The sequence below is a fragment of the Phaethon aethereus genome, assembly GCF_964289735.1.
Source record: "Phaethon aethereus genome assembly, chromosome: 11".
Classification (NCBI taxonomy): Eukaryota; Metazoa; Chordata; class Aves; order Phaethontiformes; family Phaethontidae; genus Phaethon; species Phaethon aethereus.
The window spans coordinates 6,575,877-6,647,965 of NC_138587.1; the positions used below are offsets into that span (position 1 = coordinate 6,575,877).

Below are 72,089 nucleotides of genomic sequence, written 5' to 3' on the forward strand. Positions count from 1 at the left end.
CCTCTGTAATTCCAGCAATTACTCTATTTTCTCATGGCGTTCTGAACAGAAGTGAGCTGAGTGTATTGAGCCAGGGGCTTTCCTGTCCTAAGCTTCTGAAAGGTGTCTGCCTATGTGCTTTTATGACCCCAGAGATGCTTTGCCCTCCAATGTGATAGTGTAATTTCGTGTTTCTTAAAAGCAACTTTCTAATTGATCAAAGGAAGAGTGAAATTAAAAGAGTGGTGGAAGAAGATGAGAAAAGGTTATTGTGCTCACTCTGTAGGTGAAGACCACATTATTATTGCTCTCACAAATTGCACTGCGTCGTGTTTTCAATAGCAGAAGGTCAAGTTGAGCCCAGGGATAGAAGTGAGAGAACAAATATAAACAATAAAAGCAAAGAGACTCAAATGTCTATGAAATTGAGTGTTTGAGCTCATTATTCTGTGGAATGTGTGTCAGTACTGCTGCAGAAATGTCTCCACATAGTGATTTCACAGTGTAGCTTCTGGGTATAGGTGGGTTGGGTGTGAGGTGTGATGCTGGAAGCAAGTGGAGACAAAAGCATCAGAGGGTGCTGTAATGCATTGATCACACAGACACGATCCTATGGATGTGACCCTACAGACCCTCCCCTCCTGAGGCATCCTGACTCCAAGGGCTTTGGCCAAATCTTTTTGAAGACAACAGAAGATTTTTCCACCTGTCTTTTCCACCATGTTCACAATGTTGAAGGTTTCAAGAAATCATGTGGAATCTGTTTGCACTATGGTGGTGTTTTAGACCTTACAGCTTTCTTAGCTGTTGGGTGGTGAGAGCACTCATGGTTATAAGGACACAGGGAGCTGTGCACATTATATTTGTAATCCCTAGTATAGCGAACTCTGCCTTTAGTTAATGTAGTGACATTTCAGAGCTGCCTTATCGCAATTTCTCTGTGTTCTTGGAAACAAGTGAAAAGAGCAATATGACTGCTGCCTTTTGGCTTGGATTGCACTATAGATGGCACTGTAAAACAATGTTTTTTGTAACGAAGATCTATTTCACAGCACCATTCCAGACATTAATTGCAGTGTAATATGGCTTTCTTTTTAGGTCCCCAAAGCGAAGGAAAAACTCTGAAATGCAGAAAGGCTTATTTGCTGCCACAAATGGGAATCTGGAATAACTATGAAAAACACACTGAAATAATTGTGTTTGACTGGAACAAAATTCTTGCAAAGTCCCCAAGGTAAGAACACTTTTTATCTTTCAAATGACACTGAAGATTTGCTGTTCTGGTTAGCAACAATATCCACTTGAATTCAACAGAGAATGAAGGCTTGACATTTCTGAAAGCGGCAGCCCACTGATGCTGAAGGGCTCAGCAGCCCTTGCTGCACCTGTCTGCCAAATTTCATTTTTTCCCTGCCTTTTTAAAGATCCTCTTGTATTTCTTTATATTAGTGGGCTGATGACTTGTGTCCTGTCTACCTGCAAGGCAGACTAAAGCCTGCAAATGTTGTATCATTTTAATGGTACTGGATGCTTTTAGCAGCCTTTCAGTTTGGATATAACTAAGTTGATGCCTTGAAGTGATACACTTATTCCTGGACTTGAATATACTTACAAAGGGGTAAGGTTACCCTGTTAACTTGATGAAACCTGGTTTCACATTCCCTGTCTAACATCAGGGCCATGGCTTCAAAAGAGTCAAACTCATAATCTGGGAAAGCTTTTGTAATTAGGTCGGCTCACAACCATTTCCACTGAGACCAGTGTTGCTCCTGCACTGGGAATGGTGGGAACACCTGGGTTCATTTACCTGCTGAAATAGCAGCTGTTGAGCATGTGGTGCATGATTTGGGGCTAAATACCTGTCCCCTCCATCAACTCATACTAGAAAGGTCATGCTCAAAATGTCTGATCTGTGGTATTGAATTCCAAGGGTTAAATCCTGCTTTCAGTCACACCTCAGAAAACCTGAAGGAAGGTCCTTGTCCTCATTATGATACTACAGAGTGACACCAGAGTTGGGATCTCCACTGATACTTGGATCAGATTCCTGTGTTTGCATTTAGGGCAACAGAAGGATGGTATTGCAAGATGAGCAGATGATGACAACTTCCTATTTAGTGGTAACTGGTGCATGAGGGGTAAGCTGTGTGTTTCTCATGGAGAGCGCAAGAAATCTATGGTTAAATTCAGCTCTCTCCTCAAGAAAATGAGGTTCAGTTACCTGGGGAAATTTGGGTGACTAAAACCTGAAATGGTAGGTTGATTTCAGAGTTTACTGGCCAGTTTTCTTAGGCTAATATTGGATCAACAGCATTAATAACATTTGTGCTGGTTTCACGGTGACTCAATCCCAGTAACTGCAGTAGCATTATGTGGTTCAGCTGGGTGCAAGAGGTGAATTAGGTCCATGCTTATTACCTGAAGTGGAGCTGCTCTGAATTAGCCTGGGAATGCTCCATGAGAGGATACTTGTAGGGTAGGAAGGACCAGTGACGTCTTTATATTCTGGGCTTGATCCATGCTTGCAGAAGACTCCTATACACTTCTGCAAAAGAGCCTTAGTGTGTTTCTTCTGGTACTGGTTCATTTGCATTCTGGGTGGCAACATATTGGGCTCGAAACAGAGCACCTTCCTAAAGCCGGGAAAGGTACCTTTTTGCCAAATTTGTCCTTAAAATGCGGCTTCTTTTCATGTAATTTTTTTTTTTCTTAGACATGGTGAGTTATTTTTTAGCATATTTGTGTAGCTTTTTAAAGAAGTTTGTAAGCTGGAGTAAAGTCTACAAGGACAGATGAAGGTGCTGGGGTTTTACCAATGTATTTTTTTTTTCCTCAAGTGTAAAATAGTGTTTGTTGCTAAAATATATTTACATACAACAGGCTTTTAGTCTCTTAACTTTTCATATTAATAAGTGCATTTGTGACTTGTTTGGGCTTTATCAACATTCCCATTCAGACACAATGAGAGAACAAAATTATTTTGTGACCTGGGAAAGGGAAAATTATGCAAGCACTTTTAAATGAGAAAACACAGCATCTAGTTTGGTTTCATGTGTAGATGGTTATCAAATTTAAAACAGGATCCAAGTGGATCTGGCTGGCTTTGACAGTAGAGCTGTCTAAGGCATAGATTGGGTTTGTTTTTTTTAAACTGTCAGTCTATTCAGTGTTTGAATATTGGATTAGCTGGATAGCCTCAGGTATTTTAAAGATACACAGATAAACACATTATTTAGAAAATACTTGGAAGAATCAGAAGTGGAATCTGCAGGTGAAAGAAGTTCCCAAAGGACTTTTTGGTGCAAATAAACATGCTTATCATAGGCTTGCCCAAATCCCAGCCTGCTGATTAACTGCAGACTAAAGTCAGTGCTATAAAATCGGTATTTAGTTCAATTTATGCAAATCTATAAATTGCCTTTAATTAATTTGATGTATTCCTGCTTACAGCATTTGCTGAAAGCGTGGAACATTGTATCTAAGGGTTCAACTGCATAATGCCCATTTATGTATCACACAAGTAATAAATCATCATAACGGAGTTTAAGAAAATGGTTAGATTACCTTTCTATATGATGGATAGCATAACATAAGCTATTGAGGGATTTAATTGTAGATATTTGCAGCAAAATTACTGAGGATTTGTGGTCTTAGTTCTAACGCTAACGTGAATAAGACTAACAACATCCGCCTTCTTTAGAACAACTGTTTTCTAAAATGCAGTTTCTAACACCCTGGCAGAGCAGTGAGTCCTAGCATATCTGACTGAGGTGCTGGTTTCATGAGTGTTTAACCCTCAGCAAACTCATTGATGTCCAGGAAAGCTAGCAGATGTTTTGTGCTTTCAGGGTGGCAACTGGGAGATCCAGCCAGTTCATGTGCATGGCTACATGGGAGCTGATAGCTTTAGCAAATATGTCCTGAGAAGTATTAAGTAAAAAGGACGTTTTTCTGTGAGGTTTCCATGATTTTGAGGCAGGTGTGGTTTAAAAATAGTAGCACAGCTTATAAATATTTATATTTAAATTCGAGTGTGTATGGATCTTAATAAAAAACCCAAAACAAACCCAACCCCTTATCTCGGGTTCATAGAAATGTATTGTACTTAATAACGTGTTGTTATAAATATCTGCTTGTGGGTAATACGATGTGCAATAGCCATTACATTGCTTCTAATTACAGAAGCTGCTTAACAAAGAATTGATCCCAACTAAACCATGCATACGATTTTGTCGGTGTTGCCTTGTAATAAACCATATTAGTTATTCTTTAGCATCTTTTCAGCTTTTCCTTCCCCATGTAATTTTTTTGTTATTCCCTACTCACATTGTTCTTTCACTCAACTGCTTCCTTTTCTGTCTCTAGGATGAGATTCTGTGCCAAATCAATGCTTCTATCTGACTGGCTCTTTCTGATCTATGTGTTAATGGTCTGCTGTAAATTGTTGTCCGCCTCTAGCCACCATCCCCGGGGGCACACAGGTAGGAGCTTTTAAACTCATTATGTGCTACTGAGACCAATTAATACCACTTGCAGAATGTTAGAGGCCACTTCTTAGCAATGGATAATTGATGAGGCTGTTGACAACATGTGTAATCGGTGCAATGGGTTAAAAATACAACAACAAGAAGAAATGAGTTATTGTAAATATTCATGTTTTTTTCTCTTATACACTGAAGATCACCAGACAGGTTTTGGAGTGACTTCATGACTGCTAGGACTTTGGGATTTGTTTGTGTCCTTTTGCTTTATCCTTATCCAAAGATACTCTGAAATGTATCTTTATCTTCTCCCTCTTAATCCAGTTGTTATCAGGAGACTTTACAACGGTATCATTGGCTTTGGTGGGCAATAGATCAAAGTCCTCAGGCTTATGTTAGCCAGTTCTTTCACTAAGTAACACAAATACAGAACTGTGGTTTAGTTCAGCTTGTGGTATGCTCCTTTTCCTAACCTGCACAGTGAGACAAACAGAAGGATGTTGCGTTTAAGAGGATTCACTGTAGTAGGGTATACCTCCCAGGCACAGTGTAGTATCTTATTATGAATGACAGAAATAGATCAGAAGAAGCTGGGTTAGCTTCAAGAAGACATACCAGACTGGATCTTTGAAGCAATATCTTTGTGCTAGGACCATGCATACACATCAGTTTGAACGCAGAAAGGAATATAGATAATTATAGTAATGCTAGTGCAAAGATATGAGTGCAAGTCCTAAAACTGGATAGCTGAGTTAGTCCTGTGTCACCTTCGATCTCAGAAGAAACAGGTAAGTTAAAATACCACCTGTAAGCTCTGCTTTTTAGGAGAGGTCAAAAGCCTGGCTGCAACATCATGATGAGATGGCTGCATTCTCAGTACCTCTTCATGCTGGCTTGGGGATTTCTGCAAGTTTTGCTATTTGTGATGTAGTCTCATTCTAAAATTAGGTGTAATGCCTTAAATCCATGTGTAATATTCTTAGCTCTGAGCCAGACTCTTGTGGGTCCAGGTCTAATGTTAGCATTCACTTCAGCTCAGTGCTAGGAAGTGGATATGCATTTCTTAGAAGTTCCATCCTCCAGATGAGACAGCTTATTGATTTCTTTCCTAGCTGCTTCTGGTGATTGTCTAGGTAGGATCTGAAGGCTCCTCTTGTGCTTACCAAATCTCTTCAGTCCTGGCAAGCAGGACTGACTATGACCTGCATATAGCTGCTGTGTCTATCTACGTGCTCAGAGCACATCAGCAGTGTGTGTACTGAAGACCTACACAAACCACGTCCTTGCCTTACCCCATCACCAGCTCTGCATTCCCTGGTGCTGTCTAGCACTCATGTGTTTGCCATAAAACGCAGTCACAGGTTGCGGAAAATAACTGACATGTCACAGTAAAAGCCCATAATGTGATTCCAGTGAATGTAGTGTTAGAGGATGATCCGTATTACCATTTTGCAGGTAGCCGTTATGGAAACTAGTTGAATCACTTCACTGAGGAAGGGGGTTTATGCACAACAACAGGTTAATTAGGCCCTCTTGACCTTTCCTGTAAACAACTGCTGCTTAGCAGAGCATTTAGGAGCTGACTACACAGCAAAACCTGGAGAACAGCCTTCTGCAGCTTTTGTCATTCAGGGAAGTCTTGTCAAAAGAAATGTTATTTTTGTCTTGTAAAGATGCACTTTGCATGTGTAGCTAAGGGAAATACCTGTAATAAGGCAGTAGTGATCCTGTGTTGTGTGCTCATATGATGAACACTTGTTATGTGCTATGTAAATTATGGCAATCTTTTTAACATAACATTTCAGAATGCTTGACTGCATACTTTTAATTGACACCAAGAATTCTTTCCCCCCATAACAAAGAGGTACTGTAAAACAAAATCAAGCTGCTCAACTGTTAAGCAGATTTGCGTACAGTGCTTTCTCTGGTAGGCTAAAGAAAGCTTCTGTTCTTCATGAATAGTTTGGTCAGATTATGGAGCTCTTCTTCAAACAAACACCCTTGAAGCTGGAGCCTTCATGTACCTTTTTAGACTATGGTGTTATGTTCTTCTCCAGACATGAGCTTCTCTTTTATGTACACTGTAGTGACCCCCATCCCACTTTATGATTCCGTGTAGCAGATGAAACAGTCACCCCATTTTTGATTCTCCAGCTCCCCTTGTCTGGCATATGGCACCGTAGAGCATTTAGAGGGCTTGGGGGGGGCTCTCCTCAAGGGGTCTACATTTCCCAGCCTCATCTTATCTTTGCTGTTTGATACAACACCTAGATTGACCTTCTAATGTATGATCAGATCTGTGATGGAATCTGATGTATGAACAAGACAACGCCTTGTTTTTCAGAAAAGCTAATAATTTAGAGCTTTTAGCGTAGCCTGTTTTGTGGAAAGCAAATAATTAGCCTCATTTGTTTAATACAAATTAGTGTGTTCTTCGATGGCAATTGAGATAAAATTTTTGCAATCAATAAACAATGTTAACATTTTTCAAAGTAAAATGTCCCAAAGCACATTAGAGGGATGAATTCAAGTTTTGGGTTTGGCAAAGGCTTTGTCCTGTATCAAGCAGCTGTAACCTGACAGGTATGTACTGAGGTGAGAAATACATGCTGTTTATGAGGCATGAGGTGCCTAGCCTGGGATGCTTTAGGAGGAGCTGTTTTTTAAGAACATGCTGTGTCTGCTCCTGAAAATTGCTGTGTTTCAAGCTATGTACTTGACATCACTAGTCACTTTTGGAAAAAATGCTTACTCATTAAAGCTAAGAAAGTTTATTAACCAAGAACAGACAATAGAATTTAAGATGAAAAGTGGGGATTGACTTTTTTTCTTTTCAAAATACTGCTGTTTTTAGGGAGCCTAATCTGGGAAAAGACAATTATTGACTTTGGTCATGTTAGATGGTGCCTGAAAGAATGCCATTTGACAGCTGTCCTTGCAATATTCAGACAGGAACAGAGACTAGATCTTCAAGGACCTTTAAGGACCCAATAACCATCCTGTTTCTGAAAAGTGGGAGAGAATGCCATTGAGCAATCCCTTTGACAAAAAGGGCCTCTTCACTGTAATAAAGTGTGAGACAGACCTGGTGCTTTCTTTTGTTCTGCAAAATATTCACCACCATCAAATAACTGTTAGTGGAGAAAGAGACTGTTCAATCTAGCAACCAGTCCTGCCATTGCTTTGAAGCAGTTTGGATCTTGAGCCCAGCTTGGAGGCCAAAGCCTATTTTTCATTCGAATACTGTAATTGCTTTGACTGGCAGAGTTAACTAGGCAAAAGGTAGAGAAGGAATGTTCCTTCTCATTACCATTAGATCACTGTAGATGCTGCTTATGCAAATTATTTCAGCAGGCTTGCTGTAATTCTATGTAGAGAAGGCTCTTCAGAATATTCATCTGACTCTGTTGCTCTGAATTACTTTTCTGAAGAGTTTGTCTTTTGCACTAACAATAGCTGAGGGAAGCACAAGTACTGACCTTACTATAGCTATTTGAAATTGGACAGTATTTCAGGCTCCCAGAGTACCTAACTGATACTGATATAACTATCAATTCCATGCTGTACTGAATAAAGCAACATACATTTAGTACCAGAAAAGATTTGTTTTCACCTTGCTGCTATAAGTCAGGATCCACAAATGAGGAAGCATTGAAAAGACACTTCCTCAGGTCACCTCACATAGGGACTGGACTTGCAGACCATGAATTGATATAGGCAGCTGAGCAGTTTCTGTCATGAATTACCAGTGCAGCTTGGCTTTTTTGAGGCTGCTGTGTTTTATTTTTGTGTGATGATGCTCACCTGAAATGCTTCCAGCCTCCTTCTGCTTGCTGAAGGGTCTAGATTTTTGGAAAGCCTATTATTATTAACATATATTTAATAAACATCTGGAGCTTAGAGCAGGGCCGAATTTGTCTCTGAATTGTCTTACTCAGTTCATGTTTTCTCTTTTCTTTGTGATTTCACGTGAAGACTTCACTGTTAACCCTAATGGTTTGCTTGCTTACCGTACCTGCAGGATGATGCAGATCATAGGGGTAAATCAGTGTGTTGGAGTGCACTGGGGAGGTTGGTCTTTTAGCCAACTGGAGGCATAAATAGCAACTTCTTTTCATGGAGTTTATTCCTTGTTGCACTGCAGACAGTTTAATTTACAGGGTTATCAGAGGTTAAATGGGAGAAGTCTTGTTAAAACATGGCAATGGCAAGTCGAATATGCATGACCGTAGAGATTGGGAAGTGGGTTCATGAGAGAATTATCACCAGCCTCAGGTCTTGTAAATCCTACATCTTGGGGTAAAAAGCTTAGTGAAATCCAGCTGAAAATCTGCGATTGGCTACCTGGCATCTTAGATGTGATCTCCAGCAACCAGGATGTGGTCCTAGCTGGTTTTCAAAAGACCAGTGATTTCCATCACATGTGAAAGACAAGCTTCTTTTGTAGTCTTTGCTGAGCAGGGCCTGAACTGGGACCTGAGATAATTTTCTGGGACTCCACGAGTGTTCTCCTTAGTTTTCTTCTGGTTGATTCTTGAACAGGGAGAGACAGATGTATGGAGAGGCTCAGCTTGTGTAGGAGCAATGGCGCAGTGTGCTTGACCCAGAAGACAAAGGGCCTTCTTGCTGCTGCTCCCTTTCTGCCCTTGCTATTGGTCAGGGATTAAGCAGTCTTTTCAGAATGCGTCTGTCTCTTCTTTTTTGTACTTTTTTTGGTTGCTCTCTGAAGAGGTGCTGGACTAACCTACCAGTGGGATGGTTAAAGTCACTTGTTTGTCACAGAAAGAGACCTCCTGTCATTTGGTAGTGGCAAGTATTATATGTACATGGCCTGAAACAAAGATGTACCCTTGATGGACAGCAAACCAGATCAGCTGAAGGCAGTACAGAGGGTATGCAATGAACTAGGTGTTTAATAATTATTTTCTGTGTCCCAAACAGCAAAGAGAAGCCAGTACCCTGGAGGAGTGGAAGGATCCTTCCCCCGCCCCAACCTAGTGACCACTAACACATTGGGAAACTACATGCTTCATTGCTCTCCATTAGGTAGGGACAGAGGAATAGCAGCCTATGATAGGTAAAACCTTGATGAGTTGTCAGTGTGGGGTGCGTTATCAGTAAAGCAGGCAGTAGGTGAAGAAGAAATGAATGACACAGTTCATCTGAAGGACGAATAAGGGGTTCAGTGATGCTGTTGGACTGGACTCAGGGCTGAATGGCAGGTGGGCATAAATGACACTGGGGACATCCAAGCAGAACGTTGCTCCTTTATGCACAAAATAGCAATTTATGTACTGAGGCATGTATCAGATGACGTTTTGGTCTTCAAGACCCTCTGAGTCTGCTTTTTTTTTTTTTTTAACTCTGAATGTGAAATGTCACTGTCAGGTGGAATTCAGACCTGTTAATACCTCTTGATCATGCTTTTGGTTTCAGGTGGTCTGGTAGCCGACTGGATTGTTCCACATCAGTTGCAGGTTTTCACAACTTTAAGGACTTTGTGGGCAGAATCGTGTCCTCCTGGGAGTCAGAGGAAGAAATCCTCCCTTTACACAGGCTCCAGGACTTCATCTACTTAAGTGAATGGTGTTTCTGCAAAATGCAGCTTTGTATTAGAAATATTGCTGCTTTCAAGGAAAAAGGGAAAAAACAGAATTCTGGTTCTCCTCTTCTTTTTGGGTTGGAGCATCATTCTTCCTAGCAGTGCTGGTGTGTTGCCTCGGGCACGGATCCCAGTTCCACCAGAGGGCCCTGCAAGGCTGCCAGAGGGGCTCCAGCGCACAGCCGCAGACAGGCACTGCACTTGCTTTCTCCTGATTTAGATCATAAGTGTGCATTTTACTAATTAGAATTATGAGTCCTTTTGTATTTCAACAGGTCAGACATGGTTAATGTGCAATAAGCTTTAGCCCTTTGTTCTATTTAACTCGTTTTATGTCTTAATGTTTTATTCAGTGTGTTATTTATGTGTTTTACTATCCAGCTTCTAAATATAGGGTAGCTACAATATACAGCCCTGGCTGTAGTCTCTTCAAATAATAAGGTAGGGAAAACAATTCAGTTGAGCAATAGGTTCCCTTTAAGACAAAAAGGAGCAGAGTTTGCTGCAGAAAGTTTGCCAGTATATTTAATTTTGAAAAGAAAAAAGAGGAAGAAATACTTCTTCTTTTCCTTTCTTTTTCCTTAAATAACAATGGGAACTTTTAATTTATATTACAGATTTTGACAATGACTTCAATTTGGATGCATAGCTATGTTACCAGTAAGGAGCAATTCAGTGTCAATTTAGTCTTTTATAGGGTAAAACATGACTTCTGGTATAGTTTTCCATGAATGTGCACTTTAACTGCGTGGAATGTGTTTGTATATGAAAAGATTTGTGTATTCCAGGGAGTTGGGTGAAAAAAATTTACAGACAAACTGGTGAATGTGCAGATTTTGCATATCATATTTCACTGTGTTTCAAAATGGGGGAAAGTTCTGTAACAAAAAGAAGACAGAGTCTCATTTAACACAGACATGGCCAAGATTCAGTGTATGAATCTGTATAGCAGTAGGCTGAAACCAAGCTCTTTCCTGCAATATCTGAGTGACTTTATTTTAAAGCCATTGGTGAAAGCTTATGAAAATACTGTCTTTATCTTATTAATTTTACATTGACAGCATCATTTGTTTATATAGCTGTGATCTGCAATAACTTATAATTTTTATATTCCATTAACCAAAATTTTAACCAAGAAATCTTTCTTTGCTCTTTGTCTTTTTTTTAAATTTACTTCTTCCCAACTTAGAAGTTATACTACAAAAATCATTATATTGCAAATGGGTAGGCTTGTGCTAATGTGGGGAGAAATAAATGTTTGGATAAGTGAAAATCCACAAATAGGAGGGAAAGCATCTTGTCTGCAGTGTTTGTTTGGGTGAAGTAATGCAACAAAAAGTGGAACATGTTCTACTCAGGAGCTCTGCTCAGGGTTTACATGGGAGTCAACATGCTGAGTCCTTGGGAGGATGGATGCTTGAGTGATGAAGGCAATAGACTGAAATGTAAAGGACTTGCATGGAATTCCTTGGTCTGAAATGATTAAAAGACCTGCCTAAGATGGAGTCCTGACCCGACTGAAGGGGGAGTTTGCGATTCTTCTGTGATTTAGTTTCCAGCCTGCTCCGGATGTCATATGGTTTTTGGTCCCAGCAGAAAAGTTAAGACTTCATAGTTATGATTTTATTAACGCTTAAGCCAGTCATTCTTACAGAATTCATCATTCAGTGTTTTGCAAATCACTGCCATTTTGAGGGATGGAAATTGCTTTAGGGCCTGTTCTGCTATTGATCGACACGTCTGTGCTTACTGCATGGCCTGCACTGCCACAGCCTTACAATTACATTAATTGTAATAGCAGCACAGAGCCTGTCCCAAACTTAAAGTCCAATTTTAATGCAATTGTAAGGCCTTGTGATGCTGGAGAGTTTCATCCCAAATGTGTGACTGCACAGGCTTGAATAAAAGTCCATGGAAATGGATAGCAGTTTCTGTTGATTTGGTGATTTAGACTTAGTGTCTGTTTTTGTCTGTGCTACTAGGTGAATGGTGGCTCAGAAGCAGGCTAGGACATGCTGACCCTCCATGCTGGCTTCCATTTGCCCATGCTTTTGGCTGTAGGTGGGTACAAAATATTCACCCTATATCTAAGAGCAGGAAATCATACTTGGCTGTAGCATCAAATGTGCCCCACTTGAGCCTCGTCCACTCAGACTGCACAAAGAAGTGCTCAGCTCTCCTCTCGTGCCAAGCATGGTATTTTCTGCTGCCAGAGAGCTGCCCCTTGACGTTAGTTTGAAAGTTTATGGTGTTGATGTGTCTGGTTTCAAGGACATGTTTGAGCAAGCATTTCTTCTTGGAAACCAGAAAATGTTTAATTAATAATGGAAGAACCTGGAGAGGGATTTTTTTTTTTTTTTACTAACATTTAAGTGTTTTGTTGGCAGACCACCTCCAGATTGCCTCTGATAGCCTTTTGCTGCAGCTGTCTGTTTTTCAGTGTTTAGCAGCATTCTTGCATTCCTTCAGGAGAGTGACAACTGGTAGAGGACAATGGATTCTAAATCAGGAGATTAAAGATGTCTTGTAGGGTTCAGCAGGGTAATCTCTCCTCATCAGACTGGAGATGCTATCCATCAGCACAGGAGTGGAGGCTACACCTGACATTCATTGTCTTCCAGGGTGGCAATCTTTAATGATACCCTGCCAATGACAGACGTTATGAGTGGAAAATTCTAGGATCAACAGTTCTATTGCTTTATAGATATATTTTTTTTTCCTTTCTTTATTTCCACTTTTGTTTCCCTGATGCCTTGCAGTTCAGTGATGGTCACTATTCTTTTCATTTATGTTGTTTTAAGAAATAATGACTGGATAAGTGTGAGGCAGGATTTCTCTTAGCATTATTTACTGCTCGCATCTTCCTGATATCAGTTCTTCCATTAGTTTTACACCTGTGTTTCCTTAAATTAGAATCCTAAGATGCAGTGAATGTTTTTGAATAAACAGATTTCTTTTACTGTCTTTTTTGCACAGAGACAAATTGTTGCAAATTAGATTGGTGTGTTATACATCTGGGGTGGAACGGCATGATCTGTGTATAACAGATCATGATTACATTAACAGGTGTTTGTAGGGTGTTGCATGTAGCTGATTTTAGTTTCATGTTGGCTGTTGATGCCTGATAGCAAAAATGAAATTGTAAGCAATTGTAAAGCAAAAATTTAAATGTATCAAGGTAGTCTTTCCTATCCATCTTATTTTCAAGTTGGATGAAAAAGCTTGTAGTATCTCTTGTGCTCTGTACATCCTTTCTTCCATAGCTTCCTTTTTCCTTGGGAGATTTCCTTCTACATGGCAGAAAATAAAAGTTGATAGAGAGCATGCCGACCTTCCTCCTTCATGCTGCCCCAGGATTGTCACAGGATGGGACATGAAGACAAGGAGGTTCAAGGGCTCTAGGGTGGCATTAGCCTGCTGGGTTAGAGCACAAGTCCCCTTCAGCAACAAACGGTGCAAAAGAGGAGAGAAGAACAGCATGCAAGTCCCTCATTCATAGCTATGACCTTTGTAAGGTGCCAGATTGGATCCAGTGCTCTTCCTAATCCAGTGCACAGCAAAATGAAAGACAAAATCTCTTGAAAAAGAGTGTGGAAATATCTGTTTTCCCTATAAATATGTATTTACAGCTCTTTTATATGACCTATGCTCCATGCTACTTGAAAGTATCAAGGCTTTCTGATGCATTCCCCGCCCTGTCCCAATGATGTCATTTACACAGTCTGGTGATCTAATAAAAAGTATATTGAGGCACTGGAAGTTATGGAACCAGATTATTGCATTGCAGGAATAAGCAATAATTGTGCAAACACTCTGTGCCCTTCCCTCCCATTTTTTTTTTTTTAAATGAGGCACATCAAATAACTGGTCACCCAAAGGAATGGTGCCTGTCCTCTTATGACTTACCATTTTGAAGAGATGCCCTCTTCAGAGGAGGTCAAACAGGAAAATTTTAGACTGTGTATCATCACTGATGTTTATTGCTACTCCTCTAGGTATTCTTAGATTGTCTTTAGAAAACACAATTTACTGAAAGCATGAAAATCAAGTCAGAGTATAATTTGGAAAAATACCTATTATGTCAGTTGGCATAAATCACCATAGCAATATGAGTGTCTGGCTCAAATTGTGGATATGCTAATGATTTGTCTATTGAGTCCTTTCAGCAGATGCTGGTATTCCTCCAACTGAAAAAAAAAAACCAAACCCAAACCAAAACAAAAAAAACCCAAAACTAAATCAACTGGAATTCCTCATCTAAAACAGTTTTAATGTAGAAAGAGGTCCCCACTGTTCTTTAGGTGTACCCTGCTGGAATTAGCACTTTTGGGTCACTGAGGAATTACAATGTAACTGATATTTTTATTTTCATTGTTTCTAAATGTATCTTGCTTAAAAAAAAAAGCAGCCTCATTGCACTGGAAGTTGCCTTTTAGGACTGACACTTGCTTGGCTGTGTGTCCAAATGAGTTGTCTGGTTTTTTGGAGTCCCCACTCATAATAGAGTTTAATAATTTACTTGCATTGAGTTAATTTTTCAGATTTTGTTCTACTTCCAAGGTTTCAGAAATGGGGAGGGAACAACATAGTGCATTTTACTATCAGACTTATGCTCTTTTTTTTTTTTAATTACATAGGAAAAAGGACTAGTTTGACATTTCAGTTGGAAATACAGTGGCAGGTGTGCTATTTTTTTCCCCCCTGCCACACGCTATTTTTACTGGAAATACAAAAAACCCACAACTTTGTGTCAACGTTCTTTAGAAATGGAATAAAATTGCTGCCATCAGCAAAATGCAATTTACTGCAAGGGATGCCACAAGTCCCCAAACAAGGAGCCAAGATAATTAGTCTACAACTGACAAATGAGTCTGCTATGATAATGTAAAGAAACATCCTTTTATCAGACTGTATCACATGGTAGTTTCTGCCAACCTAGAGAGGAAAGAGAGTTTACTCTGAAAACATGCCCCCTTCTAGAGGGACAAATCTAATCCAACAGTGACTATGGAAAGCACTTTCTTGATCCTTCCCCAGTATCAAGGGATTTGGATTAGCTGAGTTCTGGATCAGAACCAAAGCCTGAGTAGGTTTTTTTTTTAAAAAAAAATTATTTCCATTTTTCTTTCAGCTGTAGCAAGAACTGCATCAAAACAGCATTAAAAAGAACTATGGCTGTAGCATGACCAGTTTACCAGAGGGATAAAGGTGATCCAGCATTCTCTATGTATTGCCTCTCAACAGAAGAGAAGGGTCTTTGACCCAAATGCTTCAGTCTAAATAACCAGCAGTATGCTGGAGTAACTCTACTCTGGCAGGCAGGCTCACTGAAATCAAAGCAATGCAAGGTGTTAGTAGAACATGAAGTGCTTTACAAATGAAGTGTAATTATTCTCATTTAACAGATGGGGGGCTGAAACACACATGTGTGCATGGTGAATGCCTCCAGGTCTTGGGAACAAATTGAAGTCTGTTGCAGAACTGTGCCAGAGGTTATATTTATATTGCCCTGCCTGGGACTTGGTGGCTGGGCTACTGTTTCTGCAAACAACACAGACCAGTACTTAAATACTATCATTGCACTGTGCTGGCCAGCTACAGCGAGAGTATACGCCTATCAAAACTGACAAGTGACAGGTACGCTTCTTCCCAAACTTGTTTCCAATATTTCCTAGTCCAGAGCCCATTAGCAGAGTTCGTCAAAAGGCCATTCAAAGAAACAGCATTTAAAAAAAATATTATTAACATTTTGCATTGAATGCTAAATACTTTAGTCTTACAGTTATTAAGTTTTGGTCACTATATTTTTTTTAATGGAGTATGACATGGGCTTTCAGTCTGAGATCTGTTAAATAATAAACAGTATTAGCAAGGTTATTCCTTGAACAAGGAAAAACTGCATGTTGTGAAATGATAAATTCAGTCAGGACAAAAGCAATAAAAAGATGTCTGTTTTGTGGCAGCCTCAGCAGATGGTTGTCGTGAGACAATGGATATTGCTAATTGCCACTGCTCTTACATTAACATGTTCACTAAGAACTGGTTCACCACTTGCCTGTGGGGATGGTGAAGTGGGGTCTTTCTGTCTCAGGTGAGTGAAGTGATAATATAGTCATTGCATACCAATGGGCTGATACTCATTTCATGCAGAAGTCAGTGTGAAGCCCAGGTAACACTAAGGTCACTAGAGTTGAGAGGCACTATATACTGACCTCCAGCAGAGAAGGATATGACCATCCATTCAGTAATGTCATGGTGGCTTCTTGCTAAATCACAAACAATGCTAGCAGAGTGAGGAAGAGGAGTGAGGGGAGGAAACGTTGTTGTGCCCTGCTCAGATCTCCTGTGAGAGATGCAGTGACTGTGACTTAGGTGATAAGATGATCTCTCCATTAACTAAGTAGAAAGCCAGAATGCCAGGGCCCCTCTTAGACTTTGATGCTCCAGCAGTTGTGATGGCTCAGGTAACACCGATTTTAAGGTGATGCCAACAGCACTCTGGCACTGCCCCATTGAAATGCTGGTTGATAGCATCACTCTTCAGGGCATGCAGACCTCCGAGCTTCTCCAGGGACAAAGGCAGCACCATGCCCCACCACCATTTGGCCAACTTCAGTGGTAGAAACCTTAAAAATACAATAAAGCCCTAAGACACAACCAAGCTGTGTAGCATTCTGGTTCCAGCAAAACAATAAGCCATTTTTAGTGAGACACCATTCTTTCCCTCCAAAGTTGGAGTGACCAGTTAGTTGAAGAATGAAATTACAGGCTTAAATGAAAGAAAAGGTACTTTTGAGCTATACAGGGGATACCTGTATAGCAGGGCGAGAAGCATGAAAGGAAGATGCTGATCACCAGAGTTATGTGGGTGCTATGGTGTGTTTGGAAGCCTGTGTTTTAACAGATGAGTTACACTAGCGTATGAGTATGTATGTCAGATCTCAATTCCATTTTGTGATAATGGATTTCTTAAATACCTCTGTCTTCCTATTTTCTCTTTACCTTTTTCCCGTATCTATTTGAAAATCAATAAGTATTTTTTTTTAAAAAAAGGTCACTGATGTTATAACATACTGTAAACAAAGCATTAAGCAAAGAATTGATGAAAATACAAAGATGACAGTATGAAAAGCACAAGGATAAACACTGTGCTTCAATAAGAGTGTGTATAAAGAACAACATCCAATTGCAAAGTGCTCTCTGGGGCAATGAGAGCTAGTTGGGTTTTTTTGTGCATAAATCTGATGACTTAAGCTATCTGCTCTGTGAAAGGAAGATAATGTCAGGCTGATTGATGGAGTGAACAGGACATGACGGTCTTCAAGGAAGAAAAAAGGCAGAAATCACTTTCAGTGGAGACAGGATCTCATGATGTCTTTGAGCACTTGATAAGCCAATTGAAATTCAAAAATCACATTTAAATTACTGGGTGATGAAATGAGAGGGAGATAAATAGGTCTGCACTAATGATTACATACCCTCTTGACTAGAATCAGATATTAAATAATATATTGTACATTTTCAGTTAATTCTGCTGTCTTGTATCCAAACAAATGTTCAAGTTTAAAACACGGTTAAGCAGTAACCTGGTAGAAATGTGCAAAGGCTGAGATTATTCTTCATGTTACGTGCTATGCAAGTCTTGTCAATGCAATGTTTGTAATGGGTGTACGAATTACCAGGGCTTTAATGTTACAGTTAATTTTTTTAAAAAGGTAAATGAGTTTTTTTGTGTTTTGGTATAGAGGCAAATCAAAGACATCTGTTTACTGATACTGACAAATTAATCCTTCTGAAGTTAAGCACTGAGAGCGTCCTGGGCTTGGTGTCTTGTTCAGGCAGAGCTGAACTGAACATATGGCAGAAAATAAGGGCAGATATACTTGCAGATTCTCTGTAGAAAGCTGACTCGGTGCCTGGTGCAATGATTATAGTAAAGGATCACAGGGCAGCTCTAAGTTTTGCCTGTGACTCCAGTAGAATATTATTTATAGCACACAGGACTTGCTGGAGAGTAGAGGGGTTCTGTTTGTATCCCTGCTTTTCAGGGAGTTTAACTGTACAAGGAGGACAACATACGTCAGTCTTTCTAAATGCTATACAAATCCCAAGTTAATCAAAGTTAGGCTGATGTGGATAGTAGTGCTCAGTAGTCAAAACAGATGAAATGTGAATTATGATTCTTCTGTTCTACTGATGGTGCAGCTGAATGTCAGTACTGGTAAATGGTTTATTGGACCACAGTTCACCTACTTCCTCCCTTACACCACAAAGAGCATCATCCCTTTCTTTGTTGACTGCTACACCACTACTTCTGTTTGGGAGAGCTCTGTATAGTGGGATTTGATGCTGTGGATTAAATGATAATTTTATGTTGCTTGTAGTAATTTTACAGGAAGTATTATGAAGGTATGAAAAATATGGACATAGAGGAGCAAGAGTCAGTCTCAGAAGCACCTCACAGTCTCACAAAGCAGAGTGCTGATTGCATAACAAGACTGCTGAGGAAAGCCTTGTCTTTTCCTCTCCCCTAGTCACAAGTTAGTCCACTTGCCCCTGCTTCCCTCCCATTGTCCTTGATTTGCTGGAAGAATTCTTGCCTATTGATGTCTTGCTGTAGAGCCCTATTAACATCAGGAATTTATCTTCTTCATAAATTGTCCTGTGGACTGTACGTGACAATTTGAGTTGTCTTGAAATTGTTGTCACTGCTTCTGCTTCATCATCCACAAGTAATGATATTGATAATGAAAGTGTTATGCTATCATTTACCAATTCTGAGGCCCTCTGTTATCTATGAGGGCATGCTAAACAGATAACATAGTAATCAGAGTCTCCTTTTGCTTTGCATATCTATATTCTGAGCTCCCAAGTACTGAAACAAGGCAGATCTGGGCTTTTGCAGTCAGATTTCACAAGATATTTAGATATCTATCACTGCAGATTAGCAGCCAGTAGGCTGTTTCAAATGTGTATATGCAAAGTAGTTGCTGAACTTCCATTTTAACTGCAATGAAATTTGTAGATTTGAAGACTTGAAATTTGTGATGTATAAGCTGAGATCCCGTATATTACAAAGGTCTGTGTAACCACCCCTCTGTCAGCTCCAGCATCTTAAAGCAGCTAAAGAGCTGCAGGATCGAAGTAGATCAAGTCCACAGGGTGATTTCACAGGCAGCACCAAGAATGAGCTGGAGCAGCAGAGTGTCTCTTTTGTCCTTGTGCAGAAGGAGCAGACTGTTACAAGGGTTTCTTATTCAGCACCTGTTTTGTTTTACCTTCTCTGAAAACTTTTGTCTTGGATGGCATTAACAGCAAGGTGCAGAATAAGCATCAATCTGACAGCGACTCTGACTCAGCCCTTGTTAGCCATTGATCTTTACTCAAGTGCTTTCTACTCAACCTCCCCACTGGATGGCAGCAGCAGAACACATCCGCATATTCTTTTTTTTTCGTCTGAGTAAGTAGTGAAACTGTCCAACTTAGAACATATTCTCACAGCTTTCTCTCTACTTAATCTTCTGTTATTTGCCTCTGTGTATCCAGGAGAGGCACAGCTTGGTCTTCAACTTCCTCTTCTCACTGTGTCCAAGAATGCATACTGCTGTACTGGTTCTTCAAAGAGCTGGGGGCCTGGGGTCAGCCAGTGAGTAGGTGATGTGCCCCGGTACCTGGGGTGGGTCAGACTGCAGCAATGACCAGCCTCGCTTGCTGAACGTCAGGCAGAACTTACCTGGCAAGGGATCTGATACTGAGCATGAGCGTTTTCCTTCCAATTTTTATTAGGCTATATCAACAGCAATTAAAACAGACAGGTATTTACTGCCAGAGAGCATGGGCAAATAATTTAATTTCCCACTGCTTAAAAAATGATCCTCATCTTAGCAGGCTTTGCAATTAGATCTGACCTTGAGCAGTCCCACATTCCTCATGTTACTTGAAGTAGTATCTGAATTTTTGAGTCTATTTATAATGTAAATTATGCTACTTAAAATTTGTAACAACATCTTGTGTAGCATTGTGCCTTTATAACATAACACGTTTCTTAATGAAATGTCATGATTTTATGCTGAGTGCTTGGACCTACAATACTTTATATGTGTGCCAGCATTTAAAGGGGATCCAGCTTGCCTCTGAGGCTAACGATCCATTAGGATGAAAGTGTGGGCAGTTCACCTCAGTGTCAGTGCTGTATTTTTCAGCTATTTGTGTGCTGAGTCTGTACAGTAAGAGAAAAGATCTTTGTACAGTTAAGGCTCTCCCTGCAATATGAGAAAGTCCCACAAAAATTAAAATTCTAATGATAGTGACAGTTTTGGGTATCTAGGTAGAGACTGAACTTCAATCAACAGAACAAGAGCTTTTTTATTTTTTTTACTTCTGGTCTCTTGCAACTAAATATTGAGAGTTGATTTTTTTTTTTTTTTAATTGTCCATGACTAATTAGTAAATACTGTAGCTGAAATGACAGTAAGATGTATCTCAGAAAATATCACACCTGCTTTCTTTGGAGGTGGTTCTAAGTTTAAGAGGAAATACTTGTATTTACTAGGGGGTGAATATGGGTAAGTGGGGGGAATAAAGATAGTGCTGTTTGTTGCAAGCAGGAGATAAGAGATTAAAACACAGACCATTTCCCCAGAGCAGCAGGGCCTATAAACGCTATAGCAGTGACACCCAGTGACTGGACTGTTAACAGTAGTTCCTTTTGGATATGTAGAAGAGACTTATTCCCAGCCACAGGTCCTAGTGATGGTGCTAGGCAACAATGTGGGCATAATAAAGTAAGGAAAATTATTATATGGGGAAAAATGTAAGCTTGGAGCTGGTACAGGCTTGACCTCTGCTATGGCCCTTAATCCTGGAATGAAACAAGATTTTTGGCAGCCTGTTCACCTCCTCCTGAACTTGCTTGCAGATACAGTGCCACAAACTTGAAACTTATCAACACAAGCCATGTTCACTGTCTGACTGCATTATCTGATGCTGCGCTATGGAAATTGGGGCTCTATAACTTATGGGACTGTCCCAGCTGTTGAATTTGTCTGGTCGAATTAAAAGCCTAAAGGAAAAAAATCGTTTTGAGGGAGGATTTTTTAGAAATAGAGAGATGTCTTAATTAGGGTTGTGTCATTCAGATAAGGTAACTGGTTAGCTTTATTAATGTAGCTCTGTGATTGACCATTTGGGAGTGGTGTTACGTATGGCCTAGGTGACAGGTAGTAGAAGATGCACAGAGAGGACAGAACATCTCTAGCTTGCAGATACATTAAATAATCCATATGAAATTGGGGAGTTTAAGGGGAATTTGAGAGCTTTAAGGGCACAGCATAGATGTGTACTGGGATTCTCTCCTGTACATTCATTAAGAAATAATACAGTATAATCAAGAGATGACTTATGTAGTTGTAATATTTGTGTAAAAGGGCTGCTGTTAAGTAGATCTCTATGTTGGTGTCTTGTTCCAAGTATTGGGACTAGCTACAGCTGGCAAGAACAAAAAAAAAAAAAACAAAAACCCAAAACGCCTTTGTTTTTTGTTCTGAGAAAGTTGTTTCTTCCTTCTTTTTAGTCTGTTCCATTTCAGTTTGCTCCTGTGTATTGTGATACTTGTCAATCCAACAGCCCAGCATGTTCTGAATTAATTATGAGATGCTTCAAAGTAAATGGAACTGGGAGTGTTGCAGAGAACAAGAGATGGCTGAGGCTTACTGTGTTTAGTCAGACCATTTAATTCACAGTGCTTTCCAAAATAAGAACCATGTGTACATCTTGCATTTCAAACATATCTTAACCCTGAAGGACTAAAAGTTCCTAAAGGAGCAAGACATACACAGTTTTACAGTCCCTCTGTCACTGACTCCCTGATAATTTTTTAAAACTGCTGGGCTAAATCCAGCCAAATGAAGTTCTTAAACATGGTAGGGTTTCTAGGAATTTGAAGAAAACCAGCAGTGAGGTACGTTATTGACCTCACTAAAAAAAGTTACTGTGTAATTGTGAGGGTTACCTGTCCTGTGTGTCCTGGCAGCTTTCTGATTAATACACCTCTATGCTGGAACCAGCGCTTGCTGTTGTAGTTAAGGGGCACAGAAGATGCCTGAGCACTGTGAAGTGGATGAGAATGGAAGCCATGGCAGGGATGTGGAATGGGGACAGAAAACAGACATTGTCATGGATGCAACTTAGTGGAACAGAACAATCAATGAGGGATTATTTCTTGTTGTCACCTCAAGAAGAGATGCTTACCTCTTAAATGGGATTTGGCTTGTTTAATGTCAGAAAAAATGGTTTCTTCTGATTTGAGAAGATGGTGATGATCTGAATGCTGCTTTTCATGGGATTGCCACTGTGAAATGGGCTTGATGTAAGATTGTCTATGGGGCAATTCCATCTGGCCTGCGGTGATAGAGGAGCAGGAGCAGGTGTTGCATTAGCTTGAAAAATCCAGTAAATGCATACATGGGCAGCTGCTTATGGCTGCAAGCTGTAGCTGTTGTGTTAGTGCGGACCATGGTGCCAACACTGGGGTCCGTCCCTCCCAGCACAACCATTGCCATTCTCACATGTGAGATTTCTCACACTTGATTTCTGTTCCATTAGATTTTGATTTTTAGATATCACCCGTTTGAGTAGTAGCAACAAATGCTGAATGGGAAAGATCATTGTTTTCAGTGCTCCTGGGTCACCTTTTAGACACTTCTGAAAGTCCTATCTGCAAAGTCTGATGCTTATTAGCCACTTTCATTATATGAGCAATGTCACTCCTCATCGTGAAATGACAGGGAAACACCAATGCAGCTTGCCTTTAATCTTGTTTTATGTTCAATGCCAAAGTTATAAAATGTACTTAGTGGGATCCCATAAATAATTGCAAGCTGAGAATGGAATAACGATGGAAAGTAACTATTTAGTTAGCCAGATTGTATAACTGCAATGCTATGTGTTGCCAGGAAGGACTTAACGCCAGGTTGCTTGCAGAGTCACTGTTTTGAACCTCCTTGAAATCTGGAGGAAGTCTAATTTGAGAAATTTTATGGATTTCTTCATGTAATAGTTCTAAGAAGCCTTGCCCCCAGTGACCTAATTATGTCACCTGCACGCTGCATAACTTTGTACTCAGCAAGACTGCCACAAGGCATGTGAGCTTTGTAGTGAAATCTTTTTGTAAATTGGATTTCATCTTTTCTTTCCCCCTCTTCCCAGTACAAACTGCTGACTTCAACATTTTACCTGAGGTTGGAAGCTCCACTGATTTTTGTTTTGGGTTTTTTTTCTTTTCTTTCCAAACGGCCAAGGATGCAATAATAACACTCATTTGTCTTTTTAATCTTTACCTTGTAATTAAAGCTAAGAGAGGCTGTAATTAAAGCTAAGAGGAAAGAGATGCCAGGCAAGTAAGCTCTTTTCCCTTAAAAGAGGTCTGGGCATATCACTGAGTTTTGGGAGAGCTTTAAAGGAAAGCAGTAATGAAAATCCTGCAGAAAAGGAAAAACTAAGTCAACAAAATTAAGACTTAAGTGTGCTGTTTTTATTCAGGACAGGGGGTAAAAAAGACTCAGGTACCTCCTGGGTTCATTCTCAGACAAAACCTTTGTATCACGAGTTGTTTTTAAACGTTCTTTTTGTAAGGATGAGCTTCCCTCTTTGTTTCTGTCCCACTGATATCCCCAGTACTGAGATTTTAGGAGATTGAAGATGATGTTGATCTTATTTGGAGGTTTTGGAATAATTTTACCTCAGTTTTGTTTGAAAATCAGGTTGTTTTTTACTGTGAGATCAGTAATTTTCATGAAGTTTTGTTTTTCTAGAAAGCAAAACCCCAAAACATAAATCCCAACTTATTTAAATACTAGAAATCAAATAGCACCTGGATCTCAGAAAGTGTTTAAAAGGCCACACCGTTCACTCAGACAGAGCACTGAGTTAGAAACAAAGCAAGGCCATGGCCATCCATGTTTATAACTGCAAAGAAGGCAATGGTGGTCGTGACAGAGACTGAATGGCAAAGGTTTGAGACCCCAGTGCTGGTCTCTTGAGAAGTTGAAATAACAGTATTTAGTATGCTTTTGGGCAGGATTCTGCAGTTTTAAGCCAGTGGGTTTTCAATGGTAGAGCAATGCAAAGCTGCATTCATGCATGGATCTGCTGATAGGATTACTCCAGCACAACAGATTCTTTGTTTCTAGGAGACATGTATGCAAAATTTCCATTATTTGTTCCCTTTTGAATGCATTTAATGCAGTGAACTCCAAAGCCTTTCTTTTGCCAACTGATCCTCTAAGAGTCCTATGACTTCTGCTCTCAGTGGCTTTTTTCTTAGCCTTTAACAACCTTTGTTGTACAAATACCAGTTTGTAGAATCAAAATGATGACTGAACATTGCTCTGAAATAGTCAGAGACGTTGCAGAACTAAACCACATTTTTTCTTGGCACATCGTGCTGCACATGAGACTTACGGTTTTGCATTCCATGTATGAGAAGGAACATAAGCCTCATCTTGTGCTTGCATTCCTGAGAACCAATGAAAGCAAATGTTTCTGAACAAGATTTCTTTTGCTAAACCAGATACCCAGTTAAATATGAAACTTAAGCCATTTTTTACTTATGCAAGGCTAGCTTTTAGTCTTTTTAAGGAAGAGATGTCCAGGTGAATACACAGGGCCTTAGACAATGTTGATTAGAACCAGATTATTTCTTCCCCCGTGCCCTCCTGCCTCTGGTGGGGCCATGAATGATCACCTTTCCTGCATTTCTTTCTTTTTTGATTGGATGTGGAAGATTGCAAAAGTAGTTCTCCGCCCTCCCAATTTGTTTAATAATGATCCTTTGGGTTTTGTGAAGTGAAGGGGTTTGGGTTTTTTCTTTATTTTCAGTGGCTTAGTGAAGGCTGCATTCTCCACCATATTAGCTGGAGGACAAGGCTGAAGATCAAACTGACATGTCATCCATGGTCTGAAGAGAGAGAAGGACAAACAGCAGTTATGATTTGTAAGATGAATGGTAAATGATAGGGATTTTTATATTTCTGAAAATAAATTTTGGAAATTAGCAAAACCCCCATCATCAAGGGCTTCTCAACTACGCACCTAACTTATATGTGTTAGTTTTTCCAGTGATGTCAACAAAGTCAATGGGCCCAACTTTTTTATTACTGATGCCTTCATGCAGTCACTACCCTGGTATAAATACTATCATTTGGACGTTAGCAAGCAGCTGTAAACCTCTATTCCTTATTGCTCCCTTGTAACTCTGTGCTATGATGCAGCTCAGCATGCAGATTTTTGAGTTAGGAGAGGCAATAGTTTTCAACATAAACAAGTCCGCTGGGTCACATTAACCTCCTTCAGTCTCTGTGTTAAATAATTAAAATAAACTAGGTAGTGTTTAACTATATGTATTTAGGGGCTTACTGGAGGAGCCTGTTAGTTCAATATCCTAACACAGTGTCTTAAACCTTTCTGAGCTCCAGGATCCCTTATTAAATATTTAGTGCATATTGCTGAAAAAGTCAAGATTTGCTTTATTTTTGAGAATAGCAATTGCCTCTAAAAATTCTTTTAGCCCTTAAAAGATTTGCCATCTATAAATAGTACTGTTCTCAAGTTGTCATTTCTTGCCACCAAGGAGTATTTTTCATTTGTACCGATCTTAATAGTACTCCAGGAATTAATACTTGCAGAAGGGTCTGCAATGCATCCTTGCTATATTCTACAGAACCACCTCAAATACCTTTTTAAACAATTCATTTGACAGCAGCTCCTTCAGATAGAAAGAAAATGCATGTCAACTGCTGACTGTGGTTTGGAGACATCAATATTTCTTCTCTTCTGTTCCCAAAACTGTCAAAATGAAATTTGTTAATTGGTGAGTATTTTTGTGTAGTTACTGTGGGATAGTAATTATTGGTGACAAGGGCTGCTGGATGTGCACTAATACAGTACAGCAAAACCTAAAATTTGAAAATTTAAGGCATTATCCTACACTGCTATTATGACTAGTCATTTTGCCATAGTCTGACATGCTATAGATTCAGACCTTCAAGTTCAAGGTCTTCTTGCCAGAAGAGAGAAGTTTTTGCTTTGTACACAGCAGAGTTTTATAAGACTTGCCATATAGCGGAGCAAAGGCAGCTTAGTGGATTAAAATAGCATCAGTGATATTTCTTGTCTCTAGGGTAGTGAGTTATGAGCAAAGCGAAGACCTCCAGGAAGAGATTTTGTTTCTGTGCAGTCTCTATTAGATGATACTGTGTAGTAAACAAATAACAAATTGTTTCACTGAGTCCATTCTCATTTTGCCTAATTGCCTGTCTTGGTTCAGTACTGGTGAAGATAAGACGTAAGCTGTGTTGTATGTACTTTTACACCCAGGCGTTGATTGCTTACTAAAGGAAGCTAGACTCTGTTTTCTCTCTGCCTGTAGCTGGAAACTGATCACTCCTTGCTACAGGATCTTTTTTAAAGATTTTAATTCAGCACTTTCCATGTTGTTCCATGGTCTGAAGTGGCAGCTGAGAGAAAGAGTCCCTGTTCAGCTTCAGTAAAAGCATCAACTTTGTAGCATGAAAGTATCTGGGCAAGTCATTTACGGAATCTGGCAAACAAAGATGTTTTCCATTTCTAACAGTGAGCCTCCATATATTTTCTGTGTGCTTTGAAACATAAATTATCTAATAATCCACCTCTATCCAAATGCTTAAAATTACTTAAAAGCTGACAAAGAATAATGCGTTGGACAGGCAGCATGTTGAATCTCTAATATAGGATCTATTCATCCCAGTAATCGCCATCCACCTCTCATCTGAAACTACCTGTTCTTTAAGTGTTGAATCATGATCAGTCATAACACTATTCTCACTAATATTAGGAAGGATGTGTGAGAAATTCTTTTAAAGAAGGTAGGCCCAATTCTGACAAGCTACTTCATGCAGAAATATGTCTCTTTTTTCACTGTAGTATTTTCATGCTTTATGGAGTCTAGATTAACAGACTTTTCCTTTTCTCTACTGGAATTTTTACTAAAATTTCATGGACGTGTAAAAAATTCATTTAAAAAAAACCCCAACCCTCTGGTTTGAACTGACAGGAACATTAAAAGAAATAGAAATCTATTCTCTCTTACCCAATTTCAGTGTTTTTTTAATAACAATATATTACCAAATTTCCTGATAAAATGTCAATGCTTTTAAATAAATAAAAAAAAGGAAAAACGAGTTATGATTTCTAAGGGATTGCACCTTTTAATTTCAGAGTTCAAAATACATTCCTGTGGAAGATAAATGATGCTGTTTTTTCTAGTCCATTGAAACTAGCTGTCAAGTTTGTTGCCAAATAACATGTCTGATTTCATGTCTAATAGCAAAATTTAATGAGTATAAACTGAAAAATGGAATAGTTAGTAGTAGGAGGGTAGCTGAGTTCTTTTGACATGCCCCGTATTTATTTTATTGTAAAAGATATGTACAAGTGGCCATTCAGTGCTCTTAATGCCTCACCTGTGTTAAAGAATCAATGTGAAACTAGGGCACCTTGGAAACAAATCCACCCCAGCTCACAGTCTGAATAGATTTCAAGAGGAGGGAAAAAGGGCAGCCATTATAGGTAACAAGAGGACGTTGGTGCTCTGAGATTTTTACTTTGGTATTTAAGGTACTTGATATTTAAGGTACTTGTACCTAAAGCTCATGAAGGGAGTGAAATTTATACCAAATACAGTGATTCAGTCCTTCAGGTGCCTAACTGCTGCAGTCAGTTTGGAAGCCATACTTGAAAACTTCTCTGAGCTTTTCTTCTGGGAATTGTCTGCCAGCTGGAATCATCAAAACACAGGGTGCTAAGGCCTGAGTGGGCTCTCTGGAGAAGCAGCAGAGAAGTCCTTGTGAGAACTATCATACTTTTGTTTGAGTGTCCCATCCCTGACCATTGCAGAATGTGTGGCTCAGGGACTCTCATGGACGTTCTCTTTCTTGGAATTGTCATGGTACTTGGGGGAATCGCATTGGCCTACATCATTGTGATGGCTCAGTCGTTCAGCTCTTGTTGTTAGGATGTGTTAGAGTTAAAATAGTCCCTGAAGAAAAAATGATGCTGAAATGTGTCACTTAGCCACCCCATGTGGAACTGTAAGCGCTAGGAATGTATGCATGTTCTGGTGCTTCCCTGCTTTTTTAGTGAACCTGCATGGCAAATTTCCTCAGCAAAAGTAAAATATTTTAAGTGAAGTCTCAGATGTTTTTAAAGGCCATATCTGAAGGTCGAAGTCACTCTGGTACTGAGCCTTATAAAACAACACTTTGTGTAACCTGGAGTTAGGGATACTCTATATATCACCAGATTAAATTCTGAATGGGGTGACTGTCAGCTCATCGGTCAAGTTTGCTATGCAGTTTTGAGTTGTGATTAAAGATAGGTCATTATTTTTCAGCTTCTCAGAGCACAGGATGCTTGGAACTTGATAGTGGAAAACCTGCTTTCCTGTTTATAAGTGAACTCCTTTGGGTTTACGTTGTTGAAGACAGATACCTTCTCAGCTAAGACCACTTAGCTGTGTACATGTTTATGATAACTTCAGGCCACCTGCCACTAATTTCAGAATGAATAAAAATATTCATTCTAGATGCATCCTTCCTTATCACAGCCAGTGATTCATGGCAGAAAGTATATTTCACTGCATTTTATTGTTTTAAACCCAATAACTATTTTATACTCATTCTAGAATCTTTTAAATTTTCCTTCTCTTTTGCCTCTCCCTTAACTGTTCTCCCCCCCAAAAAAGGAAATTTTGCCTTAACTTCTGCCATTTTTACATTCTCAGAAGTACCTCCTTGGAGGCCTCAGTTAAAATTTCCTCTTATTTCATATGTAATACATGAGCAAAAAGTAAATGACTTGGTTAGAAGTATTTAAACAGGAAGCTTGCAGACAATAAATCATACATAAAATGACAAAAAGACTTTTGAAAAACAATTTCTTTGTCAGCATTTTCATGCTGAATAATGCCATGCCTGTTGCCTAACAATAAAATTTTGTAATACTTTTAAAGCAAAACTCTGGATTTTATTAATGCAGAAATGCAGGTACTTTTACATTACAAAATTCAGACTATTTCATTAAAGAAGTCACAGCATGGCAGTCCAGGTGTGTGAATTATTTGCTTCAAATGTTCTGTTTGCCAAGGTAGAATTAAACTGGACTAGCCAGGACTGTCAGTGTGTTGACAATTGAGTTCTCGTCATGGAAGTGGTAGTGCGGAAACAAATACGTTAATTACATTGCTTAATCTCAAATGGTCGGGTTTGCATGCTCCAAAGGTGTATAGTCACTATAAAGAAAGTCTTGTAATTTCTAGTGCTCGAAAGAGGCACTTGTAAATAATTACAAGATGCAATCACATGAGAACAGGAAGCCTCAATGGATTAGTAATGAGATACAGAGCCTTTCACCTCAAGGTTGTTGTTTCTAATCCAGACCTACTTGGTAGTGCTTGGAAGTGCCATCAGGCAGGTGGTTAGTGTGAAATTAGTTGGAGATCTAGGGGTTGTTAGTAAGTACATATCCACCTAAGAAAAATTGCTGTGGCTGTGGTTTTCTTTCTGGGTGTCTCCTTCCCTCTTATCTAGGTAGGAGATAGAATTTCTGCTGTTTTCTTGTATTGAGCTGACTGGGTAAGATCAATGTGATTTTGGCCAGTTTCACTGTTGCTAAGAACTACCTGCTGAGCAGCGATGATGCTCTCAGACTTGAGTCCTCTGGTGTGGGCACTGGAGAGATGTCAGCAGAGGGAGGTAGTAAAGTAGTTAATGTTTAAAGGGGAGGCTAGTTGAAGAATAGTGTGAGGGAGGCACTCCAACCATACACAGTGTCCTAAGAAGCTCTGAAAATAACAGGACTTGAACAGACATGAGCAGAGGAGAAGTCTTTTTCCATGGCCTATCCAGTCAGTGTGCAAGTGTGTTGTTTAGACTATGAAGGACTTCACAGCTCGTTAATGACAGTGGCAGTAATGCAGTTGTCACTGACTCCTGCTGTTGTGTTTCACCACAGATTAAACTGACCTTTCTTGGGTTCTCAGGACCTTCAAGCAAAGGGTCTTGCACAGGAATCTGCCTTTATGAGGCTTCTACTGCTCTGTAGAACAGCTATCATGAGCAACGCCTGTTGGTCCTTCTCACCCTGTACCTAGTGGGACACTGAGTTAAAGAAGATACCAGAATACACTATATATAATCTGACAATGTCCATGGATTTTCAAAGTTAGTTACCATTTGGACAATTTATCTTGTAAACAAGGCAATGCATGTTTTGAGATCAAGAAAAGCCACCCACACTAGCAGAAACTGTTTTCTAATGAGTTAAAGTCAACACAGATTTTAAAGATGATAAAACTGAGCAGTATAACTGTTAATTTGACTTTTTTTTTGGAGAATATGATCAGAAGAAACATTTGAAAAGTTTCCCCTATGTAATGTGCACAATGCAAGTGGAAAAGCCTAGCCATTTTAATTAGAGTACAATCTTTGTGGAAAGATAGTGGAACTAACGACAACTGTACCAGGTCACCTTTAATCTTATTCAGACAGGGGAGATGGTGGAGCATTGCTGTTAAAGTGCCCTAACTGGCATTGTGTAAGTTAATGGCGTGCCCTCTCCTGCCGCCTATGGCTGCTCCATTATCCTTGAAAGCAGCCGTCAAATTTGCACAGCTTTAACAGGAACATCTGCTTCTCTCCCCTGGTTGTTTCCTTCACATCTGCAGTGGTTGTGACAGGGCACATGCTCTTCTTCATTCACCCTCGTTTCTTTGACCTTTCCTGTGGCTCATTTTTTATGCTCTGCCTCCTTAATGACTACTCTAATTCATCTCTGCGTTTGTTGATAGTCTCATTAGGGCCAAGGGAAAATTCACCAGGTGAGGAGGCCTGTTGTCTTCTGGTAAGAAAAAAAGTTTGTCAAATCTGACAAGCTATCTAGGATACTTTAGAAAGACAATTTCACTACATTGTTTCTGCAAGTTGCCCAGTTGTGACAAGTGTTCCTGCTAAAAAGGGCAATCCCTCTCTTCTGTAGTGAATGAAGTATATCCCCTCTTCCGGCTTACCTGGGTTTTTTTTTTGGCCAAGATCTAGAAAGATATTCAAGTGTCTTCCTGCTATTTAAACATCTCATCTCCATTGTTTTCAAATAGATTTCATTGTCAACATAAGAACTAGACATCTAAAAGCCCTTGGGAATCTGAGACTTCCTCTTCAATTCTACCTCCTTTGAGCCTCCAATCCAAATATGCTTTGTCAAGTGTCCTAGGACTAAGCCAGTGACTGTCTTGCTACAAATAGGTGTGGGAAAGTGCTGTTATTGCAGCTGCTACATCACAAAATAAATGTGCTCAGTTATCAGGGAGCAAATTTCCATCTCATGGTCAAAAAAACGCTTCCAAATACAATAATCTGCAAGAGTCAAGAGCCTTCTTAGTCCTTTGAGTGATGACAGTGACGCTTGAATATGATTCAAGGATTGAAATACCAGACTTTCTTCCAGAGTTGTAGTCTCTTTCTGTCAAAGCCAAGACATGGTGTGGAGGGAGGCTTTTGATGTTACTCTCCAGTCTGTTCCTGTTGTACAGGTTACAGACTACAGTGTCTTGTGTGCCATTTTAAAGTTATATTTTAATTTTTCACTTTAAGCTGAATGGCTTAATTAAAATGGAAGATCTATGTAATCTACGTAATTGTCAAGGACTGTGCATTTTAAGAAGGGTTGGGTTCTCGGGTTCTTGGAAGGGGATCTGTGGAAGACAGGAAGTTATGTCTTAACCTGTAGTTCTTCCATTTCTGCAAAGGGTCTGTTAACACTGTGTTTTTACTGATTCATACAGCTTTTTCATAGCAACTCGCATTGTAAGCCTGGGTGAAATACCTTTATTTTTGCTAGTTGCCAAAACAAAAAAAGCAAATTTGGGTAGAACAAGCAGTGTACTGGCTGCAAAAAGGCCTTTTGCTGCATAAGATCATAGGGTTAATAATATAAATAACATAGATGAAATAAGGTGAAAGATCAGCCTAGGATGGGTATTGTGGCAGCACCCATTTGTGCATGCACATAGTTATTGAACACAGATCTCCAGATACGGCTCTCCAGACTGCAGCTCTCTGGGATTTTCTTGGGCTACAGCCTGCAATTGACATGTCAAAATTTTAGATTTGCATCTTCATACTTAGGTAAAGAAGATTAAAAAGTGAAAGTAGAGGGGCTCAAGAGATCTGCAGGACCTTGAAAAGAAAGAAAAGTATTAAAGGTGAAGCTTTGAAAAAGTGTCATCAGTATGAAGTAGGAAATGCGGAGGCCCTTACAACTTCTGAATTCTGACATTCTTTTTAGTTACTATTTTATTGTTAGCTGTATAACAGGGTCATGAGTTATAATACAGGCCTATGGGAAATTGTTATCAGGTTCTGATTCTCATTTTATTTGACTGTGACTATGTTTTATTGTTGTCCCTTTCACTGTTACAGCGTAGCATAAAATGGTGGGCACTCTCTAGGATTATTTTTTTTCCACATAAGAAAAACCCCCCACCATCATTCAATAATACTGACTAAAAAAAGTCTATTGGCATTCTGGAAACCTCACGTATGCTTTGCACTTATGGATATAATGGTTAAAATAGCTTAAGTTCAATTAGCTGTTCAGCCAGGTTGGATACAGTCTGCACATGCTGAAACCATTTAAAAGTTCTCATGCCACCCAGAATTAAAAATGCATTTGTGCAATTTAGTTTTATGGCCTGTTATTGCTTAATTGGCAGCTGGATCTTATGCTTGGACTGCTATGATGCTTTCCTTGTCCATTCCATCGGAATAAGCCCAAGATAACAATTACAGCTTTATAAAACCTGATATAAAATGAGGCAAACTCTGAAAATAATTAATCACTGGTGATCAAGACATAGGGGCTTTTCCAGGGATTAAAGACCAGCTGAGGAGCTGATGGCCTGGTGCCCAGTGCATTAACTGATCTGATTACTTGTAACGTTCCTCGAAATTCCATTTGCCTGATTTGCCTATCGCATGAAAATTTCATCTCACTTCAGCAATAAAATGTATCATTCAAATTTGAAAATTATCCACTGCTCCTATTTTTTTGCAAAAGACAGTTCCACTAGCAACAAACACTGCTGCATGATTTTAATAAACACAGAGCAATTAATGAAAAGAGAGATTCACTGCCGAAGTCAGTGCTTTAAATTAAGACTGTCAAACAGGACAACCAGAAAAACTTTCATAAACCACACCTTTTAATGACAACAGTTATGTCTGGATCTTTCTTGAGCAGATTCTCAAATGAGTGTTAACTAATGAATAATTATTAATTTGCCTACCTCTAACTGCCAAATTCAGGCACAGTCCTATTAGTTTACAGTCTCATAAAAGTAATTTCTTTTAAGGAGGGAAATGCACCTTTGCATTTAAAGAATAAAAATCAGAAAAGCAGAAGTTCTTTATACCTTGTAAATTTGAGCTGTTTTGAGTACTGAAACGGAACAGAGTACAAGTTTCCTTGGTTGCCCTCCTCAGTTTTATCCATTATACTTATACATGTACCAAGATTCAATTTTCACTTGAAATGAAGAAAATGCTTCTTTCCCAAACATCTACTTTGTTTTCTGAAAACTGCCATTTACTTAATCTGCAGAGCCTAATGACTTGGATGACAATTGCTGTTTCATATCCTCTAAACAAATACCATTCTTGTCTGATGAATGACTTTGAACTGCGTTAAAAATACCTCTGGTATTTAGTAGATTACAAACATTTGTTTAACACAGCTAAGCCCAAAATGGTCATTTGATATTTCAGGTGATGGAGGAATGCTCGGAAGGGCACAAGGCCTAATCCTCAAAGTTTATTTTGTTGCATACATGAGACAGACTTAAGGGTTTTTCTTTTCTCTTCTTTTCTTAAAGTTTATGATAATATTAAAGGAACTTCTGGCATGCCATAGATATGAAGTAATAAGTCGTACAAGTACAGTACTGAGTTTGGGTATGGTGAGCAGCTGCAAATGGCAGCAGGCTGCTGGGGACAGCGAGCTCACCTGGGCTCTGGTGCCTGCTAAGGCTGCGTTGGTGACCTCTTGGTCAGCATGGCTTCTGCCATTGATGAAGGGCTGGTTATGGATGTGGATGTGATAGTCCTTCCCAGTTTACAGTCCCGGGTATGCTACTTTTGCTTTCCCATGGCAAGAATGATGCTGGTTTTAGAGACCATCAGCCCTCACCATTGGGGCAGAAAATGTAATTTTTGCTTACAAACTGGTGAATAACCATAAGACTGGCCTATATGGGTGTGTCTGTACCTGCTTTCTTCAGGCAAGCAGAAGTCTCTCTAGGGAACTACTTTCATTCTTTTTCCCTTTCTCTCATGCTGAATTTGTGAAGGAAGAAACAAATGAGAGAGAGTGGTCTGCATATAATAGAGAGAGTGAATGTTAACACAGGACATGTGGGAAATACTTCTATATTACAGAGCACAATGTTGCTCATTTGCTACAAGTTATGACAGAAAACCAAATCTTTCTCTTGCATTTTTTTCTCTGCCTCACCTAAAATAACTACACGGTAGAACTTTTCCTGCAGGAAATGATTAGCACCACTTTACTCCGAGGTACTTTATGAAGTTTTAAGCTCTTAGATTTCATTTGTACAAGCTATATGAGTGCTTGAACCAGGATGAATATTACTGCCTGTCTGAAAGGCAGTCCTTATTGATTAACTTCAGTGTAACACCCCATCAGCTAGAGAGGCTCATGTTTTAATTTGTTTTTGCTTCCAGGTGACTCTTCATCCACCTTTCTTTTCATTTGCAGCAACTTTTCCCTCCTCCCTCCCCCATTTACAGCACCTACTTTGGTCTTGGTTATTTTGATTTATTGACCACTCAGATTTAATGCTTCATTCCTTGGAGAAGTCTCAGTGCTTGTGTGTGATCTAAGGTCACCTGTGCTACTTATTCCAGGGGACTTTAATCTCCATATGGATGTGACCTCTGACACTTGCCAGAGAATTCACTGTATTACATGATTCTCTCCAGCTGTGTCAGCATGTTCCTCCACCTGCACTGAAAGGTTATGCTTTTGATTTCATTAAGTTTTTGGGTCTCATTATCAGGGTTTGAGGTCACTCACCTTTTTTTCAAATATACTTCTAGATCTACTGTACCCCTAGGATTCCTCTCAAATTAGTTGCTTGTTTTGAGAGTTGTTCTTTTCCTCAGGTGTCACTTCTTGCCCAAAACAAGTTAAAGTAGTTCATTGCTGGTTCCCTAGTTATCCACTTAAAATGATGATTGTGATTTTTGTACATGCCATATACATGCCATATTAGCGGCTTCCACAAACTATGAAGCATAAATGTCTTGATTGGAACTAAGGCTGTACCTTTATGGGCTGTGAGAAACTCTGTGGTTGAAACCTGCACATTGTGGGAGCATCAGCCTCAATTCCTTCATCTGGGAGATCATTGTATCTTTGCTTGCTTGTTTTGTTACAGATGTTAGCTATAGTAATCACGATACTGCTATGTATTTGAAATGTGAGAGTCATCAAAGAATCTTTGGGTTGGAAGGGACTTTTTAAGGTCACCTAGTCCAAACACCCTGCAGTGAGCAGGGACATCTTCAACTAGAGCAGGTTGCTCAGAGCCCCGTCCAACCTGACCTTGAGCGTATGGGTAGCAAAGTGGGTTCCTTGCTCCCTTTTTTGTGTGTGTGCACGCGCGCTACATCTTACTTTGCCTCTTATCATGGGCAGGTGATTATGGGAAGATATTTCTTGTCTGTTTATGCATAGAGCAGTTGAACTGGCCTTTTGTGGCAGTTCTGGACTATCTCTGAACAGTCCCTTACTGCCAAAAAGTGTAAAGGTAAAACTTTACAAGTGAAACTGGACCCAATTTTATATGCAGAGACAATTTATAAGAAAGCATATATATATAAATATTGTATATCCTTGAGGAAGGAGAGCATTGAAGTCAGGACCTTGACGTGAATGCGAAATTATTATGAAAAAAACCAGTGGTTGATGGAATGCTAGTAGAGAAAAGCTGTGCTGAGATTCTCAGCCTAAGAGGTGGTGCATTAATTTTACATTCTAAGTGTCTTTTAGCTTCTTCTCTTGAGAAAAGGGGTGTCGTCTTTAGAAACACCCATTCTCCCTTCTCCCCTAAAAAACCACCCTGAGAGATGGAAAGGGTCTCATAAATATGTTAGGTAAAAAAATGCGAAAAATAGAAAATGTTATTTCCTTTAATGTATGTGTTTTTCTAAGAAAATTTACCTCTTTGTGTGTGCTTATGTGTGTTCATGTATTTGTAAGCAAAAGCCAGCATGATGTGAAGGTGGAACAAATGATAAACTGGCATCAAACTTTTTAGAGTGCTTTCCTCTTCCAAACAACATCACTGCTGACTTCTAAACTCACTTGTATCTCTTACTGTTGTCTGCAATATTAGGTTCCATAGCCATTCATCTCCCTATTGACAGACATCCTTTTACCCTTTAAATAAATGATGCAGTTGATTTTGTGCAGACCAAGCTTGCTGGTTTTGAGGCTTACTGAAGAATGTGCTGAGCTAGGGTCCTGTTGTCCTACTGTCTAGATGTGCTGTTATCCACAGCACTAGTTGCTTTCTTCATCAAAGAGGACAGTTTATGAAACAGAGACAAAAACTCCCTTTAAATGTGTCTTTTCCATATGTTTCATAGCCAAGAAATTAGAAAAAGAGGAGGTTATTCAGGATTTCTGATAAGGGCATGGTGCCTATATGTATATTGGATTGAAAGAGTATTCCTTGGGAGTGATCAAAATTAGTCATAAAGATGAAATGGATATGGACGGAATTGGCTAGCAACCTTCTGGAAGCCTTCCTCTTTCTTTGATATTTTCCTTGTAGTTTTGAAGTACATCACTGTGATGTTTGATATTTTATTAACAATAATTATATTTCCCTCTTTTCTTTTGAGGATTTCAAAGAGTTTTAGAAGCATTAATTGCATATCTGCCCCCTGACTTCTATGAAGAAATTGAAAATAAGGTCTTGTCAAATAAGTTAGTTGAAAAAATGTATTAAACTGAGAATAAACAGTTCAGTGGTGATTATTCAGTCAACTCTACTCACAATGCTTGTGTGGGCTTGTAATGTGCAAGCCTAATAACTTCCTTGTTTGTACTTTCTTGTTCTTCAGAGATGATGACTGCCTTCTCTGAAAGCTATGAAGGCTGCCTAGCAGCTCTACACAGTCTATCATCTTCTGGACTGGAAAGCCCACAGATAACAAAGAAATGGTCACAGAGCCTTTGTGTGGCCAGTCCATGAGGTCGTTAGGAAGCATTCTGGATGTGGGCACCTGAAGGCTGTTATTATCTGTAGGTATCTCATTACGAAAGGCAGCACAATTCATAGCAGGCAGTGTCCTGGAGGTTGTTTCCATTAGCAAGCCCTATCCTGTTATGTCTGTACCCTGTATGGAGAGATAGGGAAAGTGTCCTTAGTGAACTTGAATATCGTTGGCATTTCTAGGGAAGTTAAGCTGCAAAGAAATTGGGATATGGAGAGCAACACATGTGCTAAAGTCCTGATCAGAGGTAACCCAGAGCCCCATAGTTTTCAATATTCATCCTCTGCCCTCCACAGTGCCTGGCTGGCAGACATCCTCTCTTCGGTATGTGGAAGGTGTTCTATGGCAGGAACCTTTTGCTGGTACTGTTGCTGATAAAATGTATCTTTGCTTGGAGAGTTTTCTTATTTAACTGTGAAGATGTAACTGAATTTCAACTACAAATATTGAGAGCCCTTAGGTTGCAGATCTGAATAGGTTTACAGGTGAAGAGCTATAAATTTATGGGCTTTTTATGAGTGAGCCCAAAGAGACTTTGCTCTCCAGAGCCTGGCTTTCTCCCTATCTCTCATTGCAGTTCTCCCTGAAATGGCTTTCTTGGTGTGTCTGGTGTAGAATTCACTTACTGTGATCTTCACACTTTAAAAATTCTTCAGTCCCTGCTCCTCTAATGCCTTGGCTTCTTGAGAATCCATTGACTATAAAATATTTTAAGGCTGTTCTTGATTTTTTTTCTGTCATTATGCTCTCAGCTGTACCTTAAATATACTTTAAACCTGAGATGAAGGTTTATCTAGTGCAAGATGGAGATTAGAATGTGCAAGAGAGTATTTTTATATTCTTTCTTTTTCCTGCCTTTGTGTACATGAATGTAGATACAATCTAGGTAGAGAATAGGCTGAGTTGATGGTTAGTTCTGAAGATATTCTGTGAGTTTTCTTAAATCTGAAAGCCATTCTGCAAACTGAGTGCTTGTCCTCTAGATCACTGAACACTGACAAAAATGGGACAGAAAGCTAGCATGCTATCACTTAGCATTTGTTCAGCACCTGTTCACAGATGTGTCTGAATATTAAGAAGAAATGCGTATGGTGTTCAGTAGAATAAAAAGTGTTAAGATGTGCCTGAACAAGCAGGAGGAAATATAGATGTGAATATGTAGGAGGGGAAAGACTATTACAAGGGCAATCCAATTAATGCAAATGATGCATGCAGATATCTTTGGCTTTTTAGCACCTTTCACAGTTATATTGCACAAGAGCTGCACACTAGGGACAGGGGAAGAGAGCATTGTCTTCCTTTGCATGTACTTTCAAACCTTAGCATCCTACCCCTGTCTGCAGATGCAGAGGGGACACTTTCTCTTACCTGCTTATGTAGCTGCGAAGCATCAGTAAGTGTACAGTAAAACAGCTACTAAACCAAAGGATGCATTCATGAGGTAACTTAATTTTGCCTTCTGTAAACATCTGTGAGCCTGTTGACTCCTTCAGCACTGTCACTGTTTTAAAATTCAAACAAGATAATTGAAAGTGAGCTTCAGGTTTTTTGGTCTGTATGCTTAAGGCCAACCTGTTTGATTTATTTTGGTATTGACTTAACAGGACTGTTCACCTAAAGGAAGCAGGATTTGAGCTTGAAAATAGACATTCTTTCAGCTACATATTGATCGTTGGAGCTGGATCCAGTCCATCTTTATGATGTACCTTCTGAAAAAATGGCTTCTACTCTTCTCTTGGCATCTGATGTCTGGTGAATAAAGACTTAAATTAAAAAGAAGATCTGGCCACTTGGTGTTTCAGATGAGATACATGGCAAACTCAAGCATGTGGCCTGAGCAGTTCCTAATTTTTGCTTTTTTTCCCTCCCTTATAAAATCTTCTTCTCAACAGACAGTCTAGACTGTGACCTTGCTGTCCTGAAGTCAACAGAAATTTTGTTGTTGACTCAAGTGAATGCAGGACCACCATTGTAAGCACTGTAAGAAACCAATGGAGAATTTCCCTGTTTACTCCAAAGGTTTTGACTCAGGCTATAGACCTAATAAATAAATAAAAATATACTCTCTTAAATTAATTTATAAAATTAATCTCATCTTATAAAATCTTTTCTGTCAGAACTCCTGGCTGTCTGCTTGCTTAATATCTCCAAACATTGTCATGAGGGGTGTTTTGTAGAACAATACTTTGGAATGAAGTGGCATGGCCAATTTAATTTCTCTATTTGTGTATTTATTTTCCATATTGATTTACAGAGAAGCCACTGTCCTACAAGCTGTTAGCTGTTTTCATTTTTTTCGTGTTATTATGATATGGGTATTAGGTACTTGCATGAAAATTCACAGTCTGCCAATAAACTTATCACAGTAGCTATGTAAGATACTTATATGCTCTCTTCAACATTTTTCCAACTTTCTGCAAAATACATTATGCATTTTCCTGCTGTAGCATGTTTTGTTTAAAAGCACAGTGTTGCTTTTTCCTCAGAAAAAACCATCCCTGGATATATAATTTCTTTTTGCATGTTGAGTGCACAAATAGTAAGACTAAAGTTCCTTTCGAGGATTGCATATACATAGTTTCTTGTCCATTGAGGTTGTTGTGAATACAAATTTGGCCACAAAAGTCAGGCAGCGCTTTAGCTGTTCTTGAAATACTTGTGAAACCAAAACACACACAGCAAAGGAACATTGCCAAGCCAATCTTTTAAAAAGTTATATGTATTTGAATACCCTCCTTTTTTGGAAAACTCCCTTAGAAGCCTAAATTGCATTGCTAACTCTTTTAAAGGTTAAGTTTTCTCACTTAATCAACTCATAAAAATTTCTGCCCAAAAAATACAATGATCTTAATCACTCAGTAATACTTTGTCTATAAGGATGTAAGCCTGGCCATATTGCATCAGACCAAGGTGTTCTCTATCTCAAAATCCTGTGTCTGGTATTAGTTAGTAACAGATACTGTAAAAAAAAAAACCAACCAAACCAAAAACCCAAACATGCCCTCCTCCCCTCCAAAAAAAAATCCCAAACCAAACACCAAAACAGGGCAAGCATGGAGTAAGAAGGAAACAGAACAATCCTCCAGGCTTGCCACTTGGAGGATTGTTTGTTTCTGAAGAGTGCTCTCCCCTTCGCCTTCCTTTCTTTAGTCTGCTGTACCATTGATATTACACACACCTACACCAATATCTGTACCGCTGTCTCTTCTCATATAAGGAGCCTGTACTGCTTTGATGGTGAATATTTTTATTATTCTCAGTGTTGTCTCTCTGTCTAGCTCACTTATGAAAAAACCCACACTGTTCTGTAGCACTGTTAATTTACAAGGTGCTTTACAAACATAGATAAGAGTCATCCAAGGCTCTACTCTAAATAAGCTGAGACAAATGCAAGATGAAGCACTTGAAGGCTGTTCAGGAAAGTGAGGACATGGAAATGACTTATGAAAAGAGGAGAGGGGTTTTGTGAAGTGTGATTGCCGAGAAAGGTTTTTAGGCAGTACAGAGAGTAAGTTTGGCAGTGCAGAAAAATGATCAGGTGCAAGTGGCAGTGGAGCTAAGATGTGAAGGCAGGAGCAAGGACAGGCGAGGAAGGGAAAATAAACTCGGAGAAATAGGGGACAGTGAATTGTGAGGAAAGGCACTTAGGAGGAAAGCAATAGGGTGGAATATTTATCACAGATTTCTTTAAAATTGTCCATAAGGGAACTCGAGCAATCAATATAGTTTGGCTTTTTTTGCATTATTTTTGGTTTTGTTACAAAACTTGAGTATTTATGACAGCTTTTCAGCCTACCTTGTTCTTAGCCTACCTGCAATGATAGGCACAGCAAGCAGTGCTTACATGTTATTATGTTAGAAAGTCTCCCTACTATCTAAGATAAGTCTCCCTTGTGTTAAACACTGTCCTGTCCATTGTGTCCATTTATGAAGGGGAAGAATTAAATATAAAACCTAAAGCAAAACAGGAAGCCAAAGGAAGGAAGAGTGTGCTCTGTCTCTGTATGTCTTCTTGTCCAATCCATCGAATTGACTACTCCAATCTCCTTTTCCTCCTATGGCTTTGTAATGGCCAGGGAAGAAAGATTGAAAAATTGACTTGTTACGATGATCTAATCTTTATTAATAAGAATAGGATAAACTCAGGGAATAAACCAGGTCCTACAAAGTGCTTTGCTCCTTTGTCTTCCTGGGATTTAAACTGATGTTTGAGAGATTCAGTATCCTGTAGCACTGTAGGAACTTGCTTTTTCTATGTGCACTGATGTTTTGTTTTCCTCTCCATCATTTATCTCTGCAATTATTAGGCCAGCACCAAGTCAAGCAAGGGACATGTGAAGTTGTGGCAGTGCATCGTTGCTGCAATAAGAACCGGATTGAAGAACGATCGCAAACAGTCAAGTGTTCCTGCTTCCCAGGGCAGGTGGCTGGTACGACAAGGGCTCAACCCTCGTGTGTGGAAGGTAAGCAGTCTCCTGCTCGCTCATGGTTCATTAAGATTGTTTGAGAAGTTTAGTCTCCTTGATTGTTTGACTTCCCACTGCCTCAAAAGCTAATCCTTCCTTTTGTTAATTTTGGAAACATCTCTGTGCATTGATGATAATGAGTCTGTGCATAAATCTGGGTGTAATTAATCCTCTTAATATATGTACTCGTCCATTTCATGTCTGTGCCAATAAAACTTCTTAATTTTGTCACACAAGATTTCTCCTTTAAAACTTGTCTGAAAACAGCATAAGCCAAAAAATTCAAGCTTATGATAACCCTTCCAGTTGTTTTTAAACTTAGTAGCTTAGCTGAAAATTCACTGGATAATAAATACAACCCTAAGACTGGGCAAGCAGATAGTGCTGGGACATCTGATTTTGAGAACTGTTCTCTAGATGAATGTTTCACCGTTTCATGTGCCTAATGGTCTCTTATGCTGGACACGAATGCTATAATGATGCCTCATGTCTATTCAGTTTTTTGTGTTGTAACCCCAAATACAGTAGCGTTTGGAGAGCAGAGCAAGCATACTGCTGCACAGGACACTGTCTGAGCTAAGACACCTACCTGATGAAGGGAAAATGTGGTATAGTTGCCTTAGTCCATCATCTTCCTGGGTAGATGTTGAAATCCTCACAGAGCTTAGTATTGCCATTCTTATGCTTTTAGCAGTATAACTCATTTGAAGTTAAATTGCTTTCTTGTCAAATCAGAAGTACCTTCTGTATTTTTAGATGATAGGTCAAACAGTAGAAATAATTTTGCATACAATAGATAGTAAAAGACAGGCATTGTTTTAAACTCGTTTATGGATTGCAAAGGTGACACTGTCTTTCCATGATAGAAAGGTATAAATGCATGATACCATAGAAGCTTAATTCAGTTTGTGAATGCAAACAGTTGCTGAAATGATTTAGCAGCTGTTTTTTTCTTCAAGTATAATTGAAATTAAATATGGCAAAATATTATGAATGTAAGATTTTGGTTTCTAAAGTGGAAGCCTTTGATTCCCCCTCACCCCTTACGGTAATGCTTTAACATGCTTCGCTTATTTTTGCAAGCATCTGGGGCTACAGTCAATGTTATTCAGTTGCTGTAGCTTGGAAACTAACTCTCCTTAGCCTCAGGATTAGATGTGTTTTCTCCCACTGTGCATATCCTTCAGTAGGCTTTTACACTGTTGAATCGAGAAACAGTTTATGTCTTGAATTTGCCTATTTCAGTCTAATACAGGCATTTAATTTTCTTTTCCAGCACTTTTTTTACTGAATGCAGGGCTGTTTAATTTGCCTATGTTTTTCTCTGAGCTTAAAGGGAAGGACATGCCCAAAGCACAAAGTTGTACTTTTATATTTTATAGAGCAATTGGCTTGTAGTAGTCTTTTAATGTTTTGGGTTTTTTTTTGAACTTCAGGCCTTATCCAGGAGTAGTTATCATGTATATTAGGTCAACAATTGTCTCTGTGCTGTTGATCATGCATGATATGCACATGGTGGTTGGTACCTGTAGTTCCTACTGCAAATCATAGAATATTTGAAGTTGGAAGGGACCCGTAAGGATCATCGAATCCAACTCTCTGCTTCTCACAGGGCTATCTAAAACTTAATTATATGACTGAGAGCATCGTCCAGACTTTCCTTGAATGCTGACAGACTTGATGCCATGACCACTTCCCTGGGGAGCCTGTTCCAGTCACTGACCACCCTCAAATTATGTATGTGCTAAACTGTGTTTGGACAAAATAAGAAAACAATGTAATTCACATTCATAAGTATATGTCCAGAAAGTACCACCCACCTGTTGTGTCAGACTGCACAGTTTTTAGTCATACACAGAGAGATGCTTTTACCTATTGGAATTCTTGGTAAAAGTGGCTTAGTGCTTAGTAGTTTTTATTGTAGATATGGTTAGGTATGTTCTGTTTGGATTTTAGCATCTTTACACACACTCAAAAGGAAAACAGCTCTGTGCGAGTCATGCTAGGAAACAACAGTAAATAGGATGAGATCAGTCTCTCTTATGTTGACATAGCCGGTGAACTTTTCTGGGTTTGCATGTTTCAGCTGTTCTTGGGCAGCAGCAAAGACCATTGTAGCCGAGTAAATGGGATCGTATTTTGTGTTCTATGCAGAGCAGCAGCCTTTATAAAGCTATTGGAATGTAATGATGTTTTCCTTTCTTGACCAAGCAAATGGATGGTTATGTAATTAAATAATTACAATTATTTTTGAGAGCTGCATGATGATTTTACAGAAGTCTGCTTTTTCTTGCTATTTTTAAATGAGGGTCTGATTTCTTTTTCAGTCTTAACAACCTGGGAAACAATGAGTTGATACTACTACTACTTTCCTTTAGGCCAGGCAAGCGTATTACTAGTCATAGATTGTAGGTGCTCCATGAGAAATAAAGACTACTGCAAGAAATAGATTCTCACAGAGTATGGAAGACTGCAAAGGTCTGGGACTTTAGCAAAGTCTAGACAAATTGTACTTACCGTTCTGTTCTGGACTTGAACTTGACGTTTGAGCAACTTTCTGCTATAACCTGTTTGGATTTCCCCCCCTCCCAATAAATTGTAACTAAATGAAAATAAGCCTTCTTCATTTGGAATCTTTGCATCTGGTTTTAGTATTTTACAGATTTTTAATTTAGTTGGGTATTTTTCCGTAGTTTTTTCAGTCTTGCAACATATGGGTTTCCTGACCTGGATACCACTGGGTTTCAGTGACAGCTTGTTTGTTAATTTGGGTGGGGGTAGAGCCTACTGCATCAAACAGAGCTCCTTGTTGGTGTGTATTGGGCATTGTGCCCTTTGGTATACATAGGCCATGAAACAGGCTTGTAAAGCCCATCATCATGTTTTTTAGGATACAGTCATAGGCCAGCTGGATATTTACATTTTGAAATAGGTTGACAGATGCTAAAGAATTTTACACAAGGTCAGATTTAATCAGCAGTTTATGGGAACAGCACTGTATGTTAAGGCAAAGCCCTGCTCAAGAAGTTAGTGAATACATGTACCAATATTCACAGCTACCAAATTTCAGGAAGGCCCCCTATTTGAGCCAAGTCAGGCATACACCTACACCTAGAAGTGATTATTTTTTTGACATGGTATGTGCTAAGGAGGAAACTAAGTACTTGTGTTACAGACAAAATGATAGATATCCAGGTGAGTTTCAAGGAAAAGGTGTTGAAGTGGTGCAGAAAGGAAAGTAAAAGCTAATTAAATCTTGCAAATACATGAAGTGAAAGACTTATATGCCCCCTGAGCTGGAAGATGGGGATGGAGAGCACAATGTACTCCTCATAATCCAGGAGGAAGCAGTCAAGGACATGCTAAACCACCTGGACACCCACAAGTCTATGGGGCCTGATGAGATCCACCCGAGAGTACTGAGAGCGCTGGCGGAGGAGCTTGCCAAGCCACTCTCCATCATTTATCAGCAGTCCTGGTTAACAGGGGAGGTCCCAGAAGACTGGAGGCTTGCCAATGTGATGCCCATCTACAAGAAAGGCCGGAAGGAGGATCCTGGGAACTACAGGCCTGTCAGCCTGACCTCCGTACCGGGGAAGATTATGGAGCGGTTGGTCTTGAGAGTGCTCACAGGGCATCTGCAGAACAACCAAGGGATCAGGCCCAGCCAGCATGGGTTCATGAAAGGCAAGTCCTGCTTGACCAACCTGATCTCCTTCTATGACCAGGTGACCCGCCTAGTGGATGAGGGAAAGACTGTGGACGTTGTCTACCTGGACTTTAGTAAAGCCTTTGACAGCGTCTCCCACAGCATTCTCCTGGAGAAACTGGCGGCTCGTGGCTTAGACGGGTTTACTCTTCACTGGGTGAGGAACTGGCTGGATGGCCGAGCCCAGAGAGTTGTGGTGAACGGCGTTAAATCCGGCTGGCGGCCAGTCACAAGCGGTGTTCCCCAGGGCTCGGTTCTGGGGCTGGTCTTATTCAATATCTTTATTGATGATCTGGATGAGGGAATTGAGTGCTCCCTCAGTAAGTTTGCAGATGACACCAAGTTGAGTGGGAGTGTTGATCTGCTGGAGGGTAGGAGGGCTCTGCAGAGGGATCTGGACAGGCTGGATCGATGGGCAGAGGCCAACTGTATGAGGTTTAATAAGGCCAAGTGCAGGGTCCTGCACTTTGGCCACAACAACCCCATGCAACGCTACAGGCTTGGGGAGGAGCGGCTGGAGAGCAGCCCGGTGGAAAGGGACCTGGGGGTGCTGGTTGACAGCCGGCTGAACATGAGCCGGCAGTGTGCCCAGGTGGCCAAGAAGGCCAACAGCGTCCTGGCCTGTATCAGGAATAGCGTGGCCAGCAGGAGTAGGGAAGTGATTGTGCCCCTGTACTCGGCACTGGTGAGGCCGCACCTTGAATACTGTGTTCAGTTTTGGGCCCCTCACTACAAGAAGGATGCTGAGGTGCTGGAGCGTGTCCAGAGAAGGGCAGTGGAGCTGGTGAGGGGTCTGGAGCACAAGTCTTATGAAGAGCGGCTGAGGGAACTGGGGTTGTTTAGTCTGGAGAAGAGGAGGCTGAGAGGAGACCTTATCGCTCTCTACAACTACCTGAAAGGGGGTTGTGGTGACGAGGGTGTTGGTCTCTTCTCCCAAGTAACTAGTGATAGGACAAGAGGAAATGGCCTCACGTTGTGCCAGGGGAGGTTTAGATTGGATATTAGGAAAAATTTCTTCACTGAGAGGGTGGTCAGGCATTGGAACAGGCTGCCCAGGGAGGTGGTGGAGTCGCCATCTCTGGAAGTGTTCAAAAAACGTGTGGATGTGGCGCTTCAGGACATGGTTTAGGGGACATGGTGGTGCTGGATTATTGGTTGGACTTGATGATCTTAAAGGTCCTTTCCAACCTAGTGATTCTGTGTATGATTCCTACAAATCAGTTGTTTTCCATGTTATGCAGTAATCCTTACTGTGTTGTGGGGCCTAACTGACTTTTATGGAGTGCTTTGCATTTCTACAGTGTTTCATGTCAGAAACTTTAAATATTGGTAGTAGGAGAAGTCAAAGTACTTCATTGAAAAAGAAGGATATGAAGGTGAAAATCAATGTTTGTTATAGACTGAGATCTTCCTAGCATTTTTACAAGCACAGTAAAATCACTCTTCATAGCCTAGATGAGAGTACAGGGCAAGAACTCCTTGGGTCAGGATATCTTTTATCCTTTGCCCACGATAAAACACTTACTTAGATAATTGCATGTTGGATGCATCCAACAAGAAACTCTGTCATTTGTGTTGTGAAAGCTATTGACAAGCATTGGCAAACAAAGAAAACAAGGTTAGTTCTTCTGTACATGTGCACACCTCATTTTCCTGGGTGTTATTTGAGCTTCCAAGTATAGGCCCATCTGATACTTTGAGAAATGTTGCTGTAGATAAATTGAGCCACTGAACTCAGAAAAAAGTAGAGCATGTGAAAGAAGTTTTTAAATATGCAGAGAGGACATACCATGCAGCCTGTCTACCCTGCCTTGAGTTGTAGCTATACTCTTTGATTGCAGCTATAGAAAATTTTGCTTAGCAAAGGTCAACCTGTTCTTCCGTCAATGACTTAAATTACATTTAAGGTAGTCATGAGATTTTGTTTATACACATTTTCTTTATGGAAATAAACATCCTTGAGTAAGCACCTCCAGCTTGTCTAGCAGCTACTGCCAAGAAGATAAAACATTAATAACTGTTGTCTGTAGAGTAGCTATCTTAGAGGCATTTAACGCATTTATCTAAGTAAATCATCACTGGCCAAATCATCTTCCATGCAGGCAATTCTATTAGTACTAGAATTTATGAGGAGGAAACACTCAGATTGGAAAAAAATGTGAATGGGACTAAACAATTGTTTAAGAATTTTCTGTAGGGCCAAAGAACCACAATGAAGGAAAAAGACAAGTGTGGCTGAAAGCCCATCTGGGTTCCAGACTGAAGGGAAGAGAGCATATAGAAACAAGATGACAAAAAATCAATACACAAGGAATAGATAAAAGAAGAAACAGCTGGGAAGATGTCCCTCCCACTGTTTTTGAATGGATTTCGGGATACTTGAGAATTCAAAAGGATGTCAGTATTCAAAGAAAAAGAGGAAATATACAGTAGAATGAGTAGCGTACTAAAAATTTATATGGAACAGAGCTAAATCCAGCAGAGCAGGAAAGACACCTGCATTTGTCCAGACTAAAGACAGTATGAATTTTCTTGTTCAAATAGAACATACAGTAATCCTTAAAATAAAATAAAATTGTCCCATAATGCATGAAATATTGACATTCTTAATGCTGAGGCAGATCAGTATCACAATTTTCCTTTTGTTAAGTTAACAGGATGGGGAGGTACTTTCTAACTTATTTTTAACTACAGAAGGTGCTAACCAACATCTACTGGGATAAAATTTTTTGTTTTGTTTTGTTTTTTAGTTCTGATTCTGTGTAGTTTAGAGTCCTAACAAGCTGATGTGATATCAGTTAGCAAGGAATTCCTGGAGTACAGATCACAAGAGTTTATGTGGCTTTCTGAAAAGAGATTTGCCAGACACTACTGATTCCATTTCCAGAGGAGTTTTCAAAACTATACAGAGAGTTTCTGGGTTTGATACATGTAAGCCCAGGTTTTCCAAGTTACCTTGGAAGATAATTTATTCAACTAAGGATTTGGTTACTAAATACATTTGAGGATTTAAGTCTCAGTTTTTTGTAAGCTATTTAATTTTGAGCCATATGCCATTGTGTGCACTTGCTCAGTGTCAGTTATCTAGCATACCTCAAAAACATATCTCTCCATAGACTCATCAGTAGGAAGTGGTAGTCAAATGGCACATACCTACCAGGATTTCACAGTGCTTAGCTCTACACCTGACACACAACATTTTCAGCAGTGACCCAAAAGCAAATATAGAATCTCTCCTGACAAAATCATGTCTGGATTTCATCCCGTAGGGCAAAGGAGTAATTAATGACAAGCCCAACGCATTCACATGGCATAGTCCTACTCACAGGAAGTTGAATCTATTTGAAAGAACTGCGTTAATAAAGGCAAATGCATTGTGATGTGAAACTGAAGAAGTTCAATCAGCTCGGCTTATCAGGCAGAAGATTGAAAAGTTACTGGTTTGTGGCACGTTCAGTGCCTTCACAGGGGGAAAATTATGATTGTTAACAGGTGTTGTAACGTAGGAGAAGAAAGCACAACAGAAGAGGTGGGAAGAGGAAGAAAACTAGGGCTGTGTGGTTCATGCTGAGATTGTTTAACTGTTAAAAAAAATGACAATGAGAAAAGTTTCTTTCTTCACCTGTCCCAGATTGGCTTGGAAAACACTGTGTAGCCAAACACAAATCGGGGCACAACACACTGAATTGTGTGAGGCAAGATGAGATGATATATTGACACCTTTTGGCTTTACTCTCTATGAACCTACAGTTTCCATGGAGTCATGTTATCTAGGGAGCGATGTTAGCAGATTTATTGCTGGCTGATTTCCAGCAAATCAGCTGGCTAGTGTCAAACTAAAGCAGTCTCCTTTCCCTTCATGAGAGTGGTTATGTATGAGAGTGACGTAGCTGCTCTCGTTTCTTAGGAAAGTCATCTGTTGAAATCCTTCCAAGAGTGCCTCAATCTGAAAAGAAGAGGAAGCCTATATATCCTCCAGTGAGTTGCACAGTTACAGGGACAATAATAGTTAAAGAACTCTAGCTATGAAGATGAGCCTAAGTCTCTGATGGAGAATTTTAATGGAGTAATCTCAGGGGTGTGTTTGACGAAAACAGCTACAGCCAGTTAGGACATGTAATGTCCACTCTGCTGATCTATAACTACAAAGAAATTGGACATAAAATGGATGTAAGAATTAGTGGATTGCTACAGCAAAGATTTGGGAATTTGCTGGAAACTAATGGAATGAGATCTGTATTAAATATTTCAAAGTGTTGCCATTACTCTGAGGAGAGGTATTTGCACAGAATAGAAATCAGTCAACAGAAGGGTAGGAGTCACTTTCTATGCAAGTCTCCAAACAAGAGATGAATAGAAGGTGAAATATGCAGTCTGTTGAAGAGCTTGTGGAGCTTGTTTGAATTACAGATTGACTCAGCCATGTTTCCCATTCACATCTGTGTTTGTTTTAATGGAAGATGGTACTGCTGGAGATGATGGGCCAGTCTCACTATCTTCAGTTCCACATGGGCCAGGAAGTTGCATGGGCACAACTGGTCAAGAATGCTGTGTGAACCTATTCCTGTGCTGCACTTTTGGCCAGTCAACTAATACCTTTTTTTTTTTTTCTCTAATCTGGTATTAGGACGAGGTTGATGCAGGTTGTATAGATATATAAAAACTGCCACATTGGTGCATTTTCTATGGTCTGAAAACATATTACACCCAAACCAATATGAAAAAGATTGGATCTAAGGAGTTCTTAGAGTAACTGAGGCACAAGGGATTCTAGGTACCTGCAGGAAACTGGTGAGTGAGGTGGTTTTCGAGGTCTGACGTTGAACTTATTTTTTTAGCGTAACACTAACTATATGAAAGCATGTTCACATGTCAGAGCACAGGTGAAGTCTCTGCATGTCACGTCATCCACACTCACAACAGCACTGTGCAGAGCTGTGTAATGCAGTAGCCAGGCCTCCCAGGAGGACTCGCTGGCTTTGAAGACACAGCTAGCTTGTTACCAGGATCTCTGCTTGCTTAGGGACCTCTGCACATGCCCTCAGTCTTCTTGAATCTGTCCTTCTAGAGTTGCTCATATTTACCTGAAATAAATGTGGTATAGAAATAGAAACAAATTTAGAAAGCGGCAGAGATATAAAATAGATGACTGGGCTGTATGTCTGGAGTGGAAATGATCCGTCACCTCCTAGGAAGCACAATGAAGTTTCATCTGTTTTGTCAACAATCAATCAGCATCAATACAAATGATCTAAGATCCAAATTACTTCTGAGAGGAATAATGCATTTATTTTATAATTTTATGATATTGAAGGAATAGTTCATAAAAGCCAAACTGGTGTTCCAGAAGTATATTTTTCGTAGTGCCTTTCACATAGGCTTACAGTGAATGTGCAAAACAAAAGTAATTGAATGAACATTTCAGCAATATCCTGATGTCAGCTTGCCTGCTTGTCACCCTAATTTGAAGGTTGCAGACGTATGAATCCACCTTGAAATTAAAAGGAGAAAAGTGCTTTACAAGAAGTAGACTAAATTATTTTTGTTCATCTCGTTTGGATGTGGTATCTTTTAAAGCATGCAATTCAATATTTTGTGCACCTAGTAGAATAATGCAGACTAACTAAATCAACATTTAATCTGTATTTTATTTCAAAATCCAATTTAGATTATGTAAGTTTGTGATCTGATATATTTAATAATAATTTTCTGTGATTTGATGAATCCCAGGAACAATGCAAAACTGAGAAATGCATGTAAATTTTTTCGGCAGTATGTGGGAAAGTATATCTGTTGTTAATAGCAGTATTGTAAAGTCATGACTATGCTTGTAAAAATAACAAGCACGGTCTTATCAATGGAAATTGGCTTAACGATAGAAAATTAATAAATTTGCACAGTTAAGGTGTACTACTGTAGCGCTCCAAAATATACTGCAAAGCTGGTAGTGTAACTGCAAGTAGATTTTTAGTTAATAAACTAACACTTTCCAGTGGTTTCCACATCCTTATCGGCACTTTTTGCTGGCAAACCTCACATGCTTACATCTCTGTGCAATTCTATTTTCTCACCCAGTGAAGGGAGAAACTGGCATTTCTTCATCCAGTCTTGCATATGCATATCCGGGTTAAATAAGAAACCTTAGTTTCATTCTACCTTACAGCAGGTACTTGACTGAAGCATGTAAATGAAGGAGGCAAGTCATCTTTGCAGTCAGTGGGGGTGGAAAGGCACTTCCAGAGGTCAATTCAAATGATGGAGTCAAATCAGTCTCTGGCGATGCTTGCCTGTCTTCACCATTTGCATATGGCATTTACCCTTCTGTGCTGGTGAAGTTAGCCTCATTTTTAACTCAAACCGAAACATTGTGTTAAGCTATTAAAACAGTAACTGTTGGTTTCTACCTTTTGTAATCAAACAATTGAACAGCACGAAGACAACATCCCTACTAAAATGAACAGTATTAAAAAAAAGACTGTACTCTTTTTCTCTTTCCTATTTCTTTTGCTAGCTTCCATTGTCCTACAGAAGTGGTGGTGTCACATGAATCCCTGTTTGGATGGAGAGGACTGTAAAGTACTACCAGACTATTCAGGTTGGTCTTGCAGCAGTGGAAATAAAGTCAAAACCACAAAGGCAAGTACAGAGATCACCTATACTTAAAGATGGCAGTGTGCTGATGGCATTTGCTTATTGCATTGCATCTGCGGGTGTGAGGACTAGCACTGGACTTCTCAATGTTTTGGAAAGTGGTCATTAATGAAATTGTTCTCAGAGAGGGCAATGTTGGGTCAGAACTGCCCCTTCACTGCCAAGCTAGTTAAGTTATTGGGTGCTGGAGTCAAACTGAAGAAGACCCTGCTTCAGTCTTTGGTGAGCAAAGAAACCATTCAGCTGTGATCAGTGTTAGAGGGATAATCATGTTCCACGACCAGTTCTTCAATTTGCAGACTGAGTACATGGGTCCAAGGTCTTTGCCAGTGTCACCTAAAGTTAGATTCCTATGTTACTGAAAAGCCCTTTTAGCTTTTGAGAGAAGTAGCCTGCATTAGGAGTTGTTGAGAATCAGCACTGATGTCATTGGGAACTGTGGGACACTGAGCACCACTGGAAATCAGGCTGATTCAGATAATTTCTAATTACAGGCCATCCTGTAGACAGCCTGTTTTTTTTTTTTTTTTAAACTTTGCTATGCCATCCTGTTTCTTAATTAATGGTCAGCAGAGAGAAAATATTATATCCTCTGTCTGCTTAACAATCTAAAATGAGTTCAGTGCATTGAAGTTCAACAAGTCATAGCAAACTGCATATCTAAATATATCATAAAACAGGATTGTTATCAGGCAATAGCAAGGCAAGACGTATGCTTAGCTTTTTTCTTCACAGCCTCTTCTAGTTGGGAATGAATGTCGTTGATTAGGTTACAGTCTGAGTTAATAAGCGAATACTGACACCAAATGTTGTTTAATAAAGGTTATTCTAAGGAGTGGAAACTGTACTAATTGCTAGATGAAAGAGAGAAAATTAGATGGTTTGGGCCAGCTGTGGTGTGATATAGATGGTCTAAAGCCCAGATACTGACACTGGATGGTGGCAGGCTCACTGGAAAAATCACTGGACCAAACCAACCAGTCTGAAAAACTCTATTCCTGTTTTTAAGATCAGAGGAATTGTTGGAAATCAATATTATTTGTCAAGTGCCAATGATGTAGTCTATAGTGTGTCTACATCCAGCTGTTCTCCTGTGACAGATGCTACACCTGAAAGTTGACCTCTACGCGCTAGAATCAGTACGGGTAACTGCAGACAGTTATTGAAAGGTATAGATTACCCTCAGCTTTTCTTTTTTTTCACAGACACTGGGTTTTAACTACTCATATATAGATAAAAGGTAGAGTTGTGGCATGACACTGAAGGGTGAGATTGGTGAAGTAGGAGTTTTAGATATTGAGTAAGACAACTTCGACTCTGGACATACCAGAAGAGAGCTGGTGATTTATACCAAAAGGTCCTTATTGGAAAAGGGTAAGCCAGGGTTAATTATCCCTGATGCCTTCAACAGATACTAGAAGGATGAAGGGTAGAAGAAAGAACTTTATGTTGGCATTGATGACTGAAGGCCTGAGGCATCAAGTCTTCATTCATGCAGCTGTCTCTCCCTCCCTATGAACAGTTGCCTTTTAGTTCACTGATGTCAACTGACCACATGAGTCATATAGCCTGTGTTCATGACTCTTGCTGTTAAACAGTGAAAAGAGGCAGCCTGAGTCAGTGGGAGTTTACTAATAGAAAGGCAGATTTGGCATGGATCATTTATTTTATTATCCATGACAAATATTGCAACCAGCAAACTACAGAATATGGTAATGCATTCTGATGAGTTTAGGGATGTCTTTATAAAGCTAGAGTGGGACAAATCATCCTGCCTGCAATTAGACCTGTGCAAATTCATCAACTCCAGTGAGTTTATGTGGGTCTAACAGAGGGCAGAGTGCAGCAATATGAGTGCAAATGTTGTTTCATTAAACTCTTCCTCTACTTTGCTAGGAGTAATGCGTTTTGCATTGATTTTTATCACCATAGGAGATTTCTTTGACGGGCATTTAATTGAAAGGATAAGCAAACAACTAGCACTTGTGCTTAGATGTGAATCATTCTACTGTATTACTGACATGAGAACTGTTCATTTTCCTTGCATGGTTTTGTTTTCCTTTCGCTGCCCTGTGTTGTTTTAGATTTGAGCATCTTAAGGTAGGACTGTGTTTTCTTGTGCATGTGGTTAGCAATACATAAGGGAGATCCTGATTCTGACTGGGGTCTTGGAGTACTGCAACCGTGTAAATGTAGATGTGAATAATGAAGTTAGTGGTTAAACTTTACATTGAAATGATACAAGACAGTCCTAACCTTTAACTAGTGATTGGCCATGTTAGAGAAGGGAACAGGCAGAGTTCCTTAAAAAGGTGTCTCAGTCCCTCCCTTTTTAATTATTCTTCGCTAGAAATCTTCCATTGTTTGCTGTATGTGTCTTTTGTGTGGTTACTTCAGGGAAATAATTACTTTCATGCTTTTAAATGCTTTGGTTTTGACCCACAAAAGCTTTTTCCATGCATTTACCTATGTTGTTATAAGAGCTACTTTTGGAGGCTGAGATTTAACATACATTTTAGAAATGTCTAAATGTATTTCTAAAAGCTGAGGTCTTCTCATACTACCACCAAACTCTTGTACTCCTGTAGCTAGCTCCTAGTATTGTACCTTTTGAGAATCAGTCTGAAATAATGAAATTTGTCTTCTTTATTGGTCGAGTTAAGAAAGGACATGATTTGTCCAAGGTTTTGTGCCCAGCTGCAGGCATGTTTCCCTCCAAGCTCTGTTGTTTTGGATTTTTCAAAGTCAGGTGGGGCAAAATGGATGATCTCACAGTATGGCTGTGCCCATCCACAAGTATTCCCATGAGTACGTCTTTCTCCCTACTGTATCTTAAGGAAGTCCTTGATGACAAGCTTACATGTAGATGTCTGCTTGCTAGACAGCAAAAGCTGTGCTACAGAATCTGTCCTGGCATCCATAATTCCTCTGTAGGTATTTTGCCTGTCTTATAGCTGGTTTTCTCTGTCTACCAAGATATAGATGTTGCACAACTATAATGGGTAATGGTAGCTCCAGATTCTGGGCAAAAGCTTGTGGCACAGGCAATATTGAACTGGAAGGAAACTAGAATGGAAAGAAAATTTCCCTTGTTACAGGGAAAAGGAAAGTGTGATATAACTTTTTTTTTTATTTTAAAAATAAACCAAAGATTTGTCCAAACTCAGCTCAATCAAAAAAAAAATGTATTAAATGCATCATTAAAACTTTACACAAAAAGGATGGTATGAACTGTCTTATCTGACTATGCCCAGTAGTCCAAATTGTACAGCAGCCCGTGAGTCTCAGTGCTGGGATACTTAAATCAGAAAGATGCAGCAAAACCCTTGTGGATGATTATAGAAAATGTACACATACATGAATTTCTTCCAATTTAATGGTTGGCTTATGTCTAAAACACAGGAGTTGAGATCCATTCCATATTAATTTTTTTCTGTGTTACGTAGCAAAGATGATCTCATTACCATTTAAATTTCTAATCAATTTTTAAAGCTTTCTAAAACCCTGGGATCAGTGCTAGATGGGACAATGACTTCCACAGGTTAATTATACACCGAAGGAGGAAATGCCATTTAATCAGTTTTAAGTCCTCTATCTTTTCATTTTGTGAAAATATTAAAGTAACTTGAAGTTTATGAAGCACAGGAGTCTCCTGATGCTACTCAGTATTTAGATGAATAGTTAGTAACTGAGTGGGATTGTTAACTGAAAAGCTGAAGTGCTCGTATCTTACATCAGTTACCTCAGGGAAGGAAATAAAAACTTCTCTATGCTGAGCGTCTGCTTAGGTTTTATAATATGTCTAGACACTACAGAGCAGAGCTGACAAAGGTTTCCTCCTTGCAGGCTGCATATTCTCATCTGTCCCCAGGATAGGAAATCTGATATTGCCCCTCCTCACTTTGTAGCCAAACCGACGGGGTTTGCACACTGTGTGTGTGCATTGAGGCTTGCACAGGCGTTCCTGAAGCACCTCGCTGAGTATGGTTGTAAGGGAAAGAGACTGCAGGGTCCTGCGGGAGAAGCACTTTCTGGGAGTGACTTCTGCTGCAAGAGCAATTCATCCCCTCTGCAGACCATGTTCTGTCTGGGAATGGGTAGCAATTTGCATGAATGGTCTTTTGGTATGCAAGTTGTACACTTGTGCTGTAGGCATTGGTGTTGAAAATAATGCAAAGCAAAATAAAGTAGACTGAGATTTCCATAAGAAGTTGGTAGCAAATTTAATAGTAAATGGCCATTTCTTTATTTGCATATCTACCTTATATTATTGAATAACAGTGTAATTAACATTTGCATATAGATTCTGTTTCTGTGCAAGTTACATAGGTATGGCTGGGGCAACTTCATGATGTATTAACACGTACAGTTCCTTTGCAGCAGCAAAGCATGTATTATCATCTTTGTTTGATCAATTCTGTGTAGGTAACTCTTTCCTCTTCTTTTATAGGTAACACGGTAGCAAAGAATAGATCGCTGGGTCGCTACCAGAACAATGGCATGTGCAGCTGTTGCTTGGCTGTTACACAGAGACCTTTTTTTGTGTTGATGCTATTGACTTAATTCTTTGAACTTGCAAAATTAGTCAGCAGAAAGGACAATACTTCTTCTTTCAACTGTGGCTGCAGTTCCTGAACCTGGATTTTGCTACACAGAATGGTACCTTTTAATTTCACAAGAAAAAGCAAGGAGATTTGGTTCTACCTGAAATGCGCCTTGGATTCCCAAGGATCTGACATCTGGCAGAAATTCGTGGAAGCACACACCTGAACTTCTGCAGTGCATCAAGGATAAGACTTTCTTAATGACACTGAGATATGTAAAACTGTTTTAAATTACTTTAGATCATGAAGTAACCTAGGAAGTCAGAGAAAGAAAATGCTTATGTCAGAACTGATACGGATGATCTTAAAGGTCTTTTCCAACTTAAATGATTCTATGATTCTGTGGATTTGTCTGAGGTACTTCTCACATACAAGAAAAATAAAAAACCATAAAAATACAAAGCTGATCCCAATGCTAAGTGAGTTGGCAGGACAGTGTTAGTAAATTATGTCTTAGTGTATTTTCAACTGTGATTTAGTAACTATCACGGTTGTATGAAGACAGATGGATCTTGTAAATCAGTAACAATTATTGGAAGACTTACTTTGGTTATATCTGTGCAGTTAGAACTATCTAAGGGAAAAAATCTAGGTAGTTTAACTTTTACATTCATAAGTGATGGCAGGAAAGCATGAGGAAGAGACAAAATTTGAAAGTAGACATAGTTTTTCTTGTCCTAAAATAAATCCATTCTCTAGGGGAATAGCAAAGTATACATATTCCTTGCCTCTTTGAATCTAGATATGGAAAAGAATTTAGCCATTAGCTGGAAATATTCATTCAGATGCCTCAAAAAAAGGAGAGCATGCTTGTGCTGCATGAGGAAGGCTTACTGGAAGGAGGGTAATTTGTTTGGATTTTCATAGCTTTGGTTATATCCTAATAAGTAACATACTTAAAATTCATAAGCGAAATTCTAGATAAAAGTAAATCTTCACTTTCAGTTAGTTCTCGTTTAGAATGATTATAATAATTAAATGTCCAATTCCTCGACAGACGGAATTTCCAAGTGGTTACATTTTGTGACACATAATTGTTCCATATTATTGTAGATGCATTTCATACTGTTTTTCTTATTTGCCTGTTTGTCATCAGTCTTCATAAATAGAACAGTAAGTAGAGGTGAAGCTGTACAGTGTCTGTTCCCCATTACATCATTTTGTGACTTAAGATGCATTGAAACAGACTGAAATGCAACAATGCAGATGGCTATCATGCAGACAAACTTCTGCTGACCCAGCTACTGAGTTGGTTATTATGCTTTATGTAAATATTAGGGTAACAATGTACATCTAGTTTTTATATAGACAGAAAAGCAAAAAAAAAAAAAAAAAGTTGTGTTGTACTAGTTTAGGTCATTGTGCATCAGCTTTCTAGTTAATGGGAAAGATAGCATCAGCAGTGTGAAGCTGTTCAGAGTAATAATTATTAACTTTTGATTTGCTGGAGTGAGTGGGAACATTCAGCCAGGTAATTCCTGGTTGAAGTCAGTAGTGGGAAGATCTGGCCCTGCGTTTTTTCATTTTAATTTCTCTGGTTTTGTTCACTTTCCATTATGTATTTGATTACAACTGGGATCATAGTGGTCATTGTACTTGGTGAAAAGTAAACAAGAGATTTTTTGGCCCTGTGCTTGGACAGCTGAACAGTTAATAGACTCTGCTTGCCCTAATGAGCACTACATTCCTAATATTTTTCCATTGTTTTGATTTTCTGATTAAATTTTAAAACTACCTTTACTATTTCTACGGTTTCTGTGCATATGTGTTCAACAATATCATCATTTTCATTTACTATTTGTACAACGTTGACCATAACTGGTGTATGTTTGTTTGTTTGTTTATTTATTCAGGTAAGTAAGTACTCTACAAAGTAAAAGCCATTGCTGAAATGTTCTAAGTGGACAAACAAGAGTTTTAGAGAGAGGTTATTATTTTTCTTTTTTGTGAAGATAAATACAACGAAAATAAGTTACTTGCCAGTGGTCATACACTGGATTGTGGTGGAATTGAGAATAGAAACAAAACTTCTTCTGTCTAATTAAGTCTTTCCCATTCAAGGCATGTAACATACTTACTCAAAAAGGGTACAGTATGTTACATGCCTTGCAATAGCCACCTCGAAAATGCTGTCGCTGCCACTGAGGAAGGGGGAAAACTACAACATAAGTTTGACAGCATGGGATTATGAAATACAACCCAAATGAATGACTTGCCTTCCTAGATCCTCAGCCCATGACAGAGATTTTATATTCCTAAAGCAGCTTTGTTCCAGAGGATCTTGGGTTGATTTACAGCTTTTTCTGACTCATTGCACAAATGCTGTAATATATGCCTGTCTCATTTTGGAGCATTGCTGCTTCTTCTAATGCTGTTGTCTGGCATCTGACACCAGCATTGCCCTTCTGCTGAGCGACAGCAAAATTAAAGTCTTTGCCAGCAGCTCTGTTAGTAGAAGAGATCAGAGTCACAGATTCTTGGTGTGTTCTCTATGTAAATGGATTAGTTTATGTTTATCTACTTGTTCTAGAAGAGCGTTTTTTGTAAGCAGCACGTTTGCAATCTCTTAGAAACCTCAGTTTGCATTCTGCTGTTGAGCTTCTATGGGGCTAAAAGCTGTGGGTCGTCATGTCCAGGCTTTTGTTTGGGCAGGCACTGTCTCCTGCGGTCTGGTTCAGAAAATAAACCTCTTGGTCTTAAAGTGGCAATGTTTTGCCATACAATTGCTAACAAAGATTGTTGCAGACACTCCTCTGATGAGATATTCTGATATCCCAGCTGAACTGATTCATGTCCTGATTATACCTATATCTCACTCCTTAACTGTGTTCTTTTCTCCCCTCATTAGGATGACCCTGATGTATTTTCCTTCACCCAGGTGACATTTCAGTAGGTATAAAATAACCGTGGCCTCTTCATCTGCTTTTTTTCTCTGCCTATCTGTGGCGCCCTCTTTACATCCCTTGCAATTTAGGTGAATTTTTTTTGAACAAGGATTGCCAGAATTATGCACTTTATTTGACATCTGCCGTTGCCAGTTTTCTAGAATGTCATTAACACTTCCCCATCTCTGCTGCAAATACTTCACTTCTATAGCCTATGTTGCTTTTACCTTTTTCATAGCTGCATCACACTAGAAATTCACAGTCAGCAAGTGTTTGACTAATATTCTAGGCTTGTTTTTTTCAGTTTGTGCCTCCTTGCTGATAGTGTATGTTCTTACCAATTCTACCTCAGAGAGTGGCCTTGAAGTTTGTGCTGCTGAATGTCACCCACTCTTACTCTCCCAGGCTGAGGTCATGGGGTGCTGCCCCTTCTCTGTGCTGGACTTTTCTGTGTGCCTCTTTCCAAGTCCATGGTTGAACTTTACCAAGACTGACTGGTGAGGAACTCCATCCTATCTTGTTTTCAACATAAAGTACCATTGTTCATGCTTTAGCCAGTTCCTTACCACCGTCCTTATCTTCTCCAATTCGACAGGATAATATCTGTAGTATCAAAATACATACTTTGATATATAAACTAGACTAATGGAATTTTCTTTATCTAGAAAATAAATTATCTTAATAGCAATCCCTGCAAAGTTTCTCTTGCATCCTACAACTCTGTTAAATCTGTGATAGATTTTATTCCATTTCCCATTTACCTCTAAGTCTGTTATCTTCAAGGATTTGTGTTAGAATTTGTACCTAAAGAGAGTGAATAAAATTTTTACATTTGCTGTAAATTTTCTCAAAGGTTAGTTCATAACAAACCTACAACAATAGAAAATGTCTTTGAAGACTAGCAATTTGCTTGCAGACTGAACTGACCCTGAGGTAAGAGTTAAGACTTTTGTCATAACAATTGTCACTTCTGTGTCTATTGAAATATAGATGATCCCGTAACAAACTTTTTACTATTTAGGATAGATAAATGCCTCTAAACTGTAGTAATGTCATTTAAAGGACTGTTTTTCACAGCACAATGTCCCTAAGTATGGCATTGTGGTAATAATTCTGGGCAGACTCATAATGGATCCGTTCACCTTGGAATTTGGAATATGGTGGTTATGTTGAGTTCATGTGGATGTTTTTTTGAAGGATGTGGCTGCAGGGTTTCTCACTGAATGGAAGTGAGACGCCTACACCTGAAAACACGGAGTATGTAGTATTTTCCACTTCAGTTACCTTAATGTTTAGTTGAGCAACTGGATCCCCTTTGCAAAAGCAGGATTATCTAGACAATGATAAAAGATGGAGGGTTTTTTTTTTTAAATGATGACTTTGTCTGGATGAATAAGCAACACATCTCCCATTCATTTTCTTTGTGTCTTTTGCTTGTTAAACAGTTACTCTTGGAAAAAAAAGTGCCTAGACAGTGTTTTCAGGTGGTACTTTAAAGTCTCGGACCTTTCATGGGTGTGACTCAGTTACCCAATTTTTCTCATTTGTATGAAAATTCACAAAGTTTAGAATTACATCCTGTACCAACCTTCAAGAGACCTTTTGCATTTTATGAAGTACTGTAGCTTTATTATTGTTATGAGGCCAAAGTCACCCACCAGGAGAAATTAATATTGCTGTTAGAACACTTCAGGGGCCATTCTACCCTGCTCTGTGTGTGTGTGTGACATTCCCATTAATACTAATAAAATTACGTGCACGCCAAAGAAGAACAGTTTTGGCAGCATAAATAAAAAGTTTGTTCATTACAATGATTTATACAAAATGATAGTAAATGAAATTTTGCCAGAAAAATCACTCCAGGCTACACTGAACCTGGAGGCTTAAGCCTGTGAAATGCCACTGTTGCATTTTACCTGCCCAAGATTGGTCCTGGAAATGATTATGGTCCTTTGAGATGTAATGCCATGTAAAAGGTGCAGACGTGAGGGAGACTAAGTGGAAAGTCAACTCTGGCTTCACTCTTCTTGCCCATACCATACAATGAAGAAAGCAGATTGTGTATTCAGTCTCTGCACGCCTTTCTGGGGCTGTATAAATCCCTTCTAGCCAATGTAAGTTTTTCATTTTGGAAGGTGTCTAAGGGCATGGACAGATCAAAAGTAATTAAGCAGTGCATCTTAACGAGATACTGGTCTTTAGCTGAAATGCAGGTACCATGCATACTTCTGGTCTCTGGATATATGAAGTAAAGTAGCTTAAAATACTGTGGAGGTTTTAGCTGGGGGGGCAGTAACTTGTAAAAATATATTAACTCTCTGATTTATAGTAATCTGCCTCAGCCATAACCTGCATTGTACCTGCCAAGTAGTGGTTATTTAGCGACATTGGCTGATCTGGCACTAGCAGTGACTTCTTCATTTAGGGTATAAAAGAGTTTTATCTTTGTAAGTGAAATTTTGCAGAACTGACTCTCCATTTAGGTCTTGGTATTTAGTCACTGAAGACTTCTCAGCAGAGAAATAGGAACACAAATGTTTTCTCTGCTCACTGGAGTTATGTTTCACTCCATATACTGACACGAGGTTGCGCAGATTGGCAAGGGCATTTACACAAAAGTGTGTAAGTTGTAGGAATCCAGTATCCCTTCTGCTCTTTAATGTATGCACTGGGTGAAGGTTTGGTAATCCCACTCACGGCTCTTGGCTATAGAGTCCTTATTTGTGTTCTCTGCAATTCAAGGTTGTGGGTGGATGCACTTTCTTCACATTTTTTTTTTTTTTAAAATATCATCAAGGAGGTTTTTCACAGAAATGCCTTCTAGTCAGGAAATGTCTTTCTGAGCCTTCTAAGTAGAGGGAAACTTTGGTTCAGACATGAAAAGAAAGCTAAGAGGGACAAGGTTCATCCAGTCCCACAAACGATCTCTACAGAGAGCCAGAAGAGTAACAAGATAACATTGGTAAGATAGCTCTTACCTGAAAGTACTCCATATTATTTGTATAACGGGTTATTCAATAGACTTTTCAAGGACAGCTGACCTGTAGCCTTCATATGTCTGAAACCTCAGAGAGCCACAATAAATGGAAAAATAATTTTCATGCACTTTAAAGGAACATCTACAATGCCATCCATCAGCCACTGTGAGAGAGATGAGGAAGGTTGCCACAGTGGAAAAGTAGGCTAAAAGATAATAAAAAATTAGGTACAGAATCTGTGTGTCTGCTGTACAGTAGCATGCAGATCCATCCAAGCTCATGCGCTGAATGATTTTCCAGTTTAGAGAAACACGATAATTTTTTTTCTTTACCACATTTTTCAACAAATATGCCCATTGCTTAAAATTCACTAGAACAAGTGATCTGCAAGCAAAACTGTCAGCTGTTTGCTTACCCTTTAAATTAAGAGGCCCACAAAGTAATCTACTATAGTGGTAAAATCAATGCAAAATGCATTACTCTACGTCCCAACAAAATAAAATAGGTGCTTTGTAAAACAGCAGTGGTACTCACAGGACTCAACTCTGCTGTCGCTTGGATTCATATGAAACTCCTGGAGTTGATGAGTTCACACAGGTCCAGATGAATGCACGGTGATGTTCTCTAGCCTGTCTTTTGAAGATGTGCCCGCAGACAGCAGGAGGCATTAGCAAATCCATGAGGAATATTGCAGGAAGAGTAGAGGAATGGTACTGTTACTTTCAACAACTTTTACACGATCTTTGGAAAGTAATGGGAAAGCTATTTAATTCTGTTTTAGACCATGGCTTTCACAGCCTATGGATTAGGTCCTGCCCCTATAGAGTGTCTAACAGTGCTTAGCAGTGAGCTGATGGCTTGCTCGCGGTGGTTAACGCACATTTATTTGACAGAGACTGTGCAAGTTGACACTTGCTGAGTGTCTAAATATGGATTTCAGGTCCTGTAAAGAAGAGGCCGTGCGGCTACTCTGTACCCTTAGCAGCCCAGATTGATCGGGCTGCATGTGAAGGAGTTGAGCTTTTTCTCCACATGGCATTGTGTCCCTAGACATTTTCTCTGTATGTCTCCTATGAATCCATTCCAATCCTCTGACGGTAGGAAAATACAAACAATTGTGAAGAAGGTGTGAATTCGTGCAGCAAGGGCTAAAAAGAACATTTTTTGTCACTTACAGTAAAGCAGCGAAGGTAGTATGTCCCACAGGACGCTAATGAGCCACCTGATAACACCAAGTGCACGCCTGACCTCTTGACACATGAAGCGAAGATGACAGATGTACTGTCAAAATACAAATCTATCAACTTCATCATGTAAATCTACCCACAGATGCTTTACAGTAGAGATCTGAGGGGAAACAAACATTTTAACTTACAGAATAACCTTGTAAACAGGAACTTTTTACAAAAGACTTCGGTTAATAATTTATGAATTGTAATAGTGTCATGAGAAAAGGATACCAAGCATTGATTTTTGGCATTGAATGACGACAAAGCCAATCCCCCAGTTTCCACAGTAATGATGCGCTCAATGTTCTAGTGTTGGGGTGCATTGATATTCAAAATGCATTTGCATAAAATCCTGTCTCTCATCTTTTATGTTATTTATTTTGTGCTTTCCAGCTCTTTCCTAAATGTGTTGAGTTGCTCCCTTAAACACACAGACTTCTATTCTGCAAGTGGGAAACATCTCAGAGTCACTTCAGGATGCTCATTTTTGCTTTTTAATTAGGTTTGTAAAGTGTTTGGTACTTAGAGCAGGAATTAATTTTTTTTGTGTGTTTATAAGTAATTTATTGTGACCTCTCCAAATGATAGCACTTGCCCTGTGTGAAGACAGTTAATTTTCCAAGATGTGACAAGCATAGTTTTTAATTAGATTGGGGTAATCATGTCAAAAAATGATCTTTCTTTTATGAAGCACATAGATATTTGCATTTTTTTAGCAAAAGCTTTTTTTTTTGTTATTATTGAAAATTAAGCCTCGCAACGAAACAGATCTGGAGTGCTGGAGTTTATGCAAGATGAAAATTTTTGAGCTGTTTATAATATCTTTCAGGACTCTGCTCACAGAGCTGCATTTGTGGTGCAATATGTTTATCTATGATGAATGTATCAATATTTTAGTTTTCATTTTAGAAAGGTTCTGTCCCTCTATCTGTAAGTACTTTTGCAGAGAAACCCTCAAAATGTGTCATTTGTTCTGTCTTTTCTCCCTTGTGCCCTTGCTCTTTCTCCATTTACTCACCTAGCAGGCTATCTTCGTCACCACAACAGGTTGTCTTCTACGGAAGTCATAAAGACCTTCATAAAGGTCCTTCATAAATACCTTCATAAAGTTCTTCACCCTGGGTTCCTTTCCTGAGAAGCAATGACGAGGAATGGAGATCTGTGAATCAGCAGGGGTCAAGCGACTGCTGAGGCACAAGTCTTTTTAGTGCAACTCCTGCGGCCCCCAGCACACCAAGGTGAGTTCAGCACATCAACTGCTCATGCGTCTGGTCAATCCTCCTTTCCCAAGGCTTTGATTCCCAAGCTTTGCCCCTCCACTCCATCCACCGAGAACATCACACGTCGGCAAGGGCAGAGGAGAGAAGAACAGAAGTGTTTGGAAGAGCAGGGGGAAATGGAGAAGCTGCAGGAATTGATGGGCTTGAACTGGGTGAAAATGGAAAGCTGTAGCTATTGGTCCTTCCTCTTGGTTCAGGAAGGAGTCTCGGCCGCATCAAAACCAGCTGTCCACCACAACAGAGCAAGGCTCTGGCATTGAGCAATCATGTTCAGTCTCTTTTGGACATGCTCCCTTTGAGAAAAGGGAAATTGGGAAGGCTGTCTGGGCTGTGTGGGGAGGTTCTGCTGTGTTGTCTTGACAAGATTTCATGGGTGAAATCTTGGTTTACCCATTCAAGCATCCCATTGGAGTTTTGTAGTCATGGCATGTACAAGGAGTGGGGTTTTCAATGTGATCTAAAGCCCCCATAAGTACCTTTGAAGATATTTTAGTTAATAGTTCTGATGAGGCTATTTCAGTCTGTCAAATCAGATCAGACTTTGCTCCTCCTTTAGAGAGATGTACACTTGTAGATCTGTGGTTTAATGGACAGATGGCAATTTCAGAGATGGTACAGTCTGCTGAATTGCTGCAGGTGCATTGATGGGTTAGACCCTATAGGCCTATTCCAAGCCATTAATGTCACCATGTCAAGAATGTTTCAACAGAACTATGTTCCTGGGTCATTGACCTGGTGATCCATAGGTATGTAGAATTACGTTCTGTCAGATAAACCCTGAAACAGGCAGGAACGTTTCCTGTACTCTCCAACGATTTTTTTTTTTTATCTTAGGAGAGTCTCAATTCAAGGATTGCTTTGGAGATTCCAGGGGTTTTTTTAATGAAGGAATGACATTACTGAGCCTGTCAAAGGTGTTCTCCCAGCTTGATAAGTAGCTATATAAATGAATAAGTAGCCTCTGAAATTATAAACTAAATTCTTTCATTTCATAACATTTTGTACCAGAGCAGAGTGTTTTCTGGAGTATGATTCATTATATCCTCAAATCTAGGAAAAATCAATATTTGGTGAATAAGAAAGTCAATCCTTTTTTTTTTTTCCTTCTCTGTCAAGTCCATAAATGTCCTGATCTGCATCATGGGGATCAGCTCTCACTTCGTTTCAGGGAGTGGCCAAGCAGGAGACTAGGAGAGAGGGTCACCTGCCTGAGAGAAATGCTGGATTTGGATTTGGTGTTTGGATTCAGAGTACTGCAATGGCGGTTCTGTTTGAGATCCAGTTGCAGACTGTTACATACAAAGAATGGCAAGATGGCTGGATAAATGCAGCTAGTTTTCTAAATGCAGTGGATATCCTAAAGTGCATGCTTATCGATAGAAATGCTGCATGAATGATGGAGCCCAAAGGTTTTCAATCAATGCCTGAAAACAACCGCATCCCTCTCTGCTTTATTGCGTATGACAGTGAGGACTAGGAAGCTGAGGCTGTTCCCATTCTGTCCCCGAGGCACAGGTCCATGGAAGAAGCCAGACCATTTTTGCCAGATTCCTGTAGCTCGCCTGCCTACACCTCTCAGTCTGCGCTGCAGCAAGTAGGTGAGATGTAAGAAGCTTTGCCAACTTGTCTATCAAATATTGACTGTGTGCAGCTACCATGAGGCATTACAGGGTATGCAGTGGAAAACTTGGCTGCGTGGTAAAAGCTACAGCTATACTCATTCAACCCACGCTGTAGATCCAAATTTTCCTCACTTCAGTTCTCCTTTCCCTTCCCTTTCTTATATCCAAACCGTGTATAAAGACACATGCAAAAGGCAACGGAGAGACATTTGTTAAAGCCTCCTGCACTGCTGTTGCGTGGACAGAATTAGACGAGAGCCCTTTTTCTTTTCAAAATAGCATATTTTGTTCTTCAGGAACATTTACGGTATTGTGCAGCAGGGGAAGCTCTTCACAGCGGCGTTTGGTTCCTACAGACGGATGCTGCAGCATGGTTTCCCATAACGGACCGGCTTAAGGTTTGCCAACAGCTCCACAGCTGCACGCAGCCGCCGTACACATCACAGCCGTCCTGAGAGCGCGTGGGAAGCTGTTAGCTCGCTGGTGCTGCTCTCATTTACCTGTCACTGTAGAGACTGCCTCGAGTCACCGTGGAAATCGGCAGAAGGATTTCCTCTTAGGAAGCTGGAAAGCCTTTTATGTTCTAACGCCGCGGCGCGCACGGCCCGGCGTAACTTGCATTATCGCTATTGCTGTTTGCCCGCTGATAGCCCTTGTTGGGACTGATTTGGACCGGGGTAAATACGTGCTGAAGGCAGGCAGACTGGCGTGTTATGGTGAGCCCAGTGTCAGGAGGGAGACAGAGGAGGAGATTTTCCAGTGGCAGAGTGATCAGCTGCCGGCTTGAATCAATCTCCAGCACTGGCTTAGCCAGCTGGATGCTGCAAAGGAACAAGGAGAATCCCTTATTTACCAGTGCTTTGCTTATTTGCATGGCAGGGAAGTTCTGGATGCACAATGTTGTGCTGCCATCAGGTTGCAGTAAGGAAGAGATAGACAATGCCAGATGAGAATCTGTGAACCTAAATGTTCCTTATTTCTTTTATCTCTCTCCCCCATGTTTCTAAATCAGCTTGAACTTCAGTGGTAGGCTGAAGGCAAATATAATATTTTATTACATATGAGCAGCAACAACCCGTTTTATTTTCATTTCTTTACTAAACAAAATGTTAGATTTGCAGAGGTGTTACTTTAAGAGATGTTACTGAAAAAGTAAAATTCATGTATTTAGCTTTATAGGCCGACATGAACTTTTCTTACTTTGTTTTTTCTTTCTGCAGCCCAAGGAGACTGTCTTCTGTGGCTCTGCAGATGTCTCTGCAAATCTTAATAAATCCTCAAACTTCAGTTAATGTCTTATGTATATTAGTCACATGTGAATTTAATCACCATTATGAGAGCCTACCATGGGTCATGGTTGCAAAAAACCATTTCCCTTGGAAATAATTACCCTCAGCTGCAGTATAATGTGCTAATAGAATTGCTTTAAAGCAGGATAGCAGCCCTATTAACACTTGTCACCGCTCTGTGTATTTTCAGTATGTCTTTCTCTTCTATTGTGTGCCATTAGAATGGAAATGGCTTGGATGCAGTAAATAGTCTGGTACACACTGGCAGCTGTGAGCAGTGAACTGACAAGTGATTTATTCAAAAGGAGACATCTAACGCTCCAAAGGCGGTTGTTGCCTAGGCATACTTGGGCTGATGCGAGGTCCAGCTCTGCAGCCCCGCTGCTGAGGGGGCTCAGGTGAAGTGGTCTGTTTAACTGCTCTTTTGCTGGCTGCTGCTTGGTGTTCGTCAGAGCTGCTGAACCAGGCTGCCTAGCAGCACCTGCCAATAACAGTCTGCAGTGAGCTTTTCTTCGTTAAAATGACCTCGAAACCAGAAAATGGAACAGAAGCGTGAGCAAGAGATTTCTCAAACCCGTCGGAGAGCGTGCAGGTGCTTCTCTGTCTCCGTCTACCCCAGTAATCCAGGATCTGCCTATGCAACGTGGAGCTGCTTCAGCTTGGAGTGAGGGTGTCCTTCCCACACCTACACCGAATGGCAAAGGTGTGTGCTGAGCTTCGGGTTGAACTCCATCAGATGGAGAAAGCGTTGACCCCCATGTCCCACATCCTGTGAAAGAAGTAAGCGATGAGCAGTGCGAGAGGTACAAGCAAAGGGGACGATGTGCAAATCATTTGCTGGGTGATTGTTACGCTTGGAAACAGCATCTATTTTCCATGGCATCAGCAATCTTCCTTCACAAAATGCTCTGTTCATTACATGAAATTTGAAGCGATTGCAGGAAATACGTGACTATAGTTCAGTGTATTTTTTTCATCGCTTTGCTTTTGCAATTAACTTGTTGGCATAAAAGTCATTATCTGATGACATCTGGGAACAAAGAAATATGTTGTCGGGGGCAAAGGAATTCTGCCTGTCTTTGAAACAGACATTAAGGCAAACACTTACCTGGTTTTGTGCAAACAACGTGGTCACTTTTTTGGCAATTTAAATCAGCTGGCATCATCACCATGCTTCAGATTCCATGCCAATACCAAAGGTTGATAAGTAATAAATGTTACTTACCTAATGATATCTAATACTTACAAGTCAAACCTGACCTAATGCAGGCTTCTCGGAGCTTAGAAAAAGCTCACAATATTTCAGCCACAGCAGGTGCATTCTGTAATCCTTTATTAAAAACTCCTGCCACAGACCCCCCAACATGTGATGGGGTCTTATGCAGATTAAATCTGACATGCTATGAAGTCACTACAACCTTTTCCTTACTCCTAATTAAAGGAAAGCAAGCCAAAAAACAAAGATGAAGTACTTCTAAGCAGAAATGTGAGGCAGGTGGGCAGAAATGATTGTGTTGTGTTTGGCAATCACTGGGCCTGAAGTTCACAAGATGGGGAAGGTGCTTGACCTACTGTTCTTCCTGTGTGTGCGTTTAAATTAAATCGTAGGCTTTCTGTGAAAGGTAACTGACGTTGTTTAATTAAAAGCCTCTCTTCTGTTCTACCTGGACTTCTAATTCCAGTGCAATGTGTGGGCACACGGTGCTTTGTCTTCTCAGGGTATAATTAGACTTAGTAATGCCGCTGTCCTGTTTACAGTGTAAATCCCTCTAATGATAAATGGAGTAGACTTACGGAGAAACCCTGACGGTACTTCAGAGAGGGAGAGTGGATGATCTTTGCAAATAGCTGGTGGGTAGAAAGTAAATCATTATCTGCTAATAAGCCTCTGATTGCTGGCTGTTTTATACCGTGGAAGATTAGAAAACTTGACTTTGCTTTGTATTAGTCCTGGCTGCAGAGCTGGAGCACGAACAGGGAGTAACTGGTTTGTTTATTGGCAAGATTGTGACCTTGCGTCTTGAGAATCTCTTTGAGAGTTCTTGCTGTGTTAGAAGCTTTTGGTGACAAAAAATGGCTAGTCACAAGTATCGGGGGAAGCAGGTTTAGTACCTCTGTTCTGAAAGCGCCCGGTGACCTCAAGCAGATGCGAGGCACTGCCGAAGTGCTCCACAGCCGAATAAGAGGAGACCTCTGTGTCCCCCAAAGCCCATCTCCCAGAATTGGGAGATGGAGTAGATCCAGGCCGGGAAGGAGGACACACTTTTACCCTTGCTCGCAGGTGTGGGTCCGGTTCCTGAGGAGAGCAGAGCGTGCCGACTGCAGGCACTGGCTTCTGCTGAGACAGAATGGGGGTCACGGAGGGGGAGGTCATTTCAGCTGTCAGATTTCAGAGACCAGAGACTGCTCAGCGGGGAAGAGATGAGCAACATATGGTGTGGTGGGAGGAGGTGACAGTGGTGCTGAAGAGCAAGAAATATAATGAGAAGTAAACTTTTGGTAGGGTGCCGACTTTAGGAAATGCTGCAGCAGAGGGCAGGGACTGGGGAGAGCACGGCTGTGCGTGCAACGGGGAATCAAAGCGTGTCAGGAGGGGACCTGTGAGCAGCGGTGGGTCTTGGGAGAGCAATTAGCTGGTATCATGCGTGTACTTCTCATGGCATGTGTCAGCCCGGAGGCCACTGGAGTTGGGACGTGAACTGGAGGAGTGTCTTGAAAGATGGGCAATCTATGCCCATGTCTTGCTCTCCAGAGGAATAAAGCCGGGGGCCTCTGCTGATTACCCTCTCGCTCCGATTTTGATTCGGGAGGGGACAGGAGCTATTTCTCTGGCACACGTGATTGCACGCGTACAGTCCTGGAAGGAGGGACGGGGGGGATGTGCCACCAGCCCTCACGGCTGGGGGTGCTCACTGGGGCCACTGGAGTGAGACAGCAGCAGCTCCAGGAGAAGCAAACGGGGAGGGAGCACCTGGTGAAGGGTTCCCTCAACAGGGCTGAATCCCGTTTCTCCTTGCTCCATGCTACCTCAGTTGCATGGGATGCGTTGGGTTGTGATACCTTCGTTAGGTAGTTACACCGTGTTGTTGTTGTCACTGCTGCAGCCGTGGCACAAAGGTATTTTCTCTGCAATGTCTGATGCTGATCCCAGGTGTGTTTAGTTGAGAAACGGTTTATCAGCACGTTCCGTTCCCTGACCATGGTCACGAAATTCTGGATGGCCAAAGATCTGCTAAAGGAGTTGTTCCAAGTGGTTTATTGTTTCTCGTAGAATTTGTGTGTCTGTTACAGCTCAGCGAGAATTGCTTTCCTAATCTAAGAGAAACTCAAGATTTGAAAACTATTTTTGTCTCAAATTAAGGCAGAAACCCAAAATCTCAACAACTTTCATTCATCAGCTGGGTGAATTTCAGAGGAGGGAATGGGCTCTGTTGAAAAAAAGTGTTTCAGTAAATTGCGATGACAGCAGTTTGAGTTCAGACTTTAATAAATTTAAAAGAAGTATTTGCTGATCATTATAAATTTCAAAGGAAGAAAGTGGTTCTGTGTGAAATGCAGTCTGTTTCAAGTAAAAAAAAAATTAAATTAAAATTTTTTTCCAAAGTAGCAAATTTTTGAGTCATCCTTTATTACAAAGTGTTTTCATTTCAATGAAATGGCATTTTCTGATGTTTCCTCAAAAATTTCCCAGCCTGTTGACCTCACAATCTAACTAACAGCACTCTTCAGTGGCTTTTGGACAATATGTTGTTTTATGTATAATTATACTGGAATTATGTTAAAAGAATTTTTTTTTTCGTAATGAAAATAACCTCAAGAGGGATAAAAATGGATATAGAGTTGTAAATGAAACGCTCTGCAAAAAGAGAAAGTTGCACTGCAAGTAAATCCATGCTTCTCTTTCAGGTCTGAGATGGTAATA

The 72,089-nt window shown here is 39.9% G+C and overlaps 1 protein-coding gene across 1 annotated transcript; it reads left to right on the top strand.

Annotated features, from left to right (window-relative positions):
- Window positions 1-1,133: 1,133 nt before the first annotated feature.
- TAFA4 (TAFA chemokine like family member 4) lies at window positions 1,134-52,292 on the top strand (the record flags this gene model as incomplete). Its single annotated transcript, XM_082004567.1, has 4 exons — window positions 1,134-1,213; window positions 4,345-4,460; window positions 41,762-41,917; window positions 52,141-52,292. The coding sequence occupies 4 exons, from the start codon at window positions 1,134-1,136 to the stop codon at window positions 52,290-52,292; spliced, it is 504 nt and encodes a 167-aa protein (XP_081860693.1).
- Window positions 52,293-72,089: the final 19,797 nt, after the last annotated feature.